At 45.8% G+C, this 72089-nt stretch overlaps 1 protein-coding gene, 1 long non-coding RNA gene and 1 pseudogene across 2 annotated transcripts; all 3 read left to right on the top strand.

Moving 5' to 3' along the window:
• The first annotated feature begins 43015 nt into the window (after positions 1-43015).
• LOC115314549 lies at positions 43016-47061 on the top strand (annotated as a pseudogene).
• Positions 47062-55410: 8349 nt separating this feature from the next.
• On the top strand, positions 55411-66626 carry LOC120844088. The gene is made up of 4 exons (XR_005716321.2): positions 55411-55458; positions 66146-66184; positions 66257-66289; positions 66594-66626. It is a non-coding gene; the product is annotated as an uncharacterized LOC120844088 (long non-coding RNA).
• Positions 57024-60060, top strand: LOC120844087. The gene is made up of 3 exons (XM_040215695.1): positions 57024-57407; positions 57971-58086; positions 58973-60060. The coding sequence occupies exons 1-3, from the start codon at positions 57082-57084 to the stop codon at positions 60058-60060; spliced, it is 1530 nt and encodes a 509-aa protein (XP_040071629.1). The 5' UTR covers positions 57024-57081.
• Positions 66627-72089: the final 5463 nt, after the last annotated feature.

Below are 72089 nucleotides of genomic sequence, written 5' to 3'. Positions count from 1 at the left end.
ATCCTTGGCGAGCATTTTGAATTCATTTCCAGCTCGCAGCATTACTCGCCTGCTTTTCTGCAACATAAAAGGAAAGCTGAAAGTATGGTACTGAGAACATCCGGTGGTGAACGCGAAGCTTATAATGCCCCCTTTACTTTACTCGAACTGAACATAGTGCTCCAAAACTCTAAGTCATCGGCTCCTGGTCCAGATTGTATTCATTATTATATGGTTCAACATCTCCATCCTTCCACACTTGATATTGTTTTATACCTTTTTAATCGTATTTGGTTTTAGGGCTACTTTCCATTGGACTGGAAAATGGCAACAATCATACCCATACTCAAACCCGGTAAGCATCCATCCTGTGCGGCTAGTTATAGGCCTATCGCTTTGACTAGCTGCTTTGGAAAGACTCTTGAACGAATAATTAATAGAAGATTGATGTATTTCTTTGAACTAAATAGACATCTAGATGTGAACCAATGCGGCTATCGTTCGTCTCGGTCCACTCTTGACCTTTTAGTAAGGCTGGAGACAGTCGTGCGTGAGGCCTTCGTTCATAGAAAACATTGCCTATCTGTATTTTTTTACCTCGAAAAAGCCTACGATACAGCCTGGCGTTTTGGTACACTAAGGGACTTGTATGATATGGGTATCCGTGGTCGAATGCTTCGTACCATTGAGAGCTACCTCAGCAGGCGCACCTTTCGTGTTCAGATAGGAACAGCTTTATCTAAAATGTTTGTCCAGGAAAATGGCGTTCCTCAGGGAGGCGCTTAGTGTCACTTTGTTTATTGTCAAAATTAACTCCCTTGCATTGGCTATCCCCCCATCGGTGCAATATTCACTCTACGTAGACGACCATCAGATCTCTGTGTCGTCTTGCAATCTTTCACTCTGTGAGCGACGAATTCAGCTAACTATCAATAAGCTATCAACCTGGGCTAATCAAAATGGGTTTAAGTTTTCCTCAGATAAAACAGTTTGTGTGTGCTTTTCTCGGAAACGCGGACTACTTCCAGAACCTGTTCTTGCACTAAACAATTCCACAGTTTCTGTGAAGCCTGAGCACAAGTTTCTGGGTCTTACATTTGACAGCAAACTAACCTTTAGTGCCCATATTAAGAATCTAAGATTAAAAGCTCACAAATCAGTTAATATTCTTAAAGTCCTGTCCCACCGATCCTGGGGTTCTGACCGGGCGTGGCTTTTGAGGATATATCGCTCGATAGGGCGATCACGACTGGACTATGGCAGTATTGGTTACGGTTCAGCTAGGCCTTTCATTCTAAAAATGCTCGACCCTATTCATCATCTTAGGTTGCGATTCGCGACGGGTGCCTTTCGCACGTCTCCTGTGCCAAGTCTGTATGCAGAGGCCAACGAGCTGTCTCTTGAGAAGAGAAGATTTTCACTGGGCTTTATGTATTCCCTGAGAGTCAGGTCCATCTCTGATCACCCTACGCGAATGGCCGTGGAAGACATGCGCTCTGAAAGGGTGTTTCAAAACAAAGCCACAATTGTGCCTCCCTTCTCTTTGAGATTGAAAAGTGCCAGTGAGAACATGGGACTCGATTGGAGGCCCCCGGTAGTGCAGTCTGCTGTTGCGGGAGCACCTTGGGAGCACCTTGTCATTAAGTGTGACCTTTCACTCACGCGATACAAGAAAGCTGATACTCCTAATGGTGTGTTTCTTCAGGAATTCTTAGCACTGCAAAGTCAGTATTCCGAATATGTAAGCTTCTACACAGATGGTACAAAGACGGAATCTGCTGCTGGGTGTTCCATGATTGGCCCAACAGTTCAACTTGTTAGGCGAATCAACTCCTCTGCTTCTATTTTTACAGCAGAGCTCTACGGTCTGCTTCTTACCATGGGCTTCATACTTGATAAAAAGCTCTCTCGCTCCATTGTATACACCGACTCCCTCAGTGCATTGCATGCACTGTCTTCACTAACACCCCTCAAGCACTTCCTGCTTCTTGAACTGCGAAATAAAGTTGTTGCTGCCTCAAGACAGGGATACGAAATTGTATTTTGCTGGATTCCCAGCCACGTGGGCATTCCGGGCAATGAGGCAGCAGATCGCGCAGCAAGTACTTGTGTAAAGCGAACAGTTGACCTCCACAGCATTCCTTATGCAGACTACAAAGGCCTTCTCAGGGCAGGCTGAATGGGATCAAGAAATCGGCAACAATTTGCGCATGATCAAACCTCTTTTGAGCGAATGGCAGAGTGCACGCCACCAGGAACGCTTTTTTGAGGATGTCCTTTGCCGGCTCAGGATTGGTCACACTCATCTGAGTCATGGCTACCTCTTTCGTGGGGAAGATGCCCCCACTTGTGAGCAGTGTGACAATGCCTTAAGCATTCTTCATATTCTAGCTGAATGTCCTGCTTATCATGAAGAACGGCTTTTGTATTTTTCGCAACTGTATGAAGAACAAGTCCCACTACACCCAGCTCTGCTCTTAAGTGATGATTCTCTTGTGACACATACTAATGTTTTCAAATTTTTAGATAGTATCGGCCTTCTACACCGATTGTAGCTTTCTTAACCTACAGATCATGCCCATCACCCTTTTACCTTTTGGTACCCCATTACCATCTTTTATCTAATCACTGGCTACTGAAGCCTCTTTTTCTCTCTCCAAACCTTTTCCAGCAATAGTCTCGTTTTTGGCGCTCTATGGCCTTAGTAGCTTTTGCGCCATAAACACCAAATCAATCAATCAATCAATCAGATCATCTCGTTGAGCTTAGCACCATACTCGCAGGTCTCGCCCAAGCGACGGAGTGCACTCACGTAGGCAGCAATGGTCTCGCTCTCATGTTGTTCTCGCTTGTGGAAACGGAAGCGTTGCAAGGTTTTCAATGGTTTTGGGCAGTAATAATTTTCCATCCGCTCGAGGATGATCTCGTTGTCAGTTGCCGACGGTAGGGCGGGTGAACAGTGGTCTCGCATTACCGAGTATGCCGCTGGTCCGCATTTTCTAATCAGCACTGCTCGCCGTAAGTCTGGTTCCTCTATACCGTGAATGACGAAGAGGCTGTTTAGGCGTTCGATGTGCTCGATCCAAGCGTTTGGTGCTGTAGACTCGAATATTCGATGTTCACTTTGTGAGCCATGGCCGTGCCGTAGGTCCTGCAGTCTCGAAGCCAGTAAAACGTACTTGTTAAATAAAACGTAGCATTTATGTTGGACGTGGTAGTCCTGCCTCTACAGTTCAAAGAGCGTGCTCCTCGTCGTCGTCTATATGTGTGTGTCTCTCGCGCCCTTTTGTCCTGTGCACCACACCAGTACAGTGTTACACCAGGATCCCTGGGTTCTGCAGTCGAGCTTTCGCTCCCGTGCTCCGAGCTGGTGTACGTTAGCCCACTGGGCCTCTGATCCCCCCGGACATTCCATCGCTCGCCGACAAGTGTGTTTCGGCGTCTCGTCGCAGCGGGGCGCCCGTTACATGCCTCTTGTAGCCTCTTGGGCCTCTTGTAAAGCCCATTCATGCTTTAAAAGTAGCGGAAGGTACCGTCGATGTAAGAGGCACGTGCAAAGTGCACCCCTTGGGAAGATCATGGCGGAGCACTGAGCTGCAGACTGAGCTATATATCCCAGAAGCGGCGCGCGGCACGTGTCTCGAGCATTTCAACAACAATGAATGGCGCCACTTTTCTCAGGATAGAGTGCCTCTAGCCTCTTGTCTGCCGCGCTACCATTTCACTTTCCGCGGCCGCGTCTCGTGGTGATCTTCCATGCTTTGACAGTATAGAGGAGGCTATGGCTTATATTACGAGAGCGCCAGAGTACTTCGTGCCCGACTAGACTTCCGATGATGTGTTTATTTGTTAATCTGCAATGCAAAGCGTGTTTCGCGTCACGAATTATACCTTTATATGAACGTGCGTGCGTACCGAGGCGTACAGAAAACAAAAAGACGCGAAACAAAATGAAAAGAAGATGAAAACCGGAAGCGCGCAAAGGTTCGGCAATAGTGGGTGGTAGTGAGCTCGTTTACAAACAAACAAATATATAGCTTACACGAATATGCCACCATTTCCCGACTGAAGCTATACTTTGTCTTATAGCATGTACTAACTCCAAAGGCTGTGCAAATGAGAGCGGGTAGCCTTGGGCCGCCTGGACTGGCACTCGCAGCACGAGCGCTCGCGCAGCCGCCGAGGAGTGACCCAAAACAATTATCTCGCGCCCTTATCATGCACGGATAACATAGTCCATGCTAAGGTGAGACGAACTTCAGCTCGATTCAGAAGACTCTGTCTTGCACACACCAAAGATAACAAAGAGAAAGCCCAGCCTGAAACAGATGCCTGCGCATTAAAGCACCCTTAGCATCGTTTCACCTTATGTGCGAGCGAAGCCGAAGCTACACGCGCATTTATACTTTGTTAAACCATTCCTACACGAGCGGGCGTGCAAGGTGGGAACAGCCAGCGCGTTCGGCTCGCTCTTCTAGCTTTAATTTAGCTCGTACATAAGACGAAATGCTCTATGGTGTGTATTTCTCGCTTTAAAATGCGCATTGGCCGCAGCAGCCAATTCACATTTCAAGCGCGAAGCAAGTGAACACTTAGCGCTTCTGCGCTATGCGCGCTGAGCTGTGGCTTTGAAAGGTTCCAAGGTCCCGAGTATGCCTTAAAAGATTTTCAATCAAGGAAAGTGATTTTAATTAGAACGAGAAAAGCTTTAAAAAGGGATCCTGAACCAAACAGTTTAGTCTCCATATTAAGGGGCGCACGTTCTTTCCACCAGCCAGCAGCCGCCGGTTTGCACGAGCACACGCAGCAAAAATGACGTCAAAGACCTCCATTCGCGGTTAAGATGACAGTGAAATGTATGGGCTTCGGGCCAAAGGAGAATAAAGACAAGTTTTTCATCTACACAGTGGTGTCTGGTGTAAAATGTAAGCGATTAATTGGTCTAACAAGCACGTAGCTTTCACTTGTAGAGATGAAAGGCCTGTCTTTATTCTCCTTTGGCCCAAAGCCCATGCAGTTCACTGTCTTCTTAACCGCGAATGGAGGTCTTTGACGTCATTTTCGTTGCGTGTGCTCGCGCACACCGGCGGCTGCTGGCTCGTGGAAAGAACGTGCGCCACTTATTATGAGCACTAAATTCTTTGGTTCAGTATCCCTTTAAAGAATTGTTGTTAAAATAGCTGTATTTTTCTCTGAAGGCGGTTTCTCGCTCGAGCTTCGAAATAGTTCTATGATTTAAAATTATTTTAAACAAATCTGAATATGAATACAACCAAACCGGCCTTACAGACAACCAGCCCAGTTCCTCTAGCGTGAAATTAAAAAAAAAAAAAAAAAAAAAATGAGATCAGATGTCAGAACGCTGTCTGAGAAAACCAAGAACGCGTGAAGGGAATTCTTTAAAATTTTATCACAATTGAGCTGTGTTTACAGAAAAAAAAACACTGCTGGCGTTGCATTACTAATATATATATATATATATATATATATGTATATATATATATATATATATATATATATATATATAAATATGAGTGGTTTCATCTCAAATCGTGCAGGCAAAAAGGTTCGAATTTTTAATTTCGATGAAAAAAATATATGTTATGGCGTCGTCTCTAAAAACGCAGTAGCCACAAACCGCAAGTCCGTCGGATTTTTCGTTCTCGACTTATGAATTTTTAAAGGGGCCGCGGCGAAAAGCAGTGTTTTTCACACCCGTCGTGGGTCGGATGTTTCGCTTGATCTCCCGCCGTGGATTTTCAGTCCACATTATATTATATTTTTTCAAGCACTCTGTGGACACATTTAAACGGTTCCAATACCATAAAATAATTTTAGGCGTTTTGCTTTTTTTCTGTAAAAATGTCAAAAACGCCCCCTCGGTCAATTGTTGACGAAATTTGACAATTAATTACTGGCGATCTACTTGGGTTACATTGATATATTTTATGTCCACGGAGAGCCCAAAACACGCTCTTTATATGATTATAAAATGACTCGGCTGTATGAAATATCCTTTGCGGTACGTTTACGTTAATATTATGCGAAAACCAAAAAGTACCATTTTTGAAATTGATTTTCTCAAAAAACTCATTTTTTATTTATTTTTTTTATTTTTTGTTCAAATGTAGATATGATAGTTCTCTGCACAAAAATCAAGCCGAGAAAGTGTATATTTTATTTGTATGCTTTATATTTAGGCCTCAATATCGGAAAAAGACGTCTTTGTTTTGCAAGACCTAAGTCAGACATAGCGACCCATGCGTCTCTATGAATTGTGAAAAAGTTTTCTTGAATTTTCTTCTGCATTTTGTAATCAATTATAAACGGATTTTGTGGTATTGAATATTTATTTATGTTTTGATAAGAGCGGGAACCACGAGATGCATATCTAACCAAATCAGCAGGCCTAGTAGACTTTCAATAACCAAAAGGCACAGACGTTGTGTTGTTTCGATTTATAAACCTTTCACAGTAAACTAGCACGACCAGCTATTAGCTGTCATATTACTAAGACAAAGAAAGTCACCACATCGTCGATATATTATACACAATTCTTTCCGAAACCAAACACTGGGGTTTGTTCACCGCACGTCGCACAGGTCACCAGGGAATGTCCTTTCACTACCGTAATACACAAAAGTGATGACACAGAAACGGTCCGAAACACACAGAGAGTGTGTCACGGAGAGGGGTAGGAAATAAGAATAAATAAATAGGAATTAAATTGCCCAACTCCGATCTTAACGAAAATTGCGTTAAAAAAATTAAGTATTTAGGTTCGAGCGGTGGCAAGGCGATAGGTCCACGCCTGGTGGAGAGTCAGACAAAGAAGTCGACGACACGTAAAGGTAAAAAAAAAAAAAAAGAAAACAATAATTAATAAAGACGGGAAAACTCAGCCGCACATGGCAAGAACAAAAACCAACTCCTCCGGGCATTCCCTAAACGGGACGCAACCAAATGCGTGCGAATACGCTCTCTACATCACCGCCAGGCCGCTACGCCATGACGAAATAAACCCAACAACTGAACAGTGCTAACAAACAGTTAGTAAGAAAACATTAAAAAAAAAAACATTCAGAAAAAACCGCACCCGAGAAACAAAGTTCACCGGGGCGAAGAAACACACTCGAGTCGGTCCCACGACAGTGAAGTCTGGAAGGATGACGGCGTCCAGATGATGCTCGAATCCGTTCCTCCCTCTATTACGCACATCCACGACGGCTGTGCGGAACAGTGGCTGTGCGAAAGAAAGTGAAGAAAAGATTCGAGGAGGCGATGCGCGAGAAGGTAACCGAGACTATGCCTCAAGCTTCATATCGGGAGAGGAGCTTTCGAGGTAGTTTCTGCAGTTACTCAAACTTTCTCTTTCCCCTTCCTTTTTTCAAAAGAACACGTCAGCCGGCGCTAACTTTTCATCTCGGGAGAAGCCCACTCTTCACAAACGGTTATAGTTGACAAGGAGGCTGACTTCGACCCAACTAGTCTCCGGGCAGAATACAAACACAAGTATATTTACCAACAAGCTCGTTTTAATGTCAGTCTCCGGGCTTTGCTGTTTCCAAAAGAGATAACCCTTTATAAGGACAGAACGAGCGGGTTGGTGGGGATAATTAAACTTAAACAGTCCCTTCTCGTTTTCTTCCTCAAGTTTAATAGATAACCCTTCGGTGCTATCGGATCTCCCCGGAGACAGAGAGAGAGAGAGAGAGCACGGCCGTTTCAAGGTAAGGATAGGGCGCTCGAAGCTAGGGCAAACAGGCGGTATCGTTTCGCGCATGCACGGATGGCTGGTTTCGAATTTCCCCACATCCCTAACGAAACCGGCCCATCTTCGTGTTTGCGTCTGCGGGATTTGTGTCCCGCGCCGCCGGTTTTAGCGCGTACGCGGCGTTGTTTTGGCTGGCAGAACAGTTGTTGACCGTCGATATTGTAAGGCCGTGGTGTCCTCATCCTTTCAGGCAACGATTCCTTTGCTTTTCCTTGTGCAATACTTGGACTGACTCCTCCTGGGTGGCTGTCACTGTTCGCCACGTCAACGACACAATCGTACCATTTCACTCCTCGTGACACAGGGTGCGCTGCTCGCTTTTTTGTCACGGGCCGTCCTATCTAACACAACGAGCGCGAAAGGTCGTGGTCATCTGCTGGCTCCGAAAGGGCGGGACGTTCATGCAGTAGTGATGCAAAACTATCGATAGTCTCCAAAAATTTGACTATCGGTAGTGCTATCGATAGTCGACTATCGAAAAACTATCGATAGCACTATCGATAGTCAACTATCGAAAAAACTATCGATAGTTGACTATCGGAAACCTCTTGATAATACTGTCGACGGATTACTATCGATAGTTTTGCGAAAGTAGTAGTTTGCGTCGATCCCTTTTCTCTTTTTCTCGCTTTATTTTTTCAAATAGGACACCAACTAGCCCAAGCACTTACCATAGTGGTGCAAAACTATCGATATTACTATCGATAGTGTCGATAGTCGGCAGAAATCTGACTATCGATAGTACTATCGATAGTCGACTATCGAAAAACTATCGATAGTACTATCGGTAGTCGACTATCGATAGTTCTGCGGTACTATCGATAGTTCTGCGGTACTATCGATAGTTTTGGAAAAACTATCGATAGTATCGATTGTCAATTTGTCGATAGTTTTGCATCACTATCATGCAGGCCAACAAGGGCCCCGAATCAATACGACGTCTGCCGACTCCTACACGTTAAAAATTTACGACACCTGCTGGTCTGTTAAGAAGTGTTGCTTTCTCTTTTGAACTCCTCCGATGTAGCTTGCCGGCTGTAATAAAATTTAAATAATCAATAAATACAACAGGGTGGAACTACTATATTTGATTGTTATGTGGGAAGGTTAGAAAAGGCAAAAATATTTCCAAGTTTGTGAAGACGCGCACATCGCAAGTCCATTTCGAGCCGTAAAAACACGTTTTTTTAACGATATTGATGCTTAAATATAGAACATACAAACAAAATATACACTTTCTCGACTTGATTTTCGTGTAGAAAACTATCACATCTACATTTTAACAAAAAATAAAAACATAAAAAATTGTTTTTTTTTCAGAAAATCAATTTCAAAAATGGTACTTTTTGGTTTTCACATATTATTAACGTAAACGTACCGCAAAGGATATTTCATACAGCCGAGTCATTTTATAATAATATAAAGAGCGTGTTTTGGGCTCTCCGTGGACATAAAAAATATCGATATAACCCAAGTAGATTGCCAGTAATTTATTGTCAAAGTTCATCAACAATTGATCGAGGGTGCGTTTTTGACGTTTTTGCAGAAAAAAAGCAAAACGCCTAAAATTATTTTATGGTATTGGAGCCTTTTAAATGTGTCCACAGAGTGCTTGAAAAAATATAATATAATGTGGACTGAAACTCCACGGCGCGAGATCAAGCGAAACATCCGACCCACGACGGGTGTGAAAAACACTGCTTTTCGCCGCGGCCTCTTTAAAAATTCATAAGTCGAGAACAAAAACTCCGACGAACTTGCGGTTTGTGGCGACTGCGTTTTTAGAAACGGCGCCATAATATGTATTTTTTTCATCGAAATTAAAAATTCGACCCTTTTTGCCTGCACGATTTGAGATGAAAACACCCATTATATATATATATATATATATATATATATTTTTTTTTTTTAATGCTGAGTTTCTATGTTTACCAGGAGCATGCCCTTAAAAGTCTTTGCTGCGTTATGATGTGAAATTGAATTACGACACTTCAAAATCGCATAAAAAGGCACTGTTTGAATAAATATTAAAAAAAAATGTGTGTGCTAATTAAGAAAAAAAAACGTATACACAAAACCAGACGAGTCCTTTACCGATTTAATAAAAAAATAAGAATGCGTCATGGATGCATTATAAGTCTAGAAACTTGGAGCGTAGAGGTATGTCTTTGAACGTATCGAAACTTGCACTTTTTGTTTTCTTATTCTGCGTTAAGTTTTGAAAAATACATATCGCATTCTGCACTAAGACAGTGATAATACAGTTATCATTCATTTGCCTAAAAAAGAAATATGTGCTCGCGCACAGACGGGGTATTTGCACCGCAAACAAACGCGTTAGCACAGCGCCACCGGTATTATGGTTGGGGCCGTGGGATCGCCGCCTTAAAGGGATCCTTCAACGAAATTTGAAATATACCAGTCGTGTTCAGAAATAGGCTGAATATGATCCACAATATCCGTAAATGAAAATCGCACGTTTGTTTTTTGGGCCTGATGGCTATATTTTTTTGTTATAAACGGCCAAATCTGGGAAAGCGCTTGGAGAGCAGCCAGCGGAGACACGTCACACCCGGCGCAATCGTGACGTAGTTCGTCTCGGAATGGGCAAAGCTGCGGCGGGGCTGCCGTCGTCAGGATGCCCGAGCAGTTCCAGCCACCAAGCGGTCGGAGCACACCAACGATCGGGTCGCCGCAACTTACTTCAAAGCTGCTTTGGTGTGAATTTTGAGTGACGGGTTAATCTTCTATAATCTTGTAGAGGGAGAATAGCGACTTCTGGGACACACAAAAGAGAGCCCCGTCGAGTGTGTGTGTGTGTGTGGGGGGGGGGGGGGGGGAGGGGGGTTGTGCCTCACTCGCCTCTTTTCTTGTGCTGGGGGTAGAGCTGTCGGGATGATGTCAGGTTCGAGACAGTTACCGTCGCTACCTGTCAAGGTTCCTAGACGGGCATTACAAACGAGGCTTTAGCGACATCCACCAGGTGCTCTTTGCTAATCGTTTAATTCGTTTTAAAATTCCTTTTCGTGTCTTTTTTGACACGATATTGGTGTATTCGATGGGTACTGCTCCTTTGAACACGTATAGACCAAAAAATCAGCGCCGAAATTTCGTTATAGTATCCTTTTAAGCGATTAGCAAAGAGCACCTGGTGGACGTCGCTAACGCCTCCAGCCACCACGGAAGTGACAATAACTGCCTCGCCTCCAGCCACCGCGAGAAAAGAGGGAAAGGAGGAACTCCCCTATCCCCGGGACCCTTTTCTGTGTGTCCCAGACGTCGCTATTGTCTCTCTACAAGATTATAGAAGATTAACCTGTCACTCAAAATTCCTACAAAAGCAGCTTTGGGGTTAATTAAGGCCCGTTCACACTCTTGCGACCGAGAGAGACCGTCTGTCTATGCTGGAAAAAGCGATGAAGAAACTTCATCGTGACGTCGCCGGTGGGACGAGCCTAATCTCAATCGGCGGCGAACTCAACTGGCAGGGAACTTCATCGCGGCGCGTTGATGACGTCGACGGAGAGTGGCGATTGAGTTGAAACTTCATCGGGATTTGTCCCCAAAATATGTCCCTAGAGGGAAATGCGCAACGCCGCATCGAAGGGTCTTGTAAAAGCGACATTTTTAACTTATGAAAATGTATAATGCGGTACAATCTAAATATAATTACCGGTGTCAAGTCTAGGTCGCATGAATCATGTCTTTCTACGTAAGTGAAACAATTTAGATGATCGCAATGCGTGAGCTGCATCGCGATCGTGATGAATCGTCATGGCCGACGGTGGATGTCGCACGTAAAGTGCTCGTGTGTCTGTACGAAGATTTGCCTCACTTTTGGAATTTTTGCTGTCAAGTCGGGCTTTTTCACGTCGCGATTACCACTCGGCGGTCTGGTGGGGGACGTGAACCAAGTTTCCTCGCTGAACTTGAGGAGTAGGACAGAATCTTGGCCCATATGAGAAAGGTTCCTCGCTAAGACACGGAAGAAGGCGCATGATTTCGAGGGCGGACGCGCCTCGTCCGTCGCCACACGGCATCTCGGCTGCAGTGTCGGTAAGTAAGTGCATGGCATCTCAATGGGCGGTTTTAGCGTACCGTTTCCGTGCGCAGCGAAATTGCTACTGGGAGCTCGCGCTGTAACTTTGAAGCATGCTTTTCAGCGCGCTTAAAGCCTTACCAGCCGTACCGTGGCCACCGCAGAACACGGTAACGGTCTCCTAAAACTTGCTACTTGTCGTAAACAGACACTGTGTTCTTTTTGCTCTTATTGACTTTGCACGAGTGTGCTGCCTCGTGATGTTTCTTTGAAAGCTCGGATCGTAGCGCTCAGCTGACGAGTTAATTTCTCTAGAGCTGTGCATGAGGCACTCCGATACCTGAATTCTAAAGTGTAGGCAATGGGCATTACATCAACGCGGAACCAGAAAGGCTGCCAATTTGTTGTGCGTTAACTTGTGTTTGATTGGATGATGCAGGACTCATCTGCTGTGGCCAAAGGTGCTGGTGAGGACCCAACACAGATGGCAGCTCCACCACCACCAAATGGTAGGTATAAAAAACAGTCTGGATTCATCTCCATAATACGTGGTTTGCGCCTGTGTCAGGACATGTATTATGCATGAGTGCCGTCGGTAGCCTCATGCTGGTGGCCATTGATGTTGTGGGGTTGCAGCTTTGCTACACTGTGATCATGGTGAACTGCGCTGTCTCCAGTGGCCCAAAGTGACAGCTTTTGTACCCATCTCAGCAATTGCACAAAAATGTGAACATGACCTGCACTGTGCATAACTCTGTAGAAGATGCTGTCATTAACATATTGTGCCTGGTCGGTAGCTCCCAAGGTGACTGTAGGTCCAACCGTGTTGATGTTTCTAGCAAGGTGACACCTCAGCAAGACTTACAAAAACTTAAGTGTACACATCGTGCAGAGACAATCCACACATGGTTACTTGAGTTTTGTGTCGGACAAGACACAGATCCAATTAATGAGACTGTGTCAGGAAAAAGACGGTGCCTCCGGTCCTGTTTCCCAACAGCAACCTGCTTCCACCGAACATTCCCGGCAGCACCACATCTACCCACTGCCCTGAAATTGATAAGGGAATGACACTAAGACAAAACTGGCTCACCAATTCCAAAACCGGTGTCTGCTATTTATATAAAAGGTCCACTTCTAAAATATTTGCTGCAAAGGGCTGTAGAAGCAGGACGCACCTGGCTAGGCATTGCCTGTCGGACTCGGCAAAATCATCGGCGTGCAGTTTTGTATACTTCTCTTAATTTTTTGCACTCAGGTATTCACGTCCTCCACCTTTGGCTAGATATCACAATCTGTCACAGTTAAGAGTAAGTAGCAGATGGTTCTTGCCACCACACGGAGCAATATTTTCTGCGTACTGAACTGGACAAACACGGACAAACTTTGTCATCATCACTTGACGGTTTAAACTTCTGCCTAGGCTTAGCCCAAGTGCCTGCACTAGCACATATTTCCCCGCACGTCTCCGAGCAAGCGCGTTCGTGGCCGAATGGTTCTCGTACTTGGTTCCCACACAAAGGGCCAAGGTTCGATTTCTGGCCGCGCATGCACCTTTTTGTTAATGTCCCGCACATCCACCAAAATTTCACGAATGTCAGAGGGTCAGGTGACAAATGAACAGAAACTAAACGTTTAATTTGGCAAACTTGTGCCGAAAACAAAAATACAAAGAGGTAGCATCGAAGGCCGGCGGAGTAGCACGATCGAGCGCAAGAGCGAGAGACTCTCTGTATCGCCACGCAGAGCCCCTCATGTATATGCGTGGACTTCTGGAACAATCGGCATAGAAAGTTCGGTGCGTAGAACATTCTGACTTTGAACAAGCAATGGGATTCTTGAATTTAACCAGAATGCAACATTTACAGAAATAACAAAAAGGTGCATGTGCGGCCAGGCATCGTACCTCAGCCCTTTGTGTGCAAGCTAAGCACAATAACCATTCGGCCACGAGCAAGCTTGCTCGGAGACGTGCATGGCAATATGAGCAGCCTCTGCCATTAACCACATCTGGCATGTACCAAGTGGTGGTCACCAACACGGTGCCCCTGGAAGTACTCAAAGGTCTTGTTTTTTATACTGACATGACATTACCTGCAAACCATGTATGCATGCTACTGAAACTGTGTCATGTCAGCTGTGCACCAGTCATCAGGTAGAGCTGCAGCGGAAAAAGATAAGCACAAGCGACCAACGATCGGAGCAGCAAAATTGCGACACACGGTGGTGGCCGGCACAAAGCAGCCCATCCTAAAGCTTGCATTCCGAAAGCTATCTTATCCCTCAATTTTCTGGCAGCCACCAACGTTGAGACATGGAACATGACTGGCACTTGCTATCGGCGCGCTCGGGAACAATAGCGCTGCCTGTCGCAATTTCGCTACTCCGGTCATCGGTCACTTGTGCTAATCTTTTCCAGCTGCAGCTGTACACTGCCACCCTGGATGGTGAGGGCCTGAACTGCCCCCAGCTGCACTGTTTAGGAACTCTCGCCCACTCAGCGGGAGCAGCTGGTTGCATTGCACATGCTGCTGGGCACCCAACATTACAGCATGAGTGCCCTAGATGTAGAGAAGTGCAGTGAAGGTCTAAAATTGGCTAGCAAGCATTGTTTGGAGAACCGTCGAAAGAAAACCTGTGTCATATGGCACTAATGAATTATTCCAGGCCAAGTTTCTTCGTCCTTGCTTTATTGAGTTACACCCAGAGCAGCTTGGGCTTACAGTCTTTGTTGTTTGCTCAATGCAATGCGGAAGAGCTGGACTTCCACAGCACCAAAAACATTGACGGCAACAACAGTTAACTTGTCATTGGGAATCAGTTATGACAGACAGTTATAGCATAAAGGAAAGTGAATGCGCGACTCTTCTGTTTTCGCTCCTTTTCATTTTCGGACCTTGTGTTGTGTTTCGAAGTGAGTGATTTCCAACTTTTCGCTTTCCATTTTTCATGTGATGGACAGAGCAGGCCTGTCTGCTGCAAAGTAATTGGATCAGGCTAGGTGCACATTGCTCAAGGCTGCTTGCCTCATAGGTTGCGTGTTGTACAGGAATACCCACAGCATGAGTTTGCTGGTCTGAGCAGTTCCTTGGTTAGGAAGGTGCCCGCATAAACAAAATGTCTTTCAGGAGTCTCGCATTCTTGATATTTCCAGCACTGCATAAGAGTTCTAAAAGAAGATAAAAGCAGTGGTATGCCATACACTACTGCTCACCACACCCCTGGGATTCTCTTGTTCTATGCAATTTCTGTAACAAAGTCTTTAAAAATGCTTGTTTTTATAAACATTCACCGTTTTCGTGTACTTTGTTTGCAGGCTGTGGAGGGACAGGCAGCTGCAGATAACCAGCAGTCGTCTTCACTGACCACACTCGTGCTGCCCCTCATGGGGGTGCAGAATTTCCATGCACAATAAAACATGCTCCCTAGGCACCATTTTGCGTCTGTCATGATTTCAGTATAGCATGGAAAAAAGGTTTGCAGCACTACCTTGGTCATACCCGACAAAATTGTCATACATCGAATACAAATTTTGGGTCAGGAATTCTCGGTGCAATTGTTTATGTGCCGGGACTCGTATCTCGACTTCAGATGTCGATGTATATTTCATATACAGGGAACTAGAAATTTCACAATTAACGGTGACACGGCGGTGCAAGTTCAATCGTCCAGATACCAGCAACCACAGTTACTTCTTCACCTTTTCTTCCTTTATGCTTGGAACAATGTACTGTTAGAGCCAGAATGCTTATGCAGTCAATGGGAAATGAGATGCCACCCATGAGGAGGCCCTCTTTTATTCTCTATTCTAATGCCTCGACGTTTCACTTATGCGGTTTGCATTTTTGCTGGGTTAACCTGCCAAAAACATTGTGTTAAAAAGCTTTTTCAGAAACATCACCTTATTACAAACTTCCATTTTTAGGTGCCATACCAAAACTCCGCTTGAACTGTCTTTTAGGTAGACCACTCTGCAGCCAAAGGGACTTACCGTGTCTACTTGATTTGGCAAGTTACAAAGCATGACAAAACATTGCAAGCGGATACACACAAGTATATTTCGCAGATGTGACGAGAGACAAAGCTCGTAGTAGCCTCAACAGCTGCCAGGCTTCAAGTTTGAGCAGGGAGACCCTGGTAGGCATGGCAGCACATACTTGCAAAGGTGGCCACCTCTCAGATTTTCAGCACTGCACAGCGTGTCCTCTGCTGTCAAAGCTTACACCGTCCTCGGGGTCGGACTCTTGGGGCTCAAGGGAGAGGCCCCAAAATAGCAAGCCCGCATTGTGCAGAAAGTCAAATGATGTTGCTGTGCCTAGCACCTTTGCAACCACCGGAACCTGCTTTTCAGCATCCTATTCACTGCTCTACGACAGAATCCTAAGCAATGCTTTTTGTTAAGCTTGGCCTCAGAACAGCAGAGCATCCATTGGGGTTGCGAGGAATCGGTGTGCAAGCATGGCTTCAGGGTTTTGTCGCTGTCACCTGCACACAACAGTGAGGCGGTATCTGACATGAATGTTTCATAACCTTTTCAGTTGTCCAAAAGCACATCAAGACTAGATAGAAATTCTATATGCTAATGCAGCCTCTACTTGGAGATAGTAGTTGCATAGCATCCCAAAAAGGCTGAAAATGTAATAATAATAAAAGTTGAAAAAAAAAAGTGGAGATATTCCACTTGTCTTGCACAATACCCAAAATTATGCCTTCAGAGCAAAGACGTGTCAATTGAGTTCATAATCTCTTTATTTTCCTTTATATACAAAGGTGGGAGATGGGGCATATAATGTCAAACGTCAAGCTGCATGGCTTGCAGCTTGACGAGGCGCCCTACCCGGTGTGGCAGAAAAGCAGCAGAAACGTTTCAGACAACACAAGCAAAGAACAAGATACTGTACCAGTCTGAACCTGCAATCGTAAAATGAAAACGTACACAACGTGCTGCAGCAGAACAATTTCCAGATGTTGAGGCCCGAGACATTTGGATGATATACATACAATCACGAGTAAGCTTGAATCCGTGCGACTATCTCACACGACACTCATCACGGTGAACGAGGCACCCGTTTTCTACCGAGAGCTCTCGTGCAAGCGCATTGAGAAAATGTGTATTAAGCACTTACCGACAACACCGCTGAATTCGCATCGCGGAACTTCTTGGTCGCCGTCTTTCCGTCTTCACTTGGCACGCGAAGCCCACCCACCTTCAGCCCCGGGTTATCGATTATCGCCTCTGTAGCATCCAAAAAATACGACTCGCAGCACACCGACGCACGGTGACGTCTTCGTCGCAGCAAAATGTGCCGCCAGCAACGCTCAAAGAGAGCACTTGCTGCTCGGCGGTCACCATATGGGGCCCCTCGCGACGCCGCCAAAGCTTCCACGGCAAATGTCAGCACCAGCGAGTGTCGGGCAGTATTCCCCGATTACGTCCCTGACGAACCTTGAACGGCGAACACATAAAAACGTAGCGATAGTCCGCTTTGGTCCGCCCCGTCCGCGAGCTTGGACGTCGCCATCTTCATTGACTTTGGCAACTTTTGCTGCCCGACTACTACAAAGTTATCTCCATCGCCAAACTCAATCGTGACGACATTTTGACGTCACCGCGAACTTCATTATTTCAACAGCATAGCTCGAACTTCATCGGAATCCGTAGGGAAAAACGCAATCGCAACGTCACATCACGTGATCAAACGGGCAGCCAATCAGCGACCGATTGAGTTAACTTCATCGTTGAGTTTGCGATCTAGCATAGACACACAGACCGGTTTTTAAGCCTCTTGCGATCTCTTAGGTCCAGCTCCACTGCACCGCATCCGGTCCTAAGAGGTCGCAAAAGGCTTAAAAAACGGCCTGGTCCCTCTCGGTCGCAAGAGTGTGAACGGGCCTTTAGTTGCGGTAGCCCGATCGCTGGCGTGCTTCGGCCGCTTCGGGGGCTGGAACGGCTAGGACGCCATCTCGACGTCAGCCTCGCCGCAGCTTTGCTCGACCCGAGACAATCTACGTCGCGATTGCGGGGAATGTCACATGCTCTCCGCTGGCTGTGCTCTGAGCGCTTGCCAGAGCGGGCCGTTTATGAGGAAAAATACTGCCATCAGGCTCCAAATATAAAGTGCGATTGTCATTTACGGATATTGTGGATCATAATCAGACTATTTCTGAACACGACGGATATATTTCGATCTTCGTTGAAGTAACGGAAACGAAATTCCAGCGCTTATTTTTTAGCTTTAATGTGTTTCATGCTGCCAGTCTCTCGTTGAAAGGCACAAGAAAACTAATTTTAAAGCTAATTATACTATCTTTAATGTGCACCTGGTGGATGCATCTGGAGCCTATTTGGGAGGTAATCTAGCAAAGTTAGGGTTCAGTTCAGTTCAGTTTATTTTACCTCAAAGGCATTTCAAATGAAATGCATTACATGAGGGGGGATCAAATGACATATACAGATGGCAAAAAAGTGACGACAAGGTAAATAATACGAAAACGCAAAAAGAAAACAAAAGAACTGCAAACTAAGTGGACAGATATCAGAACATAACATGTATAAAAAATAATTAGGAGATAAACATGTTAAGGATCAACGCTTTTCAGGTGTGCCTTGCATAGTTCACGGAATGTCTTAGGGTTAGATTCATGTACTATGGATTCAGGAAGGGAATTCCAGTTAGTAACAGCGAGAGAAAATGGGGAATTTTGGAATTTATTAGTTCTGGCGAATAGAGGTTTAATTTTTAGGCTGTGGTCATGACGCAAGGAGATGTGAGGTGATGGGTGACAGTTGGTGTTTCGAAAATCAGAAGAGGAATAGTAAGTTTTGTGAAAAAGGACAAGACGAGCAAGTTGAGATCTTTGAGATAGAGGGCATAGGTCGAGGTTGAATTTTAGTGCAGTTACGCTTGACGTTCGCGAGTAGTCGTGTGTTATAAAACGTGAGGCCTTGTTTTGCACCGATTCGAGTTTAGTAATGAGATATGATTGATGAGGCCACCAAATAAAGTTGGCGTAGTCCAATTTTGATCGGACGAAAGTCTTATAGGCAGTTAGTTTAACACAACGGGGAGTGGGGTATAGGTTACGTTTGATGTATCCTAGAGATCTGCATGCACTAGCCACTACATTGTCAATATGAGTATTCCAAGTTAGGTCATCAGAAAATGTTACGCCTAAATATTTGTAAGTTGGTACTTTTTCGAGAGGCAGTGTTAGTAAGGTGTAGTTACGTACAATAGGAGATCGCTGACCAGTGAATGTTAAAAGTTTGCTCTTGGTTACATTGACCTTCATCTGCCACGTGTTACACCAATAAGACAGAACATTTAGATCCTGCTGTAGTAGTAATGAATCTTCAGGGTTAGTGATGCGACGGTAAATTACGCAGTCATCCGCGAAAAGCCTAATAGATGTTATCTGGTGAGGAAGATCGTTAATATATATAAGAAATAAAAGCGGACCGAGAACGCTGCCCTGAGGGACGCCCGACAGTACAGGCAGGCTTGGTGATCTGGCATGCCCAAGGTGAACAGCTTGCTTACGGTTAGTTAAGAATTCAGCTATCCAGAGTATAAGAGATGGATGGATGTTAAGTTCAGAAAGTTTGTATAGAAGTCGCTGGTGAGGAACCGTGTCAAATGCTTTAGAGAAGTCGATGAAGATGGCATCCGTGGGTTTAGAGGAGTGAAAATTGTTATGCAAATCTGTTACAAACTCAAAAAGCTGGGTTTCGCATGAATATCCCGACCTGAAACCATGTTGGTTGTTACATATTAATTTATTTTCCGACAAATAGTTCATGATGTGGGAGTAGACGACATGTTCAAAAATTTTGCATGACACTCTTGTCAGCGATATAGGTCTATAATTCGAGTAGTCCTGCTTGTTTCCGGATTTAAAAATAGGTAGAACTCTCCCGAATCTCCAGTCCTCCGGGAGGGTCGCCGAGTCAAGCTATTGTTGAAACAGTCTACAAAGAAGATAAGATGATATGTGCTTTGTTAGTTTGAGAAGTTTAGGGCAAATATTGTCGTCGCCAGGGGCTGAGCTGCGGGAGAGTTTTTCGATTGCATTCAGGATACCATTTCGGTCAAAGACAATAGGTTCACAAGAAATGTTAAGTGGTCTACAGATCGGATCACAGGGTACAGGTAAGTCTTCTACGGTGAACACGGACGAAAAATAGTTGTTAAAAACGGTAGCCGATTCAAAGGTTTGTTAATACTTCGTTGAGGTCGTTGTTTAGCTTAGGGAGAGAGTCATCCCTCTTTGGAGATATTGTTTTCCAAATTTTTCGAGGGTTGGTTAATAATAAATTTAGCAGGTCTTGTTTGAAGTATTTGTTCTTCGCCTTTTTTATGCTATTTTTGAATTCCTTAAAACAGTTCAAGTACTTTGACATATCAGATACAAGGTTGGTTTTTTTAACTTTGGCAAAGAGACGCTTTTTTTTTATTATTTAATTTTCTGAGGGTATTCGTGAACCAGGGTTGATCAGCATTCCTTTTTAACACAATTTGAGGCACAAATCGAGACATCAACTGCTTAAATTCGTCTTTTAGTAATTTCCAGTTTGACTCCACAGATCTTTCATAAAAATGGTGTTCGTATTCTGAAACAAACTGCGTAAAAGCCTCGTTTAGAGCACATTCGTTAACCTTGCTGTATACATTGATCAGTTTAGGAATTATCTTTCTAGTTACTAATGGCAGAGACATTTCAACTAAAACAGTGTTATGATCGCTGATCCTGTCAAGAATACGAACTGACCGCACATCATCCGCACTCGAGGTGAAAACAAGGTCCAAAACAGAATGTAACCGTGTGGGTTCGTTTACGATTTGAACGAGACCATAGCTATGCATCAGGTTAATAAAATTTGAAGCTTCTGCACCAACGGCACAAGAGGCAAGACCAAAGCCCCCCTTCCAATTTACACCTGGGTAATTAAAATCCCCGCCAAAAATAATGGTACTACCGGGAAATAAAGAAAAAACGTGCTCCATACAAACGTACAGTTTATCAACGAAAGTATTGTCACGACCAGGAGGGCGATAACAGGCGCCAACGTTAACTGGAAAAGGAGGATGATCTAGGCGTACCCACAAAACTTCAAGGTCACAATCTACAGTAATAAGTGATGCATTCATGGCTTTACTGATAGCAATAAGTACGCCGCCACCGCGGGAACGTGTGCGGTCGTTACGAAACAAATGAAATGATTGACTAAGAAGAACCTCGTCATCGCTAATCTCCGGCTTTAACCACGTTTCAGTTCCCAGCACAATCTGAGCACCTGAATCATGCACAGTTGACAAAAAAATATCTTGTTTTGGCTGAAGACTGCGAAAGTTCGCGACAAGTACACAGATATTAACACAATCCTGCCTAGCTATTTTTCTAGACTGTCACGTCATCGCTTGACTCACAGCTTGCAATTTTTGAACTAAAATAACTTCATCAGACTCGGGACAATAAACGTACTGCTTTCCACCGACATAAAGTTTGTCGTACACAAGTTTCACTTTTATGTTTTGATTTCTGAACTGCGCACTGAAATGCCACAGTTTGCTCCGGTGGTGGCAAACCCTAGGCGAAAAGTCTTCTGAGATAGAGACCTTAAGTGAAGGCGAGTGTTTAAGTTTGTTTGCATTATTCAGTACGTTCTGTTTTCCTCTGAAGTCCAGAAAACGCACCACAATCGGTCGGGCTGACCCCCCCTGCTTCCGGCCAACGCGGTGGGCACGTTCAATCTCTCCCGGTTCTATACCCAAATGGTCCTTGATGAAGCCTCTCAAACAGTTAGCCGTATCCTCCCACGTTTCATTTGGTTCTTCTGGGATACCCCTGACTAATAAGTTATTTCGCCTCATTCTGTTATTTAAATCATCGATACTAGAGTCAAGGGTGCAGATTTTATCATGTGAGTAACGGACGTCTCTTTGGACGCCACTGATGGTATTCTCAACCACGGCGAGTCTGTCCTTAATGGCGCTAATCTCCTGCATTTGTTTCTCTAGAGTACATACCTTCAGTTTTAGTTCATTAATTCCAGAACTGATAGAGTCCAGTCTCTTTCGGGTTTCGTTTTGGTGTTTTTCAGCAGTAGATGCTAAGTTTTCGATTAGCTCGCCCAGTCTTTCGATTTCGAAAGGACCGGGATTAAGCTCGACGTCTCCAGACAACATCAGCAATACGTCTAAGAAAAGAAGGCCACTGTCATGGGGCAGCGAGAGCAAGCAGCTAAACACAACAGAGACAACGCGTCTATAGAGTGTTAGTAGACTCTTTCTGTCGATGGGGCACGACACATTTAAGAGCATTACGTTGTTAGAGCGATAACATTTCGCGTAATCCAAGTAACCAACCTGAGTTACGAAGCGTGTTAGCGTCGGCATCGCTGTGTCGTGCCCCGAGGCTTGCGTCGGTGGTAGGTCTTTTTGTAGGCAGCCTGAAGTCGGAAACGGAAGCGTTCCTCGGTGCGCCATCACGCGGCGGTCTTGTAGGCGGAGCCACGGCTGAGGTGAGACGGCAGTTTCCCCTTGCGTTGTGGAATCCAAGTCGAAAACGTGCTCCAGCGGCCATGACGATAGACAGGCCACGCCCCCATCCAACGCACTTGGTGACACCGTGAAGAGCAGCAGCAGCACCTGAGTTACGAAGCGTGTTAGCGTCGGCATCGCTGTGTCGTGCCCCGAGGCTTGCGTCGGTGGTAGGTCTTTTTGTAGGCAGCCTGAAGTCGGAAACGGAAGCGTTCCTCGGTGCGCCATCACGCGGCGGTCTTGTAGGCGGAGCCACGGCTGAGGTGAGACGGCAGTTTCCCCTTGCGTTGTGGAATCCAAGTCGAAAACGTGCTCCAGCGGCCATGACGATAGACAGGCCACGCCCCCATCCAACGCACTTGGTGACACCGTGAAGAGCAGCAGCAGCACCTGAGTTACGAAGCGTGTTAGCGTCGGCATCGCTGTGTCGTGCCCCCTTGATACGTAGTCATGACGTAGCAAGTTCCATTACGTAGCCTCACTAAACATCGGATAAGTGCCGATCTTTGGAATTCAACATTTTCCTTGTTAGCTTTCCTCCTCAACTCACAAATCGCGCACTGTACCATACAATTCAACAAGAGGGATAGGAGGTGCTTTGTTTCGATTTCAGTTTCTATATTTTAGCAAGCCGTCCTGTAAGCCAAAGAAAGGCAAGCGGATCCAAGGGGATCCATTTCGGCAACATGAATAAAGACTTATCAGTTTACATAACCGGCCTTTTCTTTCAGGCACAACAAATTGGCGACGAGCGATTCATCCAACATGACAAGGTAACCCCGTGCCTCCTCATCGGACCACTGAACGAGCAAGGAAGGTCAGTTCACCGGCTCCCGACGCTCAGAGAGTTTTAGTAGACCGTTTTCCACGTCCGCTCCGCTCTAGGGAAAGCGGAGTCTCCACTACCCATGCGCGGCTCACTCTGGGATTGAGCGTAGTTATCGGAGTGAGCGGGTTGAGAAAGCATGTTCCGCTCTCGGCGGAGTCTTTGTAGATGGTGTTTTCGTGGACGCATGTTCGTAAAGGTAGCGCGCACTGCCACTTTGCATGCTATGAAACTCGCACACGGTGCAGTATTGTGCATCCGAGCCACTAAGCCACGCTTCAGTAAGATGGCTACGCCTTGGCTTGGAATCATGCCAGCATCTTCGAGAAAGCGATTTACCATGACCGAACTCCTTTGCCTACTTCGGGAGATTGTAGGCCGCAATCCCTTCGTGGCGCCTGAACAATGCGCAAACATTCTAAGCGTGCTTGTTACAGTTAGTGGGCGTGATTTTACGATAAGAGCAGTACGAAAACGGGCCGACCTTCTTTTGGAATACTTCATACAGCAGGACACCGCTCAATTACAAAGGTGAGTGTTACGTTTATACATCTCTACTATTTAGTTTTTGCGAGTAATTGAATTTTTTCTTGATTGCATCATCCTGTTCACGATGGGATACCTCGATATGTATGCGCCTGCCGGTCCGCTTTAGGGGATGGCATGAAATTATTTTGCGCCGCAACACGTCTTTATCAAACTTGCACGGGAGCACGTGAAAAAGGAAAGACAATTGCCGTCGGACTCCAGAGCTCAAGTAAACGCAGGTGGAATTCAATAGTCCTGCATTGCCAATCACATTCAAATATGAAGGCGCTGAGAAGAGTTCTGTAAATGGCTTGATAGTCATTGCATTCCACCCCAACATTCCATAATACTTTGAGCATGGTTGTAAACCCTAAAAGGGAGATAGGGACAAGGGACGAAAACACAGAACGACATGGACGTTCGTTCCTTGCCTTTACCCCGGTTTCGAGTTTACAACTTTGCTCAAATTACACCAGCTAGCCTGCACCCTCACCATTGCACCATAAGAGTTGATTTTTTCCCGGGAATCACAGCTTACGAAAAAAAGGGCTCGAGGCACGCGTAAGCACTTGTTATGAGTTGTGAATGCGAAAGCACTCATGCCACTCTTCGCTCCCTTCTTTCATCTGCGGCGTACAATGCGTTAACGTTGGGCATAGAACGGTGGAGCCGCTGGCTCACGGACACGCAGCGCCATCGGGTGAGCGACAGTTTAAACTGTCATGTGCCTTGCGGCGCGAGGAAGGAACAGACAGCAACGTAGTTCCCAGTAGAACGAACCCATTGGAACCCCTTGGTTTTTTTTTCCATGCGCCGTATATATTGCCACGCGCCGTACTACCTATAAGAGGCGAGCGAACGCGGTGATCAGTGGTAACAAAACAATGTGATAACACAGGGCGACACCACGCAAACTGATGCGCAGCGGCCAGTGGGAGCCTCGTTGACGCGCGCCAGCCAATGGACCGAAGTGTAAAAGGTGCCGTCGGCTAGCTTTGCGCGTGGTTTCAATAAGGTGCCGTTTTCATGGTTTCAAAGCTGATGACGTCGGCTCGCTTCATGAGACCCCTCCAGATAATGCTATCACATTAAAATCTTTGCTTGGCTGAGAACTTGACACAACGCTTCCTATCAACAAGTGCCTGATTTGGTGATGATGATGATGTAAACTTTTGTAAACTACGATACAGCAGAGAACTTCTGCAGCACTATAATATAACTTAGCCATGTACAGGAAGTACAATTTATAGTACATTTTCAACAAGTCTATTCTTATCTTTTAACAGTATCACTCTTTTTCAATTTACTTTGTGCACAGACATACTTCTTTGATCGCGCGAGCTGAATGGTAATACCCAGTAGCCCATCTATTAATAATATTTTATATCCTATTGATTCCGTTAGGTCAGGCGCCGAGGAACAATACGGGGAAAAAGAGCAGCTGCTCCAGGAGGTTTCCGACCTGGCAAGTGAGTTTGGCCACCGCACGAAAACCGTGCCAAGCAAAGGGACTTTCAGAAGGAGTGCTCCAAAGGGCTTTATCAGAGGAGGGACCTCAGCTGCTGCCAAGCTACGTGCCGCAAAGGCAGCAAGAAATGCAGCCACGGTTTGCGCCTCTACGTCATTGATGCCGGCAACCGGCCCTAATGAAAGCCTGGAGGAGTGGTAAATACAATTTTTTTGTAACAGAATGTGACTCCGTTGCGACACTGCTTTAAATCCGAAGCATTTTTTGGCTAGCCCTCCTCCCCGATTTGTTGGTCGGTGGGGACCTCCTAGTCCGCTCGCTTCCCTCTCAACTCACCCTTTCTCCTCCCCCGCCTTAATTAAAAATTAAACAATTAACAAATAACAATTAACGCAGTGATTTCGGTATTTTTTTATCACAGAATGCGTTTATACGCCGGTTTTCACGATTTTTGACCGCCTGATTGGACCGTTACGGAAATAGCGGGCAAGTAGTGGTCTCATGGCCAAGTGGCCATGATCCGTGAGGAAACGTGACCACATGGTCAGTAGGCGGTCACGTTACCACTAACGCGCCGACACGTCTATCTCGTGACCACGCTGGAAATTGCGGGCAAATGGTGGTCACAATCACGTGACCAAAATCCATGGGGTCACGTTACCATTGTCCGCGCGGTCCTGTCTGCCTCGTCACCACGCTTGAAATCGCGGTCAAATGGTGGTCACATGGTAACGGGACCATGGTTAGTGGGGTCCCACCCACCACTGGACAACGCTAAAAGTAGCGGAACGATGGTGGTCGGGTAATCAAGTGGCCATGATACCCGCGTCTCGTGGCCATTATACATTGATCGTGACCATGCCTAGCTCGGCATATAGTCTGTGCTTTCCCGGAATTTGTCAGCGTGATCAAGCTGGCCTACATTTGGAGTTATGTGCTGCAGTGATTTAGCTTTCATCATACAGATTATATTTTGGCTATAAGCACGCCATTAAGCAGTAATTAGGAAAAACATGTGAAGCCGGTTAGTACAAAAGTTCCCGCCTTATGTAAAACTGGAAGCAATCCATTATTAACAGGCCCTTGACGTTCTTTATCACTCTCCCCCGATTAATATTCAATTATTCGTCAATCTATACAGCACGCCTACCCAAGCAGTTTTCAAGTTTTTGCGTTGTATACAGCAGTTCGTGCATTGCTTATAAAATAAACCACAAATCTACAAGTCTCAATTAGCTATATTTACAATGACGTCTGCTTTACTTGCGCGACTGACTTCTGTGGGATGTACCTTTCATTTAAGCGTTTCCTTTGTAGTGACGCCAACCTCTGCTGAAGATGAATCGCCAGTCCAAAGGCTGCAACTACAAGCGTATGACGAAGGAGTAGACGAGGAACGCGAGGTCCATGCTGCGCACAACGATTCTGCCAGCGCTACCACTGCTGCATCAGGCCATGACGAATCCAGAAGGGCGGCGAATGCACGGCGTAAGTATAGAAGGATATATCCAATCAAAGGACCATAACATCACCAGTAACCTTTTTATAGTGAAGATGACTTAAAGGGGCAGATGAAATTATTTTGAGCTTCAATTTTAGGTACTTTACACAAGCGTATTGTGTACACTAACCCAAGCGTGACAGAAGCACGCCCGAACGTTACGCTACCCTGGTGAAAAAAACATTTGTATGAAAAATTTCTTGTGTCCAATGAACACATATGAATCATACAAGTTATATAAGAACATATAAGAACCATATAAGAACTATATAAGATGTATGTGGACATATAAGCAACTTCTCACTAGTTTCTTATATGTTCTATATCTTTTATAATTGTTATATAGTTCTCCTATGGTTTTTATCTGCTCTTATATATCTTGTATGGTTCATATGTGTTTATTGGACATAGAAATTTCTCACACAAATTAGATTTTTCAATGGGGTAATGAGCCACATATGTTCCATGGATGTGTAATTTTGATACTTTCCGCCGACTATTTATTTCCTTCTCGCCTTCGCAAATCTTGATGCAGCAAAGTATACGTAAGCTCGACCTAGCCAACATTCTTTGCTTTCAAACATGTCTTCCTATCGCGAGCGCACGTTGAGCAAAAAGACGCGTCAAAGTCATCGTTAGTGTTGGCATATACGTCAGCCGATGGTGACTCGTAGGTTGGCCGAGAGTACAGCATCGTCGCTGGCTGGGTCCGGACGACAACGAATGCCTCGTGAACATTCGGGCTAGTGTCACGTCCAATCACTGTGGTTACAGAGGTGGCCAAGCTCCAACCATGACCGGTGTAGAGCACGTGTCCTATATATTGTCAACTTTATCCCGTGGCTATGACGAATATTGGCATCGTACAACAACTGCACATCACATCACATGGCCGCTTGTTTTGGTTGCGAGCGCCGCTTGTTTTATCAGCAACTGCTAGTGCGGGAAGAGGAAAACTAACGCTTTCTTTCTCAAATAATTATGAACGTCAAAGATTCATTACACTTATACATTTCAGTAGCTACACAACCATGCAAATATACTTTTTTTTTCTTACTGTACTCGTTATTGGTGCAACTGAATAGTTTACAAACGAGCTCGTTATGAGTATGCTGACGGATAATCTTGCAATTTAAGTAAAACTTGGAGGTACAAAGTCAATACACTTCTGGTTTAAAATGATATGTACGGCGCAATCATGAAACAGTGATTTCAACAAAGTACCCCTGAATCACTACTTTCTGCGCGCAGGCAAAAAGAGTCAGCAGACGGCTGAGATGGACTCTCTAGAACGGCGGGCGGAGTAGGAGCTGACAAGGGAAGACCGACGTCTTGCTCTTGACGAAAGGAGCATGGCCCTTCAAGAGAGGCGGATGGCGCTTGAAGAGATGGAGTACTACGAAGAGACACAGAGCCGCGCAGAAGCACGGGAACTGCTGGCCGAGGAAAGACGGGCACAGGCACAGGAGAGGCAGCAGCCGGCGGACGAGCGCAGAGTCCGCTTGGAGGAGCGGCGGGCAGCAGCAGAAGAAAGCCGTGTGCTGGCTGCACAGCAGGAGCTCCAAATCCAGCTCCTTTTTAAGCTGAACGCAAAGTAATAAGTTCGGTAGCTTCTATATTCGCGGTGTTATTTCTGCATAAGGACTGTGTCCAGGGGAGGGGGGGGGAGGGGCGATTTTGAGATAAACGTATCATCTAAGGGCAATGTGTGAGAGGCCCAGATTGGGCACTCAGACAACAACTCAAAACCAAGTGTGTTCCTTTCTTCTTTTTTTTTTTGCACATTATTTTATCCTAGGATACGCGGCTCCGACTCAGTTTAACTCACTAAATGGAGTCTATTGACTGCAATTTAAGTGTTGGTAACACTTAAAGAAAATGTGGACCGAAGCAATGCATTGGGGAAATAAACTGAAAACATTCAAGAGACGCGCTCATTTTATTATTGCCCTTACACAACACAACAAAAGGTGGCTATGACGCTAAAGAGGTGTTTTGGAAATAAATTACAAAAATAAAAAAATCACACTTCATTTCATAATTGAACTACCGTAAAACAGTACAAAAAAGGTTTCTATGCAAACAGAATTTTCAGTTCAAAGTATACAAATAATTGGCCTAGCAATCTTCAAAGCATTTACATGCATACTTCTTATGAGCAACGCCTCGAAAAGGGGAACATTATGTCAATATGAACAAGCAGTGCTGTAATGTAATATATTAACTGGCAGAAATATCTACGAATTTATACTTAATATTTTGACCAATTATCTAAATAACATATTGAATTGATGAGAAAAAAAAGTGCTTTAAAAATATGGCACGCAGATTGAGACAGCCGGTATGCAGAGCCTGCTGCGGGACGTTCTTACAATCATTAAACATAGTGTGACATATGTACACGCTTTGTCTCCTACAGAAGTAAACAAATCCTCGCACATATAACAAACTGCATAACATGCAAACTATAGAAACAGACGACTACAGGCAGACCAATAAGTGTGTTTTAGTCAATGTCCAAAACTCCGCAGTCCAGACATTTTGAAAACAAACAAAACTTATGACGCACTTGGTCAGTGATAAACGCGAATAACCAAAAGTCTGCCTTGAAACAGAAGTTATTGTCTCCGGCATAGACGGCTTCAGAAAGAGCCACAAACTCATTCTTCAAGGGGTTCTAGTGCCGATGCTTTCGAAAAACTAACCCGGTATTTTTTACGTGCATCCCGCAGCATTATTTACACGACCGGATGTCAGTGTTCTAACCCAGATGACAATGGAAAGCTATCTGTGACACTCTGGAGATTAAGACTGCAGCAGAACAGGTGGTTTCAAGTATTCCTGCAATGTGGGCGGGTCAACATGAAAATACTCTGTGACTCGACTGCCGTATAAACATGTATGGCAGTTTGCCAGGATTGTCGCAAATTTGTACATCAGTGGCACTCGTTGGAGAAGAAGCTTCTGGCTTTTTTTTAAGTCTACAAAGGCAAGGTCAGTTAACACTTTCCCAAATCCCCACTCAACAGCCTGACGTATAGTGCTCATAGCCTTGTTGAAATTAACCTCTGGTGGTGTTAGCACAGCTCCCCTGTGAGGCTTGAGGAGAAGGGGCATCATTGGGAAAGCGGGGTCACCATAAATGACGAAGGAGCGGTCCTGCACGAGTGTTTCCATTTTCTCGTGTAAACCACTGATGCGCAGCATACCTGCAAAGGAAGAAGCCATTCTAAACTAAATTGCAAATGTAACTTGACACGGGATGTATCTCGAAATGAAGCTTTTTTTGCCAAGACTGTTGCGCTGAAAGTACTGTGAACACCGCAGAAGGGACAACATGATATTACACCTGGGCAACTTTGTTGTCTGTTAGACGGTGTGTATTTACTGTAGGTAGGCTTTCCCAGATTAATTAACTTCGCTTGTGGTTCTAGAATGCTGACACTCTCGTGAAAAATTTCCTTTTCTCTTAGTACTGTGAAAATGCAGAGGCGGCATGCGATGTATTATATTGGGCGCCTGCCAACAGCTTTTTTGAAACCGCGTCTCCGCATGAATGCCCTGCGAAACCTAGCGTTCCAGCAGCAGTGGAACGTGATGGTCGCGTCTTTTGGATTGTCGCGCACAACAACTTCCACCTTGTGTGTTCGTTTCTTTCGAAGCAAGCGCTTGTTCTCCTCTCCGTCGCTTCCTCACCTCTTTACAGATTTAAAACTCTCTTTCGCGAGCCCAGCTGTTTAGCTCTGTAGTTTAAAAGTCGCACCTAAAGTTGAAGAGGGCGCAAGTTGTTCGCCGAGCGCTTTGACCCCCCCCCCCCCCCCCCCCCTTTCTGATTCTTGTTTCGTACTCTAGACGTTTTGTGCGATGCACTTCCATTATGTGAAGGGCTTACAGGAAGTGTTCGGAGGCAGCCCTATAACACTCTCTTCAGCTATTATGCATGGTGTTCTCCACGAGAGCTCGAAATATTTCTGGTGAAACGATCTGCAAACAAACTCGTCAAGTACATGGCGCAACGGTTACATACTCGCAAGCTTCTATTTCACTCAGGTGTATCCCTGTAAGTCCGGTGAGTGACACATGCCCGGATGCACGACAAATCACTCGTCTAGTTCGTATGTATATAAGTTATATTTGCGCTTGAAACTACAACCCAACATGTCTGAAATAATTTATTTCTGAATACTTTACAACTGAAGTTGTAAAGTACTAAAGTCGGGACTTCTCAGCACTTGCTCGATGAAGCTTTTAGTAGTATATAAATTTTTCGCTAGTTCTGTACACACTATTTAGATGACGCCACTGTTCCACCATTGCGCCGTGTTGTCAGGGTCGCGTCCCCGTGGCGCTCTGTCCCCCTGTTTGTTTACCGTTAATAAAGAGAGTTACGCTCCAGCCATAGAGTAATATAGTAGAACGTAAAGAGTGGCCACTCGGACCCTATCGCGGCCCAGGAAGTAGACTTCACGGCAGCCGCCAGCTGGCGCCAAGGTGCCTAATTATTTATACAGTTGTTATATTTCACCGTTCATAAATTGTTCTATCTTAATTCAGAAGCTTTTAAAATTATTAGTAGCTTCGAAGGTCACAGAAAAATATTCCAATGATTGCGACTTCCGCTTGAGCAAAACGCCGCCATAACAGCAGCCTGGGTGTTGGGCTCGGCGGCTCGGGCGGTCTGCCCGCTGTTCCTGTCGTCACGTGGATTTCTCGGTGTTCACTTCGTGGATAAAGTGAGCCATTTCAAAACACTATTACGTAACCACTTGAGGAGTGTTTCACGGGTCTGTTGGGCGTCAGCGTCTTTCGGGCTCGCCGCTCTTCACTGTTTTATCAGCTTTCATAGCGTGAAATGCAGCAGGGCAGAAGCGTCTAACGCTGCAAACACGTGCGCGTTGTCTTCAGCGATGCTGATTCCAGCTTTCACTTCTCAAACGCGCGTGCGTCACATGCTCATTTAAAGCGTCGAGATCTCTCTCTCGTAGTTGTTTCTTTCCTGGCACTTACGGTGAAATGGAGCACACAGTTTCTGCGGGGGCCGAGAGTCGGTGACGCCAAAGAGAGATCCTGAGACGCTTCGCTCAATGTGGTGTGGTTTCACCTACTCACACGGGTTTTTCGCTCTTTGCGTGAGGTTTCTTCCTTGATAATGTTGAAAGTACATGCCGCAGCACAAGGCTTTTGATTTGATCTGGTCGAAAAGAGCCAGCTTAGAGAAATGAAATCACAGGTGAGCAAGGCATCCGATCATCTGCGTAATTCGGTGCACCCTGCGCGCTGGAGTATGCTGGAGTACCATAGGGAACCATAGTATCATGAGGCGCCGAAGCATCGGTTTCACGTTATCCGAGTTGGTCTATACTAACGTGTAATTCATTTTTTTTTTTTATTTAAGGGCGCTATTTTTGCACCGTGGTTACCTCGTGATTTATACTGTACGAAATTGACCTTGTGTTTTGTATATTAGTACAGTTTATTGTGTCATGACCAGCTCCCTTTTCGCAGGCATATCGGAATCTCACGGCGCCAATTTTGTAATTTTTCTACTGCAGCGCACGCCGTCGAAATGCCCAGCTACGGTAGCTACTGCTGCGTAGCGTGGTGCGGTAACAACGAAAGAACGTGCAAGAAACCGGGAACAAAGTTTTTCCGGGTTCGACGGGACAGCAAGTAGCCATGGTTTCCATCTGTCTTTGTTTTAAAAACTTACTGGATGACTGTTCAGCTCTCAAAGCGAAAGAACGGAAAGTTTGTTTCTTCAAAACTAGTTTCAAAGCTGTAGTAGGGAAAAACTTGGGCGAGTTCTTTTGCATAGTGATGATTAAAAACAGTGCAGGCGAGACGAAGGACCAGAGCTCTGGAGTACTCGCAGTACCAAGTTTTGCTCAAACTACACTAAGGTGGTTAAGTAACACAGTCACTTACCAGCCGTCGAATTGTTATGTATTTCATTTTTCTTAAAACTGTACTTCGTAATCTCGCACATAGCCTGTACTTATGATAAACTAATGTATAGGACACTACTGTGTGTTTGCCTTCACATCAGCACAGACGTAACACTTCACTGAATATATCATTAACAAAAATAGTTGTCATAGAACATTTCTGTTCTTTTTGTGACATCCTATAACTTCGAAGGAACAAATAAAATTATATATCTGTGATGAAGGGACAGAGGCATTTCTGTTAAACAGCGATGGCCTATGTATTAATTGCCTCTGGCACTTTAATGTCCAAGTCATCTTCAGGCATTTATATACCTGTACTATGTCACAGGTCTAAGGCGTGGGTCGAGTACGCCAAGAGACATGACCTCATGGACAAACCGGCGGCGCGCCTATATGCGAGCTACTACGTGTGCAGCGGCAACGTCACTGTACACGACTTCATGGACCCTGGACTAACGAGGCTCACAAAGACAGCAGTGCCCAGTGTTCGTCCACTGGAACACTGGCAGTGTGTGATATGTCGTGGTAATGCTTTATTCACTTCCCGATGTATGCAAAATATATAAGTAGAAAAGCTTGGTTTACATGTAACTCTACTTTTATTGCTTCGTAAGCTCTGACATTAGTCTTATTTCTATCTAGCATCAGTGGTATGGTCACGTTTAGGCGATCGTGTCATGTTTGCGCATCTGCATCACAATATCGTGTGTTCACTTAGTCTCAGTGTCATTGGTTTGGAGCTTCCTTAGCTCCGAACCTTCCCATAATCTAGAAATGTTTTGTTTCAATGTCCAGAACGTCTTAACTGCTGTGTTACACCCCCAACACTGCTGCTGTCGTGTCCAACATTTTGTTAATTGCAGGTGACTTCACCTTGTTTCTGATAGCCAAATTTTCGCAGACCTCATGGAGGCCAGCACCTCGCACAGCACGCCTTCGGACAGCCAGCCGGTCACCCTGCCCAGGGCCGCTCATGGTGAGGAAGCGACTCTGTTTGAAGCAACAACTTGTTTCTGATAACCAACTTCGTGCACATCTCGTGGAGGCCAGCACGTCGTACGGCATGCTTTCGGACAGTCAGCCGGTCACCCTGACCAGGGCACCTCACGGTGAGGAAGCGACTCTGTTAGAAGCAACAACTTGCTTCTGATAACCAACTTCTTGCAGATCTCGCGGAGGCCAGCACGTCGTACGGCACGCCTTCAGACCTCAGCCCAGTGACATCATTCTCCTCTGCCAGCTCTGAATCAGCCGAGGCTTGTAAGTGTCCAATTTTCTTTGCTTATGTGGATGCCTCTATGCTTTTCATCAGTAAGATTCTTCTGTGCAAATGGAAAGTTGGTATTGCTTCTAGATATCTTTAGTTAACAGGCGTTAATGACCTAAACGTTTAAGACTGAAACATATAAGGTGGTGTTGATAAATGACACCCGGAATTATTCCAGGAATAATGTCGTCTATCTCAACCAAGACGCAGTCGTGGAATGAACGGGACCGAGTCTGTACCCTCGTCTTTGACGAGATGGTCCTAAAAAGGAGCTTGGCCTACGATGTCACTCAGGATGTCGTTCAAGGATTTACAGACGATGGCATCGAACGCACTTCCACAATAGCAGACCGAGTCTTGGTTGTCCTACTCTCTGGTATTTCTAAGTGGTGGGTCCAGCCTGTCGCCTACACTATTGGGCATACATCGACGCCATCGACCGTACTTCGTAACTTGCTGACATCCCTGATCGAACAGCTAAAGGACATCAGAATTACTGTAAAGGCTGCCATATGCGACCAAGGGGCCTCCAACGTCAGTTTGGCAAACCAGTTGGGTGTGTCGGTCAGTCAGCCATATTTTACTGTAAAAAATGAACGTGTCTACTTCATTTTCGACGTTCCACACCTGATAAAAACAACTCGCAACAATGTGCAAGCGCACAGGGTTCACGTCGAAAATGAAGTTGTGAATTGGTCGTACATAGTACAGTTATACCATTCAATACATGAGATGCGGCTGCGATTGGCACCAAAGCTGACTGACCGGCACATTTACCAAAAGCCTTTTAATAACATGAAAGTCAAACGGGCCACACAGGTTCTGAGCGCCTCGGTATGCGTCGCACTGTTGTCTCTTGTGTACGCAAAAGAACTTCCAGAGGCAGTCATGTCTACGGCATACTTTTGCGATCGGATGGACAAGGTTTTTGACTGTTTAAACAGTTCAAGGTGCAAAAAAACAGCGAAAGTTGCGACATGGAATTCGGAAGGGAAATTCGGAGTTAGTTGAGTTCCTAGAGAAGTAGCGTCCTTGGATTGCAGCTTGGAGGTTTGAGGGGAGACGCCAGCCACAAACCATCATAGGCTGGCAAGTCAATATTAAAGCCATTCTGCTGCTCTGGGAGGATGTTTCTCTTAACTATGACTTCCAGTTTCTGCTGACCCGGCGCCTTCAGCAAGATCCGCTTGAAAACATGTTTGGGCGTATTAGGCAGAAGCAAGGCAGCAAATACAAATCCAATGTGTCTTAGTTCACTTCTGGGCTGAAGCACATTGGGATTCAGAAGCTTTTCAAGCTTTCAGAAAAGGGTAATGTTGAAGACGACGGGTCTGGGCTCCTTCAGGAGTTGTCGCCGTTTTCGCATCAAAGTGAATCGCTTGCAGACATTGTTGATTGTGTACTGCCTGACAACTTTCCTCCGCTAGACAACATTGCGGAACTGGCGGCACATGACGACTCGCACATCATTGATGAATCTGCAACATGCTATGTCGCGGGATTTTTTATAAAACTTTTTGCTGAGACTGCGCCAGGTTGTTCATGTTCAGAATTGCTGAAGAATGAGCACGACACCCTGTACGGCCCTCATCAGTATTTTACAATGCTTAAAGCGTACCACATCCCGGGCAAGCTTTTTAGAAACCTGACCGTGCCATCAGAAGCTGCCTTCAGATACATCCAGCAGCTTGAGTCGCACTTCCTTTCTGTCATTGAAAAAGTGGCGCATCTTCGTAATGTCTGTTTTGTTTTGTATGCCAAACCGTGGACGTTAGCAGTTTTATGTTTTGCACTAAGGAGTGCCATACGAAGTTTTTAGAGATGTTTTGCAGAGTACGTCTCTGTTGGCATATACGCTTTATTAACCGGAATTTAGACAGAGTTAGGCTTCAAACTTGCGTCTCTGGGGCACAACTGGTGAAGTTTAAAGGGTAGTATAAATTTAAACATGCGTTTAGCATTAATTTTGCATTTTATTACATATGTGTTACAGGTGCGAAGAAAGTTTTATTTCTTCAGTGCAAACCGAGTGTCAAGCACTTTTCGTATTACATTTTTAAGGCTGGGTCGCAGGCCACCGGGCTATATTAGTGAATGTCTAATTTCAAAATCATTTGTCTTTGTATTTTTATGTATGGCCATGTTGAATGGGAGAGCTGTCATTTTTCTATTACGCATAGTCCTGTCCATTTGTCACGCAACTTGGGTTTCATTGGGCCTTTCCTGGTCTTGTTCACGATTGCTGCTTTAGTTTAATGTGCAGCTTGTACATAGGCAAGAAGAGTCATATTGTTTGGACAAGAGCCGCGGCTAGTCATGTTTTGAATTGCAATTTTATGTTGTGGGGACAATCTGCAGGTGTGGAATATACAAGGATTTGTTTTTGCAAGATTGTTCCTTATAATAGATGCGACGGAATTGGTGGATAACAGATTGTTAAATAATGATTTGTTATGCCAAGAGTCTTTTTGTGCCCTAATATTTGATACTAGAAGTTTTTGTGCGCTAACAAGGCAGGCATTTTACACGGCGAGCTACTTAGGAGAATTTGCTTGTGTGGGCACACAAACAAATTTGTGTGGACTCTGAAGAATATATCACTACCCTGTGTGTGGACTATAGTCCGGAAAATACGGCACTTAACAGAACGGTGCACACTGCACGCCGAGCATTTCCATGTATAATTTGTAATGACCAGGTTGCAGGCCACCATCGACCAGTCTTTACTAGCGACTGCAAAACCGCTTGATGTGTGTTCTTTTCTAGTGTGTTCGTGTTGAATGTTTCTTTATTGGTATGGATCTTCGTATTGGGTCACACGGCTTTGGTGTCAGTTGTGAACTTTTAGATGTTTCCTCCCTCAAACCTGTACAAAGAGGCTGATGAGGTGTTTCTGAAAAATATCTCTTGTAACACGTCCTGAAACAATTACGTGCAAAAATAATTTTCACGGTCTTTTGTTTGTTTTGTATGTAAAGTAGCTATTTTTTTATGGTTATCTTCGTGGCCAAAATAAGAATTTTAATATTTGTTAATTACTGCCTTCTGTTGGTTGTCCTTTTTTCCTGTTCCGTGACATAGTTTTATATTTCATATTGGGATTCTACATGGTTACCTCGTTACCTGTCTGTCCTGAAATTGTAAATTACTTTAAGCGTGCTTTTGAGTTGTTGAATACACAGCTCAAACGCCCAAGTAAATTCTAAATTAGCAACCGGGTCATTCCATGCCAAAGGAGACGGCAATTTTCGTCATATATGCTTGAACAAAATAATATGAATAAAGACAGGTTCGAAAGTTAGGATGACTAAGTTTGAGGGCTGAATTACGTTTATTTTTGCTGACGTCATGCTCCAAAGTGCGTTGAATCGGAAAAAACGTTTTGTATTTCGAAAAATCGCTGAAAAAAAGCTATTCTTACCACATAATTTTAAGTTTGCATGCAATCGATCACTAAAATATTCTATCATACCTTAAAAGTAAAACATCGTACGCCGCCATTTTGGGTCCAGACAGGCACTCCAAACCTAAGCAAATTTTTAAGATTTCTGAATTTTTTTTAGTCAACTTGAAATTAAATTTTGACGAAGAAACTTTTTTTACTTTTTTCCCTCAACCTTATGCTCGACTAGGTTGCATTACAATCGTAAAAAAATATTCGGACAGTTTTTAATTAAATGGTGAATATGTCACTTTCTTCAAAAACGGCCATATAGAGGGTAAAAAAAGGCCATGTGGGCAATGGTGCTCGCATTTTCTGAAATGACGGAAAGGTTAACCGACCCCCTCTGTTCAACATATCAAAAAATTAGAAAATTACTTTTTGATGTTTTTGAGAAATTATTTTTTTAAATATGAGGGAGAACGGCATCGCCTCCAGGTGTCCACCTCGTCGGCAACCCATGCCGCCGTCTGCTGCGGTCGAGTGAAACACTGCACGGGGAACTTAATTTCGTTAATTATATTTGTACAGCTAACGCTAGGAATCTCGCCATTATGAATTGTCTGTTTATAGTGACTAGAAAGTGCATAATTCGTTTTGCCCTAAACATCATGTCCGAGTGCGCTTGCAAGTTGAATAGCGACAACTCGAAATATTGTTTGGGATACTTTTTATCAAAGCCGAAACAAAGCACATTTGTAGCTCAACGACATTTCTTTTTGTTATGTACATAAATGTAATATATAATTCAGGAATACTATATCACATTTAGAATATCAGTGCTTCATTGGTTTTCAGTTCACCTCATAGTCTACAACACTGCACACGCCTGAAACATCACCGGTACAGTTCTTCTGTTGAAATGTCTTTAGCGTCGCACGGAGAACTCTTCCTGGACGTCTGATGTGGACGTTATTTTAGCAACCACATGCCCGTGTCGTATAGGTGCCACATAGTGGTATTGACGTGTGTTTGGTATGGCTTTTGCTTGCTCATAGCGGTTGCTGAGTCTGTCTCTCAGCTGTGACGACGCTATCTAGAACACATATGACGTTCACAGTTTTCATTGAAGCCTTCGCCCATTCATAAAGATCTTGTGCTGTGGTGATCTGACTCTCAAATGGCCTTTGAATGCTAGCTTTGCTAGCGAGCCTTTTTATAGTGCCGCCTAAGCCATCACAAGGGCTTTTTCTATGAGATGTGGCAAAAAAGTGCCACGTCGCTTCCAACTCGAAATCCTCCTTGTGAAAGCAGAGGTTAAGGAAGTTTTTTTCTGTTCTGATACTGAGAAGCAGCGCCATCCGTAAGATAATGAACTTTTGCGAGGTCTGTTTTTTGTTTTCTTAGTTCATGCAGAAAGTGGTGTTGAAATGCATGCACTACCGCGTTGTCATGTTGAAGGGAGTCGGACACAATTACGAAGGAATGAGTAATGTACGAGTCAGTACCTTCCTTCATGCTTCGAGGGTAGGCAACAACAGGATGAAGTGTCGCTTGCGTGCTGTTCCAATGGAAGGACTGCGCAGCGTCTTGAACGATGAAGTTGTAGTTCTCTGCAAAGTCCATGATGACAATTGCCTCGGTTGGTGGAAGTGTCGATTTCAGAAACCTAAGATAATTTGAGTGAACTTTGCTCACATAGTGATGGCGTTTCAAGTTCTCCAGCTTTTCGAGGAGTTCTTCCACTACTTCTGTGGTACTCGATACAACTGTCATGAGTAGGCACTTCTCCAAGTGAACCCACCGCTTGTACTTTATTTTGTCGTCTTCGGAAGTCTTGCCTTGGAGAAAAGTTTTTAGCGGATCCGGTCCTGGGCGTCTCGAGCAGGTGTTCATCGTGCAGCTCTCTTCTTCGAGTGAACAAATGGTTAAAGCCATAAGCTCGCCACATGTTTCTTTTATTCCCAGTGCATGGAGCATAAGCTTGACGTTTTCATGGTACTCGCACACACAAACAGAGTGTGCGCCAGCTGAGCCTGCTAACACACACCAGTTGGGACGCAGGGATGCGAAGGTTGAAAAAGAGGCTGGCAGGTCTGGATTTAACCCTTTCCATTGAATGAAAGCTTCCTTTAGATTCAACAAAAGAAGCCGTTTTTGATTTCCTTTAAGAACGTCTTTCATCCCTGGAAGACAGTACGATATCCTGTCATCTTGGTAAAAGGCTTCAATTGAGGTTTTCACTTCGGAGGACAGTGGGCGATTTTTTTGTGGATCGGGTTTTTCGAGAATTCCCCTCGTGTCTCGGAGTCGTCTGGCAGATCGAACTATCTTCTTGCCGCAACCAAAATATCCACTAGTTTCTGATATTGTCCAAGATGGCGGGCAAAGTGCAAGAATTAACAGCTTCTCTTGTCTGGACTTCGAGTTTTGAAATTTTTTTCGAAGGCTACTCACGAAAGACTTATAATCGCGCAGCAATGATTTGTCGTCTCCAGGAATTTCAGTTTGTGACATATTCGGATAGACACTGCCACAGGCATCCATGCAGGAATTTGAATCCGGATTTCTGCACTTCGATGGCTTAGAGCTCTCGCAGTCTTTTGCGGGACGCTTTCTGCTTCCTGAGGCCTCTGTTGTGGGGCTGTAAGGTGTATCCGCAACATCCTCCCCGGATGACATTGTAGCTGCTCTGTCGCTGTCGAGCTCAGATGCCTCTTTCAGATTTGCACACTTCATATAACATTTGGTACATAACCTGTCACCAGAAACTAAGCCGAGAGATATCAGCCTTTGCGCCAAAGTGTTAGAAATAACAGAAGTTCCGCGGCATGATCTTCTGTGTTCCGCGAAGGGGTCCACGCACAGCTTAGAAGTGGTGTGCGTCGTGTACTTAGAAAAGTACATGTAAAAATGGGGTGCACATATGTCCATTACAGTAGACTTGAGTCTTTTTCCACGACGACAAATAACATCCTGTTGGTCTTGTGGCAAGTCTAAAAACAGCTTGACCCACGGGGTTTGTACGTAGTGTTTGAGATGGCAACTTCCTGGGCCAAACGAACAATCCGCTGCGGAATTAACGGAACTGCAATTAAAGAGAATGTTGCCATATGTAAACCCACTGTTCTAAAATGAGCCTCCATTCTTATGCACTATCAGTTATGACATTGTTTCTGGGCAACTCTAATCCTACATGTTTAGAGCGGTGCTTTTTCCGAGGCATAAATTGGGTACAGATGTAACTTAGATAAGACCTCAATATACCAGAAAGGGCAAGCGAATACTTATATTTATGGGTTTTCGATAGGAGCACAACACGGAACTTTTTTTTTATATATAGGGCAGACTTGTATTTTACAAGCGGTAAACGCGCAGCACGCCTCTTTAGTGTCATAACCTTCGAATGCCCGTTGGCCTGAATATCCACTTTTAATGTTCCGCTTCTTCCAATGTTTCACTGTCTGTTTTTCAGTTTCACTATCTATTTGCACCACAGTACCTTTTCATCGAAGAGGAAGCCAAATCACCGTTATCGCTCGGCATCTTTCACGATCTCCCGCGTCCACTATTTCATTTTTTACAGGCAAACGCAGTATGACCAAAAAGTGAAGACGCGCCATCTGCTAACGAATTCTGACGAACTGTCTACATTCACAAACTCGGTTAGCAGACAACGGCTTTGTCTGCCATCACCTGAGCACGTGTAAAGTGAAAATAAAACCTTCAAATTAGCGTTCCATACGAATATTATTACGTGGTAGCTAAAATAACACCCACATCCATCGTGTAGGAAGAGTTTGGCATTCGAATTTGAAGACATTGAAGCAGACGGATCGTACCGGTTGCGTTCCAGACGTGCGCAGTGTTCTAGCATATGACATGAGCTGAAATCCAATGAAACACTGATATTCTAAATGTGATATAGTATTTCTGGACTATATAATACATTTATGTACATAAGAAAAAGTAATGTCGGTGAGCTACAAATGTGCGTTGTTTCGGCTTTGATAAAAAGTATCCCAAACAATATTTCGAGTTGTCGCTATTCAACTTGCAAGCGCACTCGGACATGATGTTTAGGGCAAAACGAATTATGCACTTTCTAGTCACTATAAACAGACATTTCATAATGGCAAGGTTGGTAACGTTAGCTATACAAATATAATTAACGAAATTAAGTTCCCCGTGCAGTGTTTCACTCGACCGTAGCAGACGGCGGCATGCATTGCCGACGAGGTGGACACCTGGAGGCGATGCCGTTCTGCCTCATATTTAAAAAAATAATTTCTCAAAAATATCAAAAAGTACTTTTCTACTTTTTTGATATGTTGAACAGAGGGGGTCGGTTAACCTTTCGGCTATTTCAGAAAATGCGAGCACCGTTGCCCACAGGACTTTTTTTTACCCTCTATATGGTCGTTTTTGAAGAAGGTGACATATTCACCATTTAATTAAAAACTGTCCGAATATTTTTTTACGATTGTAACGCAACCTAGTCGAGCATAAGGTTGAGGAAAATAAGTAAAAAAAGGTTTCTTAGTCAAATTTTAATTTCAAGTTGACTAAAAAAAATTCAGAAATCTTAAAAATTTGCTTAGGTTTGGAGTGCCTGTCTGGACCCAAAATGGCGGCGTAAGGTGTTTTACTTTCAAGGTATGATAGAATCTTTTAGTGATCGATTGCATGCAAATTTAAAACTATGTGGTAAGAACAGCTTTCAGCGATTTTCTGAAATACAGAAGTTTTTCTTCGATTGCCCGCACTTTGGAGCATGACGTCAGCAAAAATAAATGTAATTCAGCCCTCAAACTTAACCACCCTTACTTTCAAACGTGTCTTTATTCATATTATTTTTTTCAAGCATATCCAAAATATGACGAAAATTGCCGTCTCCTTTGGCATGGAATGACCCAACCGTAACCAAATTTAAAATTGTAATTAAACTTGAGGAAGAAAACGAGAAGGACGGACAACGGGACAACCATAGTTGGAAGTTTGTGGCTGTCCGTCCTTCTCGTTTTTTTCCTGAAGTTTAATTATCTCTTACCAACCCGCTCGTTCTGGCCTGAAAATTGTAGTTAGTCACGACAGCCTAGGTGGCGCAAGCTACCGCACAATACAGTTGAAAGCACTAATATTAGTTATCCATCCATTTGACTAATAGTATTCTGCGACTCTATCCATGTTGAAAAACGAAACCGAAAGCATCCAAACAGGAAGTCGAGAAACATTTCACGGCCGCCGCTAGGAGCGCTGGTAGTCCAGTGAACCGCTGGGGTCTATTGAAGTGGCCACTCTTTACGTTCTACTATATTACTCTATACTTCAGCCACCGACCGCATCGGACGTGTCTCCTTCCGGGGCTCCCGCGCCCGGTTCGCCGGTCACCACTTCGGCATGTGAGACCCCTCATTTTCCCACAGGCCCACGCAGGCGCTGCTCTTCGTTATTTTCTCGGGTGTCCGCGTTTTCTTTCATTGCAACATTTTAGCGACGAGGATTTACCGAGGAATTACTACATTTTTGGCGACGAGGATGGGATAATTTTTTTTTCTCCGCATTTCGAATCTTCGTGCCCGTGAGGCTTTCGTTTCGCCGCTTTTCGTCGCGGCTCTGCTTTTGAGTATCGTTCTTGAGAGGGCCCGAGCGGTTGGTTGGTCGTACTCCCCGTCCGACGGACTGGACGTGTATGTTTTTTTTTTTTTTTGCTCTTTGCGTCATCTTTGACGTTTGGAATGGCGTCTTGCAAACTTCCCGCCAATTTTCTCAGCACGCCCGGCGAACCGACGACGCCGTGGCAAACATGCAAGCGCAGCTTCCTCCCCTACCTCGAGGCGATCGACGCCGAGGATTTTCCGCCGAAACGAAAGAGGGCGATTTTATTCTCATTTCTCGGCGATGAAGGCAATCGCGTCGTTGATGCGCTCAACCTAGCAGGTCCGTCCGTTAGCGCGACTCAGGATGGGCTTCAGGTCTTGTTGTCCGCTTTGGATTCGCATTTCGCTTCCGCTCGAAACATTATTGTTGAGCGTAGAAGGTTCGTCACGAGAGTGCAAGGTCCAGGCGAGACCGTTCTGAATACCTTGGGGCGCTCAACGCCTAGCATCCTTTTGCGATTACGGCGAGGCTTTAGAGAGCCGCGTCGCGGAGATGCTTATTTCGGGGATCCACAGCACAGATCGTTTAATCCGAGAGTCCGACGGAGCTAGCGCGCCTAGCCTCGATCGTGCTGTCCAACTAGCGCAGCAGTTCGAGCGGGCATCTCGAGATTGCGATCTTTTTCGGCGTTTGTCAGACCAAGATCCAAACGCGTCGCACGTGGTACAGCGTGTCCAAGATAGCCGCGATTTTCAACCGTTGAGCGATCAGCATGCCCAAGATGGCGAGGCATCATCTTCACGGAGGAGTCAGCATCCTCCTCTCCCGTTTCTCCCAAGACGTGAGCGTCCTTCTCCCCCTCCTTCTCCTCCCTCCCCGTCGGGTCGCGAGTTGAGACAGTTGAGACCTCCTCCCCCATTCATCCGCCGTCGTCCGCTCCCTCCAGTGTTGCGGAGTTGCCACTCCGGAGTTGGAATGATTCCGGAATCATTCCGCATTTTCACGACCCCGGAATGGAATGGGAATGGAATGGCGGCAAAGTTGAGGGGAATGGAATTGGAATGGAATTAGGTGCCTTTTGCCCGGAATGGAATAAGAATAGAATAAGCAGGGTTCTTTTTTTTTTTTTTTTTGTGTTTACGGTTAGCTAAACCGAGCCACTCAGCGAGTCAGTTGCTCAGAAATAAAATGAGCGGGAAACTGCTAGCCCGCGTGGAGCCCTGACAGAGTTATATGCCAAAAAAATGCAATACAAAAAATAAGCGTCAAAGCAAAGAGCAAAGGGGGAAAGGGGGGAATGTGGCGCCTTTCACGGACGCGCAGGCGTCGGGTTTTGATGGCGTTACGCGAGAGCGAAACAAAAAACCAAGCACCAAGCAAGATGAAAGGGAGCGGCAAAGAAAGAAACCGCCATGCACAACTCCTCATCGTCCTTCTTGTCATGCTATTTTTTTGTTGTTGTTGCGACGGTTTGTAGAATGCACGCGCGCGCACAGACTGAGATCTGGGAGCGGAAGCGACTCATAACTCGCAGAGCTCTGATAACTCGTAGACTCCGGCGCCGTCGAAAGATGATCAGGTATTGTTTTTTTATAGTTCGAGGCGCGTTGTTTAGTAGGCAGCCACCCTGCTGCCTTCCACGTTCATTCGCGCGCACTCCTTTGAAGTGCGAAATGTGGGTTTGCTTCGGCATTAAAACAAAGCCAGATTTACTTCCCTCTTCTCCTATTGCGCTTTGCTCCGAGGCTTGTTTTTTTTATACTGCATTTGTAGTGTAAGTCCGCTTATTACTTGGTCTTTGTTCCGATGCTTGTTTTCTATGTTATATGTTTTACATTCAAGTGGGTTAGGGTTACGAGCAAGCTAGCGGATTCCCGCTCATTTCCTTTGACTTTAGTCTAAGGATACTTCGTTTCACCTTGCGATGGACCGGTGTGGACGCTACGAGTCACCCCAGGCAATCCAGCACCGTGAGGGGGACTGCAGGGTCACGCGACTTTCAGAAAGCACTGGATTGGTTTCGATGGCTCTCGTGCTGTCTGTTGAGGTCCATCGTAAGGTGAAGTAGACTATTGTCACCGCTCTTGGTGTGACCGAACTGACTAAACCCGCAGAAAGATCGTCCCGCGCCAGACGAGGCGCGACCGTTGCTGTGAGGGCAACTAGAAGGAGAGCTGGGTGCTAGCTGCCACTGAGGTTTTGGCTTCCGCGCGTCTCGGCTGTCCGGTCTGCATTCGTGCTCCCCTTCCTGGACCCTATTTGAGGCGGTGGGAAGTCAGTTGGACGGTGTTGTTGAGGAAACACGGGGAATGTCAATTCGAACGGTGTGGTATTACCCCGTTATTTGTGTTTTGATGTGAACAGCTTTGTCAACGCTGACTCCCGACTCGTCGCCACAACGCGAACAACCGACACCGAGGTAGAAGAATGAATCGGTTGGTGCAGTCTGCTGCTTGAACCCGCCACTTGATCAGCGCGAAGAGGAACATCACAATTCGGACGAGAGGACAAGCTAAATACAGATCCAGTCATGGCATCGTAGAAGACATTTTTCTACATTAGTCGCGAAGAAAATAAACAAGCTGCACGCTGAAAGTTGTGCAACGAAACTATGCACGGTGCAGTCGGCGTATATCATCGAACTTTATTCGCCATCTGAAGAGAAAACACGATAATGAGTATGCGAAGGGTGGAAAAAGGCAGGCGAACCAGCCAAAAATTGAATTGAATATGATAAGAAATATCGAGATTCGTAAAGCAAGCGTGAACTTATGCGTTTTAAAACAGGTTTCGTGACATGGTCGATACGGTCCCTCGTGCTGTGCCGCAGAGGTTGCATTTTGTCAGAGGATGTGTTCTTGCCACTGTGCATGGAGTCGCTTCCAGCAGTGTACTAGCCGTGTTGCTGTATTTGAAGAATATTCCTGCGCCACGCACGAACTGGATATTTTATGGTCTAATCAAACAAACACGCTGGCCGCGTATGTCTTAAAAGTCAAATGCAAACAAGCAAAAAAAAAAAGAAATGAAAAGAAAATGAGTGGATTTAAGTTTTGCTGTTTGCTGCGAGCCACGTGGTCGCGAGACCGATGTCTTAAAGAAGCATCGACATATCAAGGGGCTTTCTCGATGTTTGCAGTAAATTGCAAAATAAACACTTTGTGCCACCAGGGGTCCACTTAGTAAAAATCAGTGCTTTTTTGAGGAATTTAGCTTTTTCTTTTTTTTTTTTTTGCAATTGTCACTGCATTTGATAATGTCACCATTATGCTGCTTATGCCGGCAACAAAATGTAGCTGTGAAGTGCCAATTTTTACGTTTAGGAATTAAAGGAATGGAATGGAACGATTCAGCCATTCCAGGAGTGGGAATGGGCCCAGTGTTTCCATTCCTAAGAATTGAAAGGAATTGAATTATCGAAAACTCTAATTCCCCGGAATGGAATTGGAATGGAATGGGGGTGCCCATTCCGGAACACTGGCTCCCTCACGGAGGAGCTGGCGCGCGCTCGTCGTGCGATTTTTGTTTTTTTGTTTGCCGCAAGAGTCACGCGCGGCAAGATTGTCCGGCATCCGGAGCTACGTGCTTCTCGTGTGGCCGTGTGGGACACTTCGCCGACGTCTGCCGGAGCCGTCCAAGAGGCGACCGCTACCAGCAGCAGCTGGCCTTTCCTGCGGGACGGCGAGCCTCCGTCCGCAACGACTACTACGGTCAACAAGCGGAGCCGACAAGGACTCCTGTGCAAGGCGTCACGTTCCCGGAATACGAGCTCCCAGCAACAATCTGCACCGTCGCGCCGCCCGATGATTTTCCCGAGCGGTGCCGTTTCTGTGGTGGCCCCTGCCACCCGACTCCCGAGAAACTTTTGTCCGGCCGCCCACCGTCGCTGCTTCTCCTGCCAAAAGCAAGGACATCTAGACCGTGTCTGCGAGAGTCGACCCCGGTGTCTACGACTCGACCGTGTGGGGCCTTGCAACCCTCCCACCGTGTTCGAGTCCGGCTCCCGGAGGCGTCGAAAGTTGCGTCACCCTTCGGCGCCCCGAGCGCCATGGTTCCGGCCCCGGGGAGGTGCCCCCGGAGCCTCCAGTTCCCGCTGCAGCCCTGACTGCTGCAGCCCCGTCTCCAGTTCCTGCTGCAGCCCCGCCTGCAGTTCCTGCCGCTGCCCCCTCAGCCGCAGCCTCTAGCACCTCCTTCGAAGATACATTAGTACCGGTGCCTAGGGAGCCTTCATGTGCGCTCCGGTGCCAGTTCCGTTCCCGGTACCAGTGTCGTCGACACCCAGCCCGGAGCCACCAGAGCCCCTGGGTCCAGATGCATCCATTCCCCGACAAGAGAGTCGCCCGCGTCCAAGTCAACGACTGCCGGGACGATTTAAAAACTATGTGCTAACACTACAGGAACCTTTGAGTTGATTTCGACAAGTGCATGAACAGCCAGAATTTTTCTTCATCGAGCATACTGCCTCAGTGCAGCCTTTTCAGCAGTGCTTCCCACAAATTTCAGTGCGACGTGCTTTTACTTTTCATTCATTTCGTATTTTCCAGTATCTTGACGTCAGATTTCATTTCAGTGCATTTTCATACTTTCCAACTGCCCTGCAGTTTGGCGTCAGTTTTTACTTCCCTCACTTTCGGGAAGTGTGTTTGTCCATTTTTTCTTTCTAAGAAAGGGAAGAGTATGAGAATTATTAAGGAAAGGAAAGATGTATATAAATTTTTCGCTAGTTCTTACACACTATTTAGATGGCGCCACTGTTCCACCATTGCGCCGTGTTGTCAGGGTCGCGTCCCCGTGGCGCTCTACCCCCCTGTTTGTTTACCGTTAATAAAGAGAGTTACGCTTCAGCCACCGACCGCATCGGACGTGTCTCTCTCCTTCCGCGGCTCGCGCGCCCAGCTCGCCGGTCACCACTTAGGCATGTGAGACCCCTCGTTTTTCCGCAGGCCCACGCAGGCGCTGCTCTTCGTTATTTTCTCGTGTGTCCGCATTTTCTTTTATTGCAACATTTTGGCGACGTGGATTTACCGAGGAATTACTACACTTTTCACCTTTATTTCACTGGTTGAAGTTTTGATAATAAACAACAAGATTCATTACGTTTCGGAGTAGCGTCATTGCAATTGGATTTTTACTGAGACGTAGGGGGTCTAGAACAGTGGCCCTAGCCATAGTCTTCTCTATACGGAGAAACTCTGGCAGTTCCCCGACGGAGCAACAGATTGTACGGACGGAAAAAAAGAAGAGCGCGGAACGCGCGGCACAGAGCCCTTCGTGTGTGAGCCTGGAACCGAGCGCACCACACTGTGCAGCGGCGCCTTTCCGAAACACGGACGCGCTTAGGAGCGGGAACGCTGCCAGCGATCTCTTTCTCCTCTTCAGCAGGAAAAGAAAGAAAGAGAGAGAGCGTTTTGAGGCTCGGCCGCTTGAGCTTGGTCCTGACTGCTCCTTTCCCACTTCTGGCGGCCGCCTCTCTTAGCGATGTCTGGTCTTCTCATTCTAGACAGGGCTATCCTCTAACCGAATAGGGCACTGTCATCGGGTGTAGCCCGCAACAATTCCCGTTCGAACCCGTCCCGTTTTGACTCATTCTCGAAACGACCTTCCCTTTTCAACCCGTCCGGTTTTAACCCATTTCCGAATCGCCCGTCCCATTTGAACCTGTCCCGTTTCAACCCGCTCCCGAAACACCATTCTTATATGAACCCGTAGCCGAAACACCCTTTACGTTTGAGCCCGTCCCCTCAAAATCCATTGGTTGGTTTGCCGAAACACCTTTGCAATTAATGCAAAGGTGCCGGCGAGCTATCTAGTTATGTTGTGAACTAGTTTTTATTGTCAGCTTGTTCTTAAAATATACATCACTTTCATATATGCTCCAACGAAATATATTTCTGCTTGAACCACTCTCTTGACGATGGTCCCCAGAATGTGGAACTACGAAACGCAACAACGTCACCGCGAACACGATGTTGACGACTTTTTAGATGTTACTTCGAAATGGTGTTAGAAGGTACCACATTTTACCGCTTAGGTTAGTGGCCCAGATCAGCACTTTCAAAGACACTAATAATATTAATGGCAGTCATTTGATTCTTTGAGACAAACAGCGAAAACCAACAATCGCCTGTTCGCGCTAACAGTGTCACGCTCTCTACAATATTGAAGTCTTCAAATAACGTATAGGCAAGCACTTTGAGTTAGCAAAAATTAGCGTTGCTTTAGGTTTAATCATTGCGACGCTATTTTTAGGTTACCGAAAGCGCTTACGTACGTTATTCTAAAACTTCCTTAGAGTGAACAGGCTATTTTGAAGAATGAGAAATCATACAAGTTGACAGGCATATGATTGCGACTTCATTTTCTTACGAGTTCAAGCACAGAACCCTCGCGCTCACGGGAAAGATTTATAAACCATAAAATGCTATCGCCTTTATTAAGGAAATCGAGCAGGAAAATCGCATTATCAGGAAGGCGACACTCGATCTTTGATAGTTTGCAGCTGTCCCCTGATCCGCACGGCACCACCATTTGCAAGCTGCTGCAAAGATACCCTTGTCAAGGTTGATTAACGTAGAAGTGTGGGCTAATTGGTATGCAGACATATTAATAAAAAAAATACAGCGCAAATAGCATGGCCAAAGTAAAAGGTAACCGATAGGACACAGCGCTGTATCCTGTCGGTTACCTTTTACGTTTTCTCGTCTTTGCGTTGTTTTGTTTTAATTATGTCTGGTCAAAGCCTCATCCCGCTTGATAAGATCGATGAAGCTGTTAATGTTCGGGTGAGCCCTCCCTGACAGAGTTTTTATCTAACGGTGCCATGTCTCCAAGGTTCTTTTGGGAGATGAAGAAGTGAGGTGAGCAAGGAGGACAGACATTGGACACTTGAACCTAACCAACTGTTAACGAACGATACAAGCGAACCAACTCAATTGATAACGAGCGATGGCCGAAGCGGGAAGGTTGTTTCGGGATAAAACGAAATGGGAAAGGATGAACCGAGAGGGTCGTTTCGAGCCGGGTCGAAACGGAAAGGTACAAACGTGGAGGTTGAATTGGGAATGGGTCGAAACGGGAACCACCCCTGTCATCTATGCACTTGACAGTCCAAGGGAAACTGGGCCTGGCCTGCCGGGCATGTCCACAGCGTTGAAGACAGAAATGGCCCTGATATTCAAGGCAATAATCGCGCGCGCACTTGAGAGAGCTAAAATGCAAGTTAGTGTTATTCTACTAAAGTAGTTGTATATATAGCTGCACAAGTAGTTTGTCCAGTAGGAAGGCTTAGATGGGATTCAAGGGGGTTCGCTTAGTCGTTGCACTATTTGCCCAAGCCGAGAGAAAGCAGAAGGACTGTTCAACCTACCTGCGTCATGCCTATGGCCCTCGTAGGGTCCGTCCAGCTGGCAGATTATGCCATTAGCGCACATCACGGCTTGATGCTTCACGACGTGTACGCGCTTGTGGCCAGAAAAATATGGCTTTTGGTCCTTTGATGGACGGCATATAGGCCGGGCCGTGCCGTCGATGAAGCCCCAACAGTTGTCCAAGTTGCTGACTGCCTAATATAGAAAGAAGAACTTTATATCATGGCATCATGGCATTGTTACAACCAGGGATGGGCAGTATGTGAAATACAAGTATTGGAAATACGTATTTCAAATACTTTTTGTATTTTGCATCTGTATTTAATTACAAATTGGGTAATGTATTTGACGTGTGTATTTAAGTACTAATACGCGGGTATTTCAAATACAATTGTAAATAAATACAATTTTGTGGGTGAAAATACATCTTGTTTTTATGCATGTGGTTGTAAGATATAGTCTCTATCCTTTATTCGGTCATGGGGCTTTTTTTCCCCTCCGGCTTTATTTTAAAGGCACTGTCCAGAGCAGGAAGAAAACTACGTTCTGCACCGAATGCAGTGCCTCCCAATCAAGCACAAGCGTTTAGTGACTGTGTGATTACGGTGCTATACTCTGTTTCACCTTATGATGTACCGCAGGAAAGGCTACAAGCGCGATCTCCTTGCTCTAGGGCACATCTCGGCGGCACAAGCTCTCGTGCGTTAAGAGTAGCTGTCAACGCTATGAGCTCGCGCTTCTAGTCTTGTCTGCGGTAGAACATGAGGTGAAACGGAGTATAGTCCAGGGCAAGAATAGTGACGAAATCGACGTTCAGAGGGAGACTGGCTAAATAAGTGCATGTGAGAACTTGTGATGCTTTGTAGCCTGATTTCCATCCATATTTTTGCCTAGAACATTCTGAATGCGCGGGTCGTCCTGATTTTTGTAAGTGGTGCGAGTTGCAACAATAAAAAAGTCTCTAGCTACTGCTGCGAGTCTTGGTCGTCTCGGTTTTTTGTTGGTCTATACCAAAATGTAATCGACAAAAAAAGCTGCTTGAAGCTCTGTACTTTTTTCACTGATTACATTTGTTGTGATTATATTTCTATTACGCTACTAGAGCCTCGCACACTAACTCCCGAGTGTGCGATGCAAAATTAAAATGAGATACCCAGAAACCCGTTGCAGGTGCCCTGAGGTCGCTGACGCAAATTTTGAAGAATGTATTTGGAAAAGTATTTGGAGGGGACCAAATACATTTGGTTGTATTTGTATCTTGCATCTAAAAGTTTTTTTTTTTTTTGGAAATGCAATTAGATTTGTAATTAAATACATTTTTGACGAAGTATTTTGTATTTGTATTTCGATACATATTTGCATGTATTTTGCCCATCTCTGGTTACAACACAGCCCAAAACGTTGTGAGATATGAGACGCGTTTCCGATTAAGGAAATATTGTATTTACATGAATGTGTTTGCAAAAACAAAACTGTGTTGTAAACTAGGGACATATGCACGATGCTTCGAGGCCACCAACGGTGCTTGCGAGGCCCGCTATCCCAGAGTGCGGAGCGGACCTCCTTAAGGCCGGTTCAGACACTTGCGTTTGAGTGCGTTTGACTGCCTTGCGTCGAGAACCGAAAGCGAGTCACCGGCACATCTGTGCTTCGTATGAAGCGTGGACTCCAATTCAAGGAATCATCTTGGCACGCGATATAAGCCCCCGCAGGGGGCACCTGTGAAGGCAGGTGTTTGGAGAGTGGCGTCTCAAACGGACCCCGAGCCATGCGGGTTCGCCCGCCCACGTCTGGCTGTGCGTGGCTTTCCCGTGTCTGGGGAAAAGGGCATCCTGGTGGTTGAGCCAAGCCCGGGGTAGGTTTGGACCCTTCGGGGCCCCCCGGGCGAGGCAATACACCACTTTGGTCCCCGCTCCTCATAGACGGGAGTCCTGGTAAGGCCCTACCAGGATGATTCAGTCTAGTCGCCACATCTTCTACTATCCCCTCCCTTCTTTCACACTTGTCTTCTCCTTCTTTTCACTCTTCTCATTTCTCTTCTTTCCTTCCTCAACTTCTTTGGCGGCAAGGGCTAACCTTGGGTGGCGACAGACCCCTTGTCCAGAACCACACTCGGTTATAGTTCCTGGGCAGTGCTAATAGCATAACGTCTCCAGCAAAGCTCTTTTTGTTATGGTGCGTTATCTATTCCCATGTTGGGCTCCGTGGTGGGCGGCACACCACAGGTTCCGAAAAACCTTCGCCTCTTATGGCAAACCCTCAAACCAAAACCCCCAGTTCTGGACGTGCCGCTAAGAGGCATCGTCCCGAACGAACAGTCATAGTAAAAGATAGAGAAGATGAAACATTTTCCAGATTTATGGTGATCAACTCCGAGGTCCCTGACAAACCTCTCTCTAAGATGTCACCGTTTCTTGTAGCGAAGGTTCTCGACAGTCAGATTGGTGCTGATTACAAGGCAAAGAAACTCCATTCTGGTGATCTGCTTGTAGAAGTTACCAAAAAGTCCCAGAGCATAACGCTTCTAAAATTGACATCCCTAGGTGACATACAGGTAACAGTGAGCACACATAGAACCCTCAACACCATTCGAGGGGTGATTTCAGAAGATCTTGTTTCCAGTAGTGAAGATGAGATCTTTAAAGGCCTGCGGGCATCTAGAGTAGTGGCGGTCAAACGCATTATGACGAAGCGTGACGGTGTAGAGGTGAGAACTAAACACCTTATCCTGACGTTTGAACGTCACACACTTCCTGCACTCGTCAAAGCTGGCTACCTGAATTGTCGTGTCAGACCGTACGTCCCGAACCCACAGCGATGTTTCCGTTGCCAGCGTTTTGGTCACGGGGCGCGCAGCTGTCGAGGGAGGGAGACGTGTGCAAAGTGTGGGAGCTACGACCATGTGGCCGACGTCTGTGAAGGTTCGGTTGCATGCGCGAACTGCAAGGGTCCTCACACTGCTTACTCTCGGTCCTGCCCGCTGTGGCGACAAGAAAAGGAGATCCTTACCTTACGAGCCAAAGAGAACTTATCGTACCCTGAAGCAAAACAAAGGTTTACCTTCATTTCCAAAGGTACCTACTCCGACGCGGTGCGCAGGGGCCCTGCATCACGTACGGAGTCCAGGGCCACTCAGTTCTCTGTTGAGGACTTGGCAGGCCCCTCTTAGGCCCCGAAACAACCTGCGGGGAAGCAGGGTGCCCCAGGTAACGATGGGAGCACACAGACTCCCCAGTCGATTCAGGCACGATCTCCGGCTGAGCGGCAGACTCCTGCCAGTGGCTCTTCTCAAGATGGAGAGCGAGGCCGTCGTTCCAATCCCTCGGAGGCGGCCCGCCTTGTTACGGAGCAACAGGGCCCACCTGCTGCTCCATCAATGTCAAAAGACGTTGAAAGCGTGAATGTGGGAGGGTCTCGGCCTGGTACGTCGAAGACTTCTTCGGCGGGGTCTGGCCGTGGCCGGAAACTCGTGGTCCAGGTCTCCGACCACGTCGGAACTGGCAAACCTGCGTCCAAGGTTCAGGATGCAGTGGGAGCTGTTGACATTGCCGACTCTTCAGCTCCTTCCTCGGATCAGGAGGACATGGAATGTCAAACTGCTAAATCAAAACAAAAAGGAAAAAAGCCGGTGGTTCCTCCTTAGTGTGTAGCACATGTAGAATTGCTTTAATTCTTTTATGAAATCTTTTATCCTTTAAAATGGGCTCTGTAATTCTTCAGTGGAACTGCCGTGGCTTATTCACTAACCTTGCAGATGTTGAGTTCCTTTTAGAAGAGTATAAGCCTTAAGGCCGGTTCACACATACAGCGGAGCGCTAAGTTAGCGCTACGTGAGCGCTCCAAGGAGCGCTCATGTGGCGGTTCCTAGCGCGTGATGTAGCGCTCGGTTAGCGCTTCAGCAGCGCTCTGTTAGCGCTACAGAAGAGCTCTATTAGCGCTCCAGAAGCGCTCTGTTAGCGCTCCAGAAGCGCTTTGTTAGCGCTCTCACGCTCCTTGTGCCGTGCTTGCTGCTGCGGAACAGCGCGTGCACGGCGATTCCTTTGTTGTTGTTTTTCCTGTGGTGCTGAAAGAAGAGGAAGTAAAAGAGCCGCTCTCCAGGCAAAGGGTCGGGCAGGTGAACCAGAGTCATGGACTTTGAGCGACTAATTGATTCCGTACGACCTCATCGTTTCCTATTCGACATACGTGACCCTGGTTTTAAAGACTCGGAGTTAAAAAATAATAGGTGGGAGCTGATCGGCAAAGAACTAGGGGTATCAGGTAAGGTTTTGATTGAAGCGATATACAGGGTGTCACAAAAGAAAATTTACACGGTCTTTTTTACCGCAAAAAATAAACTAGACATCGCCGAACGTTCATTATCCGCCCAAAGGTAGCGCTAGAGGTCACAACCACATGCTAAAGTTTCAGCCCGATCCGATAACTTAATCAAAAGTTATAACTGATTTTCTGAAAATTTCAATGGGAAAATGGCGGCCGACGGTGTTTTCGAACACATGGGGCTCTATGGCACCAGAAACCGAAAACGGGCAAAAATGGGCCCCATTTTCCCATTGAAATTTTCAGAAAATCACTTATAACTTTTGATTAGGTTATCGGATCGGGCTGAAACTTTAGCATCTGGTTGTGACCTCTAGCTCTATCTTTGGGCGGAGAATGAGCGTTCGGCGATGTCTAGTTTATTTTTGCGGTAAAAAAGACCGTGTAAATTTTCTTTTGTGACACCCTGTACATGCATGGTGTGTGCTCGAAAATAAAAGATAGGGTGAGAAATATAATTGTTCTGGTAATCTTATCTCAGCAATTGAGGCGTCTCAAAAATTTCGAACTATGAAAACAAAATTTGGGAAGTTGAAACGAAAATAAGAGGAAAATACGAGGAGCGGCTCTTCCTACACTCCGCCTCCAGCTTGGAAGCACTATCGATCAATGGATAGCCTGTTGAGAAGCCGGGAAGTACAAACAGAGTGGTAAGTACGGTTCATATACATCGAGTTCAATTTAAACGTGCTCAGAAATGTCTTCATTCTTATTAGGACGCTGTCAAACCTCAGCCCTTCAGCGAGACCTTCTGTCAGCTTGACCGAAGACCACCCTGCTCATGACAGCGTGTCTTCCCTGATTAAGCATCAATTTTAATATTTAGACGTGACACATTTGGTCTCATGCCGCGGGGTACATTGCAGCAACATGACAACTCCCGGTAAGGACAGCGGAGTAGAGGAAACTCTTGCCAAGTAAGTGACTAGCACTGTCGAACTATGCGCCACCACAATAGCGTCTCTGGGTGCTGTGCATTTGGTCTGAAATGCATATATGAAGTACCACATACATCCCAGGCAGCACAGGGTGTTGGGCCAATATTGAAAGAGCATTGGCAAAAAAAGGTCCAATGATGGTCCACTTTAGCCAATCTGCTTCCAATATTGGCTATACCATTATATGGAATCTTCAGTGATGGCCCAGCTTCTCCAATGACCAACCAATATTGGAAGCACATTGGCATAAAATGGGCAATATTGGCCTCTCAGTTCCATTGGCTTGCGAATATTGATTGAACACTGGTATAAAATGGGCCATCTTGGCCTGTAAGTTCCATTGGCTTGCGAATATTGGATGAATACTGGAGTAAACCGGACAATGTTGGCCTGTCAGTTCCATTGGCTTGCAAATATTGGATGAACACTGGTATAAAATGGGCAATCTTGGCCTGTCCGTTCCATTGGCTTGCGAATATTGGACAAATACTTGTGTAAACCGGACAATGTCGGCCTTTGAGTACCGTTGGCTTGCTAACATAGGATGAATACTGGAATAAAATGGTCAACGTTGGTCTGTCCGTGCCGTTGGCATTCCAATATTTGATGGGGACTGGCATAAAATGGACACTGTTGGCTTGGCAATGTTTGATAAACACAAGCTTATAATGGTTACTGTTGTCCTGTTGGTACCATTGGCTCATTGTCATTTCAAGAACACAGTGGCATAGAATGATCGGTGTGTTTTACTCTGACAATACCATTGGCTTAATAGTGGAAGCATGTTTGAATACGCTGGTTTAGGCGCGTTCGTTTCACCTCAACAAGTTGAAATTGCTCGAGCGCTTGTAAATTTTATGTTATTTCTTCAAAACGCGATTCAGGTACTTTTCGGCAAAGTAAACAAGACAATAACAAGGTACAGAACTTAATGGCGAAGATTTGCTCCTTCACTGTGCATATTAAGCAGTCGCCAGCGATATGGGCTCATCAGGACCGCCAACTGGAAAAAAAAAGAAAGAAAAACGATGTCCGGGTGATAGAGTCAACATAATAGATTATCATGTTGACTCTATGATCTTGACAGCCACAATAAGAGCCCGAATGCCTCCTACATGGCGCCAAGGCACTGATAGCAGACGACAATGTTGGTCTTGATTTAGAGTCTAGCCGGATTGTCTAGCCGGATGTTGGTCTTGATTTAGAGTCTAGCCCCTTTTTTTCCGCATTTAATTTATCATTGTCTCTTCTTAATTTTGACATTAGGCTTCGAGCTGATTTCGGAGCTTCGTGTCTGTCAGTCCCGTTTCGTCCTCTTGCTGTAGGGTTATCATGTCTAAGCAATCTCTACTACCTTGGTTTTTGGAAACCCGAATAGCAAATAACAGCAGAAACAAACGAAAGAATACACCTTTTTCCGCAGAAGTGGCGCTACCTGTTGGGAGACGTCTGAACTAGCGAAAACTGGGTTCGAGGCGTTCTTCGTATGAAAACACGCCCGCCATTAGGCTTGAATTGTACACGTTGCGAGGTCCACTGTTCTTGCACGCCACTTTTCCGCCTAGTATTCGTAGCTCGGCTACCTTTCGGCAACTGTTGAGGATGGCCGAGGACGGCAGCATCCCGTTCCCGTTCCCACCCGACGGCTGGACTGAGAACGCTCCGCCGTTCGCCAACCTCTCGCAAGATGAAGTGTGGCGGTACCTTCACCGCAAGACGGACTCGCTCCGACAAGCTCACCGGGGATGGGCCTTCAAAGAAGAAGGCTACGTCCGGAACGTCCGATGGAACACATCGGACGATTCCCGGATCGGTCTCGTCCGGGGCGTCTGCCTGCCGTCAATGAAGAAGGCGCCGTACACAGTCTCGGCGTGGTTCGCCAGAGGCACCGGGAGCGTCATCGGCGGCACTTGCAGCTGTGTTGCTGGGTGAGCGATATTTTGCTTATACATGCGTTAAAAGTCATGCGCAAACCTATTATAAGCAAGGCTAATTGCGTTCCGCTCACGCTATCCCCAACGCGTAAGCAGCGAGATCGGCCACTCCTTGAAACCTGGGAAGCGATACCCGGTTCGCCCAGGCTCATTTCATCGAATACACGCGAGTTACATTGGCCAAGACAAACCCCATCGTGCTATGCTCCGTTTCACCTTATGTTGTACCGCAGCGACGGCTAGAAGCGCGAGCTCATAGCGTTGGCAGTTGCCCTCGGTGCACGGGAGCTTGTGCCGCCGAGATGTGCCATAGAGCAAGGAGCTCGCGCGTATAGCCTTTCCTGCGGTACAACACAAGGTGAAAAAGAGTATAGCAGCAAACTCATGTGGTTTATCGCTCATGCTCGCAGTGCTTGCTCCTTGGCTTAGGTAGTGTAAAAGATGCATGTCTCCATCATGCACCGACAGCCTGTGTACAACGAAGGCAACCAAGAGCTGCTACGCGTGCAGCTATAATCCCGCTAATTTGGTCTTGGTTGACTGCCTCGATTTTCTAGGAAAAGCCAGTCCTGCCAACATATTGCAGCACTGCTGCTCTATGCCGAAGAGAGCTGCAACGCCTGCTCGACGAGCTGCACCGACATACCCTGCACCTGGATTGTGCCTGCTGAAGGTGTGTACACTACGGCCCTTAAAGGGGTACTCCACAGGTTTTTTCATTGTCTCCGATTTGCTTGAAATTTTGCTAAACTAACCAACAAACATCGCGAAAATAGTATCCCAAATATTAGGTCAAAATGTTGTTTTTTCGCGAAGTTATTGAATTTACAGTTTTGGTACTCACCGTGTTTTTCAAGCTCGAAGTCTCTACTGGCAACAATGAAAAAGTGACGTCAGTGGAAGGCAGGGGTTCACTCATTGGGCTGTAGATTTTGTTTTAAACTGATTCGAAGCAGTTTCATGGTGTCAAATGAATGCTTGGGAAGCTCGCTGCAGTACCCGCGCTCCAGCACGGAACAAATGATTGGCATATTCTATTCTTTAGACTGCTTGCTCGACTGGCAAGTCTGCCTGCCACTGACGTCACGGCACTGAAAAGTGCGCGTATATTTGAATGTTGGTTTTTGCACCATTTTCATTTGCCGATTTCACAATACCTATTATGAATTTCGCGATTCTAAATAGCATACCGGAGAGGGTAAAGGCCGGGGAGTCAGAAAATATAGTTAGGTGAAGTAGCTAAAAAAATCGGTGGAGTACCCCTTTAAAGAGGCTCCATAGGAATCTTTTGCTCAGAAATATGTTATTACTTCTTACCTAATATATTGGAGAATAAGACCAACGTCCAAGCTGTCTTAATTATTTAGCCAAGCTCACCTCCATTGCTAGATAAATGTGGAACCAAACAGCCAATGCTTTTTGTGTTCGTTTTCATGAAAGTGAAACTCTACATTTTCTACATAAAGCAGCTTGGATGATAAGCTATTAACATGATTACAAGATGGAAAACCTAGATGTGGCTTATTTTAGAACTGAACTGACAAAATTTCTCTTTGCAGCCAAGAAGCCTGCTCCCCTGGTGCCACTTGCAGACATCACGTTCCACAAGTACCTGATCAACAGGCCGGTGAAGCAGAAGAAACGACGCTCTTTTGACCCTTGTGAGAATGTTGGTGTTGCTTCGGCTGAGGAGATTCAGCAACTGCGAGATGCCCTCAGTGTGTCTACACCGGGCCTCCAGTGGCTTCTGTACAGTGGTGTACAGCAACTTGGACCAGCGGCACCAGTGCTCCCCATCCAAGATGATGAAGATTTGTGGAGTGAGAATGCCCGGGACGTTGTTGCAAAACACATGGAGTCCCTTCCAACATTGACGGAGGAAGAGAGGGAACAAGTGACCCGGTCCACCATCGGTCAAGCCAATAATCCAAGGTGGCACAAAGAGCGGCAGGGCAGGATTACGGCATCAGTCTTCTCTGCTGTCATCAAGTGTGTCAAGCCCGAGTACCTGGTCAAGGGTATTTTGTACCCGAGCCCAGATGCCTCAAGTGAGGCCATGCGCTATGGGAGGACGCACGAGGGTACCGCAGTCTCAGCCTATGCATCACTCATGGCAGCATTCGACACTCCCGTCGAGATCCGCGAGACTGGGCTGCACATTCACCCAGAGTGCAGCTTCATTGCAGCATCGCCCGACCGCATCGTGAGGAAGGACAACGAAGAGGGCCTTTTGGAGGTGAAGTGTCCGGCTTCGAAGATTGGGCTAACACCAATGGAGGCATGCAAGGACAAGAAGTTCTGCTGCGAAGTTGTGGATGGCGTGGTACGACTGAAGAAGACTCACGCCTACTTCTACCAGGTGCAAGGGCAGATGGCAGTGACCGGACACCAGTGGTGCGATTTTGTTTTTTGGACTAACAACACGACTGTTGCCAATTCGACGCACGTCGAGACCATCGCCTTCGACAAGAAGTTCGTTGATGGAGCACTGCTGCCAGGGCTTATCTACTTCGCCAAGCATGCCCTCTTCCCAGAAGTGGTAACGGGCCGTGTGAGGCGTCGAAGAGCCCTGAAGCTCGCGGCCAGCACGTCTCCTTCAAGAAGTTCTGCAAAGGGTTTTATGTGGTGGAGGACGGTCCCGGACTGAAAAAGAAGCTGCGTAGGCTGGAGTGAAGGAGCGCCTGCATGAAGCCCGAGGCTTCTCCAAGTCACAACGGCTCTTTTCAGAGCCAAATAAATATGCTTGTCAGGGGCAGTGCTTTTGTAGCCACTCCCGTGTCTTTGAGAATGGTGTTTACTGCAGAAAAACAGGACACAGGGTGTGGTGGTTTACATTTTTACAGTTTATTACAATAAATAGAAAACCATTTGCCTATAAACAAGCAGAGGTCGCTCCAGAAGCGATGAACGCGCGCATCCTTTTTACGAGACGCAAGTCTTTTTTCTTGTCTTGTTCAGACGGCGAATTCAAAACGCGAGTAAAATTCCACAGCGTGAACGCGCCTTTATGACCATCGTCACTTCGTACCTTCAGTGGACCCGCGATGTTTCCATCGCTCGTAGCGATCGAGAGATGGCTGCTGTTTCCGGTGAGCAAAGATAGTCGGCACATGGTCCGGGTGGTGCCTATCCAGCGACGGTTTTCCTGTTTGATAGAGCGGCAATGTAACGATCATGCAACTACCCAACGCTTTGTGTTTGTTTTTCTCAGCTGCGATTGAAGCGACTTACCAGTGACGAAGTGCGCCCCACATAATCGGGACTGCTGGCTCGGCTCCCAAGCCTTCCTCGGGTCTGTCGGGTGAGCCCGCTTCATCGCGTTTACCCACGCCGCTCTTCGATTTGGGTCGAATTTCGCAGAGGGAAAGCAAAAGAAGCTCTTCCCCTCCCCCTTCCGATGCCAGTTTCGACACCCAAACGCGACACAGTGCGTCGGCATCGTATCGAACGACGTCGGGATGGTGCCGGGAGCCTCAGACTAGCGCAAGATGGAGACTTTGTCAGGAGTGCGCAGGAGTAGCCTTCCCAAGCGAAGCGTACCAGACACGTGACTTGTGACGTAGCCCCAATATCTCACGTAAAGATTATTTTCCGCCTAAAACGCTCGATGGATGGCGCTAGCTGTCCCCGGACGCGCGCTCGCCCATACGGGTGATGTTCGACTTTTTTTTTTTTTTCTCGTTTCATTCGGCGCCGTTTGGCGAGTTGTGAGTATCAAAGTAAGCACATCAAACATGTTTCAAAAACCATATTGTTGTCTTTATTGCCAACAAAAAATATGTACACTGTTTTAGGGCATGTTAAAGTCCTTCAGAACGAACTCTGGCCCTAAAGATTCGGCGAACGAGAACAGAGATCGCTTGCTTTTTCGACAATTCTTCAAAAGAGTGCGTTCTGAAAACCTTTCTTACGCGCCCCCCCCCCCCCCCCCCCCAGACACACACACACAAAAAAAAGGTGAATTAAACGAGTATGAATTAACGAACAAGTTTCAAACGAAAATAGGTGAAAAACAAACAACCGTCAAACTGAACGCACGGTCCGAAAATCAATTTCAGTCGGAGGTGAAAAAAGAAAAGATTATGCATCTTAACAAATACGATAATTCAACTTCAGCGGTTAACATGACATCAAAAAGAATCGTGACACGGGTAGTCGTCCTGAGACGGCTTCCTTTTAGCTCGTGAAGATGACCGGCCCCAAAATGAACCACGCAAATCCCTTGCTGCAAATTGTTTCATCCGAGTCTTGAATGAATCCTGATGTGCTTCGAGATCCACTGATCACGCCCAGAAACTTAACCACGCATATCCATACGAGGAGTCATCCTTCGTTAAAGGGCAACTCCGCTTCATTTTTGATATTTAGAAAACTATGTAGCCCTCTTCAGTATTATATAGGAAGACCCCATGTCAAATATTACGATCTAATTCCGTCTATATATTTAATAAACTGGCCAGCGAACCTTCAAGCGAGCCAAGTCGCCGAAATCTGCCAACTCTAGCGTGCGGCGCGAGGCGCAATCATCAGCGGAGTCAATGCCACGGAGTTGGAGCGGCCAACGTTGAACCACTACGTCAGAGGCATGCATACTTCATTCTCACGTTTTGCTTGTTTTTACTTTTCAGAGCGAAATTTAACGATGACGTCATGAGTTTCTCCTCCCGGTGTTGGCTGACCGGGCGTTCACGTGATCACCGCTGCCCTGCGCGCTTATCGGTCTGTTTCTCCGCTCCCCTTCTCTTTCGTCTTTTCCCCTTCCCCCTCTCCCCCGGGCCATCACCGTCCACGCCATGCAAAGCGACCTGCCCGCGTCCAAAAAAAAAAAAAAAAAAAAAAAAAAAAAAGGACCTGCCCGCGTCGCGTTTCCGCTCCCTCCCGAACGTCCCTCGCTCCCTCCCGAACGTCACAAGACCACGTGGTTCGACGTGAGGTGCTCATGACTGTGACGACCCGAGACCAATGTTGCCTGACGCAACCGAAGTTTCGGTATCTGCTGATGTTTAAATTAGGATTACATAAATATTATTCCACATTTCGCGAATCCGAAGACGTAGAGTTGTTGAGTATTACTTTGTGAATGTGAATCACATGGAAGCCTAGATTTTTCGGAATTGAGCGGAGTTGCCCTTTAATAAGCGCTGGCGGAGAGACGAAACTTACCGATCGGAACTTACCGCTGGGAAACGAAAGAACAAAACTTAAGAAGCTAAACCGGTATCTACACAGTATCTAAACAGTATCTACACAAACCTTTTGAAAGCTCAATTCCATTTTTCGAAGCATTGTTCGACCCTAGTTTTAACAGGCAACCAAAACAGTGCGCGCGCCACACGAAAACCGTTGGGCCGTTGGTAGGGACGAGGAGCAGACGAGCAGACCAGCAGACGCCAGACGCGCCGCGCGCTCTCGCCGGAAACCGCAAACGGCGGGAGATGTCGGCGCTACCTCAGCGCCTTCGCAGCCTTTCGGTGCGTTGCGGCGGATGCGTGAACCCTTCATGTAAAGATCGAGGGCGGAACCGCCACCAGGGGAGAAAGTAGACGCTGTCGGCCTCTAGCGACACTCGTTTGAACCGCCAAGCTGCGTTCTCCTGACTTTGTTTTCCTACGCCACTAATCCGGCCTGGCAACATGTGCCTCGGGTTACCCTCGAACCGGAAACTCGGAAAGTGGTGGATTCGAGAGAGAGAAGTATGCACGGGAGGGGTCGCGCCGACGGCCTCGGAACGGCTTCCCCTCCCATTTTCCCCACGCCGTCACTAATCTCTGCTTTGTGAGTGAAGAGAACTCGGCGACCTTGAGGGAGGAGGACACTGCGCATTCCTAAGCTGACAGTGCCGGGGAAGCTACGCGCCGGCCGGACCAGTCATCAGCCGCACCGCTCTCTGCGCGTGGTTGCGGGAAAGAGCGTGATCACGTGATTAAAAATAGACCTGCGATTAGTTCACCGGGCTTCTTAGCTTCCTCTGCACTCTCAGCTTAGGGGTGATGGAGTCCATAACGTGAAACACACGCACACCCACACACCCACGCACACAGAAAGTGGGATCGCGTGCATCAAGGCCACACGATAAGGTAGCGACTGGAAGACGGTGGGGACGGTCTCCTCAATTTCCAACACGCGCATCCGCGAACTGCAAGTTGGCAGACGCGCTTCACAATTTATGAATGCTTTTTCTTGTGTGTGGCAGAAATAGCTCTTTTTTCCAAGGCACAAGAACGGCAAGATAATCATGCGGATATCAAGGCACCGTGGTGTCCTTTTCTAAGTTGTCTGAGTGCATTTGATTGCTTAGCAGACTGTTCTTATCGGGCGAGGCGGCTCGGCATCTCCGCCATGGTTCTAGAGTTCCGATCACCAGCAGCGCATTTCGTCTTAGTGCCAAGTGCGATCTTCAACATGCGGATTGCCAGGACCATGGATATTCTTTCGACAGCGCCTGCACATCGGTGTTCTTCCTTCGTTGTGGGCATACGTGTGACCACTAGCTTCGACGGACCGAAGACACGACGGACCGCTCTCTCTTCCATGTGAGTGACAAGGAGATGTCCTCCTGACCATGGGGATAGGTATTCTTGCTACGCAATGTACGTTTTGTCACTATCCGATGAGTTTGAACCGTGTCGAACTCTGTGCAAGGAATCTCCGACGAGTTCAGTGTGTAATTCACAGCGATCGGCCCGAAAGGCCCTGTACAGCGCTATTTGTAAGTGCTTTTTTATCCTAATAGACCGTGAGAGACGTTCTGATTGATTATTTCTGTGTTCGAAGTCATTTTTATTTAATTTTTTTTGTTAAAACGTGGCTGTCGTCTTGGCGGTATATGTGTGCTTTAGTAAAAAGTCCTCCCGGTAGGTCCAAAGCCGAATACCACAGAGCGTTGAGTAGTCCTTATTTGCCAAGGTTCGGCTTGTTGGGTGCGAGTGGAGTGTCGGTTATGTCACCGCGCTCTGCGAGTGTAATTGCCAGTTATTGTCTTTACACGATAAGCTATTTTATGTGTGTGATTTATTTTAAGTTCTTGATTGATTCAAGCATCCAGTTCTGTTCGACTTTCAGGCTCTTACGTATAAAGGGTAATTATTGAACTCTTATTTTAGTAGTGCGTTTGACACTGGTGAGCTAAAGAGGGTGCCAGAGGTTGGATTTATAAATTGTAAATATTATGGAGGCAATATGACTACATTTATAACTACACATTTCTGTGCCGCGAAAGCCGGAAATCTTAAAAACATTTTTTTTTTTTCAAATCAACGTAGAAATATCCGTGTTTACTTAAATAGCGAGATTGTAATTCCTAAGGCTTCTTAAAGCTAAAAGAAAGGTTAAGGGCCGCCATGACATTACAAGAGTAGAGCTGAGCAATTTATGAAATAACCTTCGTACTATTTGATTAATTTTTTTAAATCACTATGAATATTTTAATCTAGATCGATCGAGCTCTGAGTAAGGACAAGTCGGACGAACAAAACAATAGTAAACGCCTGGGCCGTCTTGCTAGAAACAGCGTCTCAGCTTAGACGGGGGAAAAGAAAGCACTGTCAAAGCCAGCGTACGAGTTGAACGGGACTAAAACCTCGACTCAAGACGCTCGCGCGTCCCAGCCTTTACAGTGCTTTCTTTCACCCAGTCTCAGCTGAGACACTGATTCCAGCAAGCCGGCCCCGGTGTCTTACCTGCGCATCTGTTTATTTTAGAAGGCAGTACTCAGTTTTGTACATACAAAATAACGAAAAATAATTCGCTCGAAAACAAAGTTTATAATATGGAAAAGTAAACATAAAAAATTCGGTAGGCCTGTCGAGATTTTATACTTGAGAAGCAGAACCGATTAATCGAATAGTTAATTAAATGGCGATTAATAATGAAGCTATATTTTATTTTGATCTTCATTTTTGACAAGCGTAAGAGAGAACTAAGAGCCTCTGAAACCCTTCACCTGAATGCAAACCCCCACTTCTGTCTCTTTCAGAATCCTGTGGCAAGGCCCCTGCGTGGAACCCCTTTGCCCAGCCCTTTGCCCAGCCCTCTGCCCTGTCCACTACCGAGCCTGCTGCCGAGTCTGCATAGGCTCCCCTGATTGCAGAATGTTTTAAATATTTTTATTCGGTTTAAATAAATTATGAACTGTCAAACGTTATGAACAATTCCTTTGCAAGCTTTAATGATTTATAAAGTATCCAAATACGGTAAAATGGCTGCATTTATTAGATTTTAGTATCAGACAGAAAACAGTGTTGAGAAAAAAGGGCAAGATACTTGCTTGGTTCTCTGCACTGTTCTTGTGACGCTGGTTAGACCACTGGCTGAAAAATGGCATCCAATAATAGCATACACAATGGATGCAAAAAATAGCCAGTGTATAAAACTGGATGCCAATATTTAAGCCAATGTTGGAAGAGCCAGTGTGTAGGGCGCTGGGTGCCAATGTTGGTTCAGCCAATGGTGAAACCTCTATGCCAATATTGGAAAAAAAAGCGCAAACCACGTTGGTCCAACGTGGGCTAGGAAGTTGGCGAACCAGTGGTCCAACATTGGCACCAATCTTGGACCACCATTGGATCGGGTAGCGTTTTCGAAAAATGCCAACGTCAGACCAATATTGGAGCCATTTTTTTCCAACATTGAGCCAACGGGGGTCCAACAATGGTGTGCTGCCTGGGATGTCTATTGGTAGAAAATGAGTGCAATTTTTGTACTCTTCTCGAAACAAAACTTTTAATTTGCAGCTCCGAAACTAGTTCAACAACGGAGATTACAGAAGACACGTGAGCTTGGTTTTCACTCTATTTATTGCACAAGATCAAAGACTACTAAAATAACATTATTTCTTCCTCCAGGACAAATACCTTAGAGCAAGGACGCGGTGAGACGTAAGTTTTGGTGTTCTTTGTTTAGTTATTTTAAGTTTTAATATTTATTTTCATAATGTATGATTATTTCTTTGCCGGTAATTTCTTGAGGGCGGCAGATATGGACATAGAGACAAAACAAAATTGCTGATACCACGAAGTGTTTCTTTTTATCGTACGAACAACCAAATTGGTTTTAAAAGCCAAGATTTTTTAAACTGAATTTGACGTTTTCGCTTCATTATTTACGCTTTTATTAAAGAAGTAGTATCTGTAATAAACACTTTCATTCCGAGCTGCCGTAATCCGGCATGTTCTTTTACAGAGCTCCACAAACAACGGGCAAAGGAACAACGAGGTATATGCTTGCAGATTTTTATGGTTGTACAATCTTATACTTTTCCTTTTTTAAATGTATTCCTGCGTGGCTGCGACCAAAAGATACGAGTCCCAAGGTTCTGCCGTATATATTGGTAGGACTAATGATCGACGTGGCTTCCACAGCTCTCCCTTTCAGAACTCATAGTTATACTGCTGCTAAACGAATCAAATCGTTTCGCATCCGGGATGAAAACCGCAAGGCTAGGAAGCTTTGCTGATTTATGTATATTTCTGAGTCAGAAAACGTTTTATGCGAGAAAAAAAAAAAAAAAAACAAGAAATGGAGTATGAGTGGAGTGCGCCAATCCTTCGTGCCTTTTTCTTGACGCCATTATTGAAATTTATAAAGTGTAGGGTGAGGTAAAATAAAAAGCAGTTGTTTGGTTTTCCATTTTACAGTGTCGCACTTTATAATAACATCCTTTTATAATAACGAGTAAAAAGATAATTATGTGAAAATATAAAACATGAAAACCATGCAACATATGTCAAGAAAATAAACTTCTTCCTATTGTTCAAATTATATATCACAGACAAAGACGAAGCCAAGACATCGTATACTGTATCAAAGAAAATCTCCGGGGATTGAACGAAGCAAGGCTGGCGCAGCAGATGACTCGCCAAAATGACGACTTTCATCACTTTGGAATGATGGTGGCCGAGCGCCTGAGAAAGATGCCTAGGCTGCAGGCCTTAAGGGCAATGTCCGTTGTGCAACAACAGCTGTTGGACTACGAAGAGAAACACCTCATGCACCAATAAATCTAACTCGCTCTTGTGACAATCTTGTTTTGCCACTTGACAGAACCTTGACCAGAGAAATAGTCTGCAAAATCATTCCGAACTTGAGCCGCTGGCTGGTCATGTTTGGCTGAGCTGGGCAAGCGAGGGAGGTGTTGGAGCACTGTGCGCCCTTCAGTGTTTTCTGCTCCGCTTGGCCCTTCAGCCAAATGCTTGTCATTTTCCCTCTCAAGAAGAGCTGGAAGGCAGTAGATGCTTCGGCTGTGGACCTCAGAAAGCAGAAAATTGTGAAGGGCAACACAGGCGCCTATGTAGGCAACAGTGTTCTTTTCAGATGCTTTGAAAGTTCTTCTAAAAATTCTCCACCGGTTTGAGAGGATTCCAAAAGCATTTTCTGAAACCCTCCGTGCTCGGGACAGTCTGTAGTTAAATACACACTTCTTGAGCGCCTCTCCCTTGCCTTCGTCGTTCTGGTCTTTGTTGATATCCACTTTGGGGTATGGTTTCATTAAATATGTTTTCAGAGGAAATGCCTCATCTCCGACTATGACGAATGGCATTTCTTTGCTTGTCCCGGGCAGGGACTTCGATGGAGGAAAGCCCAATGTGCCCTTTTCCAGGCTCAGTCCGATCTCACTCCTTGATAAAATGCCGCCATCGCTTTCACTGCCGGGTCGGCCAATGTCCACCAGCAAAAAGCGGTACCGGGCGTCAACGACAGCCATTAGGACCTGAAAAATATAATACAAGTGTATATTAGAAAGTGTGCTGGTCAACCAAGTAATTCAGAACAGAGTTTTATAATGTAGCGAGTAAACCGTTGAGTAAACTTCCAAAGTTATAAACAGAGAAGCGTGAGGGAGTTCGTGACTTACTTATAAGAAAGACGTGCAACATAACTACGAAGAGGCTGTTGCGTGCCTTTCCTGTCTGTATTCTTATTTTGCGATGTATGTCTTTAAATTTCATCACTTTTCTGGATGCAATATTTAGAAAAAAAAATCCAAGTTATCACGTGAAAATGATATGGCCCAATTTACTTTGCTGAATGTGTGCTTGTAGTTGAAATGTCTTGATCCACTCAGCAGCGGGCACTCGATGGTTATGTGCTTTCCGTCCATGGCGCCAACACAGTTTGGAAAATTCCACAACCTGTGAAAGTCGTCAGCAACAGACGCCCATTCTGATGGCGAGCCCGGTTTCTTCACGTAGTTCGGAACGAGACACTGCCATAGAGCCTGGCACGTGCTTGAAATTATCACGCTCGTTGTTGAGTGCCCGGTGAGAAATCCAAATGATATACTTTTTTTTGGTATCTCCACTTCCAAGGAACCTATGAGCACACATTACATAATTATCATTACTTTGAAAACTAAATATCAGCCAAATAAAGATACTGCATTTCAAAGAAAAGCATGTGCATTGCTTAGGTTAATACATGGCATTTAAATGACGTCACTGATAGCCGTACTTGCGCCCTCCGCTTACAGCACAGGCTCAGAAAGAATAATATTTTATCGTCTGCCAAGAATGCCAGTCTCGATCAGTGATCTCTATAATCACTTGCTGGATCGAGCTTACTGCCCCGCAAATGCGACCACCGGTCGGTTATGTTTATGGGCATACCAACACGGCCGACGAGACATTGCGGCGACTGCTATAAAGGTTAGAATCGGTGAAGCGCAGCACTGGAGGAGGGCAGCACAAGCAGCCTCCACAGCGTCTGCGATGCCCATGTTGGTATGGCCAGAATATAGCCGACCCGGTGGCCACAATCGCGTGCAAGCGCGCTCCAGCAAATTGTCATAGAGATCAGTGGTATCGATGGTGTGGGTATACGTTCCTGAATAAAAACTGAGGTCCCCGTTAGCGCGCGCTCAGCAACAACAACGTAAACTCCCTCGATAAAAAAAAAAAAAAAGAAACATTGAGGGATTTTACAACGACCGATGACATCTTGGAAAATTTCCTTCCCCATCGCTTTCCATGTTTTTGTAAAGTACACGCGCTCCGGTGTCACCCGGCTCGAGCGCTGAGCTTTATAGTCAGTGCTTTGAAGCATAGCCTCCTCATTTCTTTGGCCAATGTTTGTATATATCTTTTCTTGGCACGTGCAGGCGGCATTCGGTACGACAAAGGGTGTCTTCACCCTGTCAGACAGACGTCGAGGCGCCCTACAACGAACGCGATTCCGCCAGTGAATACTATTTCTAAACACCCAGCGCATTTTATAGCACCCATAAAAAGACGCATGACCTTAATACTCGTGCCTTCAAATATTAGGATTCTTATTATCGAAGCACCTTCAGTGAAATACTACATATTGAAATTGTTTTCGAATTTAGAAAGTTATATGTTTCACGGTGTTTGCTCTGTTGCCACGGTAGAAATGTTCGAAGTATTTGCGAGCGAGTAGTGCTTTTAGAAATGAAGCTCGCGTACCTCAGTGTCAGCATGAGCCGTTGGTCAGCGGGATGCTCTGCCGCCATCGTGTCTCTTGTCGAGTTATCAGGGGGCGAACCATCTCGAGTAGACTGGTGAAGCCAGCGGGCGTCATACGTAGGAAGCTGGAAATGTAATTGCACGTCTATTCATTTGGGTTCCCGGTTGTAAATGAGAAGGACATTCATGATTGTTTTATTTATGCAAGAACTAACACTCACCTTCGAAAAAGCTCCGTGTCTCGGTCCCTCAGCCTAGGAACAAGGTTCGCCGGGTACCCGTCGCTATCTCAGTGCCGAAAGATTTCACGAACCCAGAAGGCTCTTCTTGGCGTTGGGCCGTCCACACACATATGCACTAATTGTGTATGCAACAGAATTTGTCGCATTTCTATCTCAGCATCCCACATGTCCGCCATGGTGCTTCTGATGCACACCCAACCACAGGAACCGGAACCGCAGTGCACGCGCTAATCCGCAGCACCGCGGTACAAGGAGCGCTAACAAGGCGCTACTGGAGCGCTAACAGAGCGCTACTGAAGCGCTAACAAAGCGCTACACAAGCGCTAACAAAGCGCTACAACAGCGCTAATCGCGCGCTATATTAGAACTAAGTCACGCGCGAGAAGCGCCACATGAGCGCTCCTTGGAGCGCTCACGTAGCGCTACAGAAGCGCTCCGCTGTATGTGTGAACAGGCCTTTATGCTTGCAGGAAACACACTTGAATACATCTCACACTAACTTTCTGAGACGCTACAGTGTGTTTCGTAAAGACCGCCCTTGCACGTCCATTTCTTGTGGCGGCGTTGCGGTGGTGCTTCCAAAACATATTCCGTGTGCAGAGGTTCCGCTTCAGACGCCACTCGAAGCTATCGCTGTTCGTCTCTTGTTGTATAAAGCCATAACTGTATGTTCAGTGTATTTTCCACCTTCTCTTTCTCTGAAGCGATAACATCTCGACTCTCTTTTAAGTCAGCTTCCAGAGCCCTTTCTTTTACTCGGTGATTTTAACGCACATAGTACCCTCTGGAGAAGTGATCATACAGATACACGTGGAAAGATAATCGAATCTATACTATTTTCACACTCATTATGCATTTTTAATACTGGCCGTCCTACATATTTTAGTCCTTCATCCTTGTCATCTACATGCATCGATCTTTCTATTGGCAGTGCAAATCTGCTTCCCGATTTTGCATGGACTGTTGATCAGAATCCCCATGGAAGTGACCACTTTCCCATTATTTTAATATGTAACGACACTCCGCAGTCTTCATCTACGCGCCATCCACGCTGGAAGTTTGAAAAAGCAAACTGGAGCCTTTTTAAGCAGTCGTCACTCCTGGCCTGTTCTCGCCTCGATCAGCTTTCGATTGATGAACTCAGCCATCTTTTAACATCCCATATTCTCACTGCAGCGTCACTCTCAATCTCTCGGTCATCTGGACAGCTCCCTAGACGACCGAAGCCATGGTGGAATGAAGACTGTAAAGACAGTCGCAAACAGCAAAACAAAGCTTGGAGTGTTCTAAGACGTTATCCGACTCGGGATAACCTGATATCTTTCCGAAAAATGAAAGCTCGTGCTAGGTACATTCGTCGGAAAGCGAAACGTGAGAGCTGGCAAAAATATGCGTCCTCTATCAATAGTAGTACTTTTTCCAAGGAAGTATGGGACAGGATTCATAAAGTAAATGGCTCATATCATGCTTTCACTATTCCACTTCTTTCCAGAAATGGAAAATGCCCAAGCAATCTTGAAGAGCAGGGCAACATCCTTGGCGAGCATTTTGAATTCATTTACAGCTCGCAGCATTACTCGCCTGCTTTTCTGCTACATAAAAGGAAAGCTGAAAGTATGGTACTGAAAACATCCGGTGGTGAACGCGAAGCTTATAATGTCCCCTTTACTTTACACGAACTGAACATAGTGCTCCAAAACTCTAAGTCATCGGCTCCTGGTCCAGATTGTATTCATTATTATATGCTTCAACATCTCCATCCTTCCACACTTGATATTGTTTTATACCTTTTTAATCGTATCTGGTTTGAGGGCTACTTTCCATGGACTGGAGAATGGCAACAATCACACCCATACTCAAGCCCGGTAAGGATTCATCCTGTGCGGCTAGTTATAGGCCTATCGCTTTGACCAGCTGCTTTCGAAAGACTCTTGAACGAATAATTAATAGAAGATTGATGTATTTCCTTGAACTAAATAGACATCTAGATGTGAACCAATGCGGCTATCGTTCGT

This window comes from Ixodes scapularis, unplaced genomic scaffold (genome assembly GCF_016920785.2).
Source record: "Ixodes scapularis isolate PalLabHiFi unplaced genomic scaffold, ASM1692078v2 PGA_scaffold2__306_contigs__length_199485367, whole genome shotgun sequence".
Lineage (NCBI taxonomy): Eukaryota > Metazoa > Arthropoda > Arachnida > Ixodida > Ixodidae > Ixodes > Ixodes scapularis.
This window is presented reverse-complemented; position numbering and strand designations above follow the sequence as displayed.

Coding starts and splice junctions, on each gene's coding strand:
- LOC120844087 (XM_040215695.1), top strand. CDS start 57,082: ATGGCCGAGGACGGCAGCATCCCGTTCCCGTTCCCACCCGACGGCTGG. Junction 57,408..57,970: donor ACTTGCAGCTGTGTTGCTGG/GTGAGCGATATT, acceptor TCGATTTTCTAG/GAAAAGCCAGTCCTGCCAAC. Junction 58,087..58,972: donor CTGGATTGTGCCTGCTGAAG/GTGTGTACACTA, acceptor TTCTCTTTGCAG/CCAAGAAGCCTGCTCCCCTG.